The sequence below is a fragment of the Papaver somniferum genome, chromosome 9 (assembly GCF_003573695.1).
Source record: "Papaver somniferum cultivar HN1 chromosome 9, ASM357369v1, whole genome shotgun sequence".
In the NCBI taxonomy this organism is placed as follows: domain Eukaryota; kingdom Viridiplantae; phylum Streptophyta; class Magnoliopsida; order Ranunculales; family Papaveraceae; genus Papaver; species Papaver somniferum.
Window position 1 is genome coordinate 177293741 of NC_039366.1, and position 72089 is coordinate 177365829.

At 38.5% G+C, this 72089-nt stretch overlaps 3 protein-coding genes, 1 long non-coding RNA gene and 1 pseudogene across 5 annotated transcripts; 2 read left to right on the forward strand and 3 right to left on the reverse strand.

Annotated features, from left to right (window-relative positions):
• The first annotated feature begins 14511 nt into the window (after nt 1-14511).
• On the forward strand, nt 14512-21436 carry LOC113312902 (GDSL esterase/lipase 7-like). Its single transcript, XM_026561634.1, has 5 exons — nt 14512-18397; nt 18645-19003; nt 19221-19380; nt 19955-20194; nt 21001-21436. Exons 1-5 carry the CDS (start codon nt 18247-18249, stop codon nt 21231-21233), a joined length of 1143 nt encoding a protein of 380 aa, XP_026417419.1. The 5' UTR covers nt 14512-18246; the 3' UTR covers nt 21234-21436.
• A 1469-nt stretch (nt 21437-22905) lies between these two features.
• Nucleotides 22906-24450, reverse strand: LOC113309222. Its single transcript, XM_026557631.1, has 5 exons — nt 24347-24450; nt 24159-24221; nt 23900-24037; nt 23377-23628; nt 22906-23205 (listed from the first exon to the last, which is right to left on the reverse strand). The coding sequence occupies exons 1-5, from the start codon at nt 24350-24352 to the stop codon at nt 23155-23157; spliced, it is 510 nt and encodes a 169-aa protein (XP_026413416.1). The 5' UTR covers nt 24353-24450; the 3' UTR covers nt 22906-23154.
• Nucleotides 24451-29229: 4779 nt separating this feature from the next.
• LOC113309223 lies at nt 29230-31542 on the reverse strand. 2 transcript variants are annotated; one of them, XR_003340456.1, is made up of 3 exons: nt 31413-31542; nt 30015-30047; nt 29230-29402 (listed from the first exon to the last, which is right to left on the reverse strand). It is a non-coding gene; the product is annotated as an uncharacterized LOC113309223 (long non-coding RNA). The 2 variants fall into 2 exon arrangements; XR_003340455.1 differs by having other exon boundaries at nt 30011-30047.
• LOC113309221 lies at nt 30528-33396 on the forward strand (annotated as a pseudogene).
• An 80-nt stretch (nt 33397-33476) lies between these two features.
• On the reverse strand, nt 33477-38594 carry LOC113309220 (L-ascorbate oxidase-like). Its single transcript, XM_026557629.1, has 5 exons — nt 38143-38594; nt 37955-38047; nt 36923-37135; nt 36637-36831; nt 33477-34647 (listed from the first exon to the last, which is right to left on the reverse strand). The coding sequence occupies exons 1-5, from the start codon at nt 38419-38421 to the stop codon at nt 33685-33687; spliced, it is 1743 nt and encodes a 580-aa protein (XP_026413414.1). The 5' UTR covers nt 38422-38594; the 3' UTR covers nt 33477-33684.
• Nucleotides 38595-72089: the final 33495 nt, after the last annotated feature.

A 72089-nucleotide genomic window follows, 5' to 3' on the forward strand; every position in this document is an offset into this window, starting at 1 on the left:
CGGAAAGAAATCAACCGCCTAATTTTGTCACGAGAGAAGATTTGGAACGACTTCTCCGAAACCGAGACAAAAGCGACTTCATGGACATGCATCAGCATCAGCCCCAGTATCCTCCTGAAGTACAAAGAATTCCTCTTCCAAGGGGGCACTCTTCCCCCCAATTCTCTCTGTACGACGGTATCGTCAATGCGCGTGAACATGTCTCTCGGTTCTTGAAGTCCCTGGGGGAACACGAATATAATCACGTTATCCGTTTGAGGGAATTTTCGAAATCACTTACTGGAAGAGCGTATACATGGTACAACAACATTACGCCAGGCAGCATATCCAACTGGTCTGACATGGTTGCAGCTTTCTACAAGAAATACTTCTTTGTGTCTGAGGAAATTACCTTCTCAGATCTAGGAAGGATGTTTCAACGAAACAACGAACATCCGAATGATTTTGTCAAAAGATTCAGAATTCAAGCGCTCGATTGTGATGACCCAAACGTGACCGAACAACAATTGGTGGACTCCTGTATCAATGGCATGATTCCCATCTACCGCGCCTTACTAGAGAATCTGCGATTCCAGACATTCTCTGAGCTTCATGAAGCCGCAAAACTGTCAGCCACAACAGCACCAGCGTTGTTGGAAAGAACCAGGCCAACTAGAAGTGAGGACGCACGCGAAACTCGAGGAAATAGACGCCTCACCAATAAGTAATACAACATCGGTCCCTCCTCCGTGAGCGTGGTATACGAAAGAGGAAAAATGAAGGCTCCAACAGAAGAACAACCATCCAAGCGCGCAGCGCCAGCACGACAGGAAGCTCCGCCACGGAAGACCACCGCTAAATCTCCCATGCGACATCAAGAGGCTGGAGAAAATGTCTTGGATTTCCCGTTCCCAATCGAAGAAGTGATTGAACTCTTAGAAGCATGGATCCAAGACGACGCCATCAGGCTACCTCCTATCAGGCGCCCACCAACCAAAGCGGAAATGGCGAACCCCAAATATTGCCGCTACCACAGAGTTGTCCACCACCCGACCAGTGACTGCAACAAGCTAAAGCATATCTTCAAAGAAAAGATAGAAGCAGGGGAGCTTCGACTAGACAATGAAAGAGTTCACAGAGATCCACTTCCAGTCAGGAGTTGCATGGTCTCTAAGGACTCCGTACACGAAACTATGCAATCCATGATGCAACATATGTGCGAAATTCTCTACTTCTCCAAGGAACAGCGTCAAGACATCTACACAACCCTTAATCGTGTTGTATCGGGCAAGCGACTCTTTCCTACTGAAGAAACCACACCAGAACCCCAAACTCTCCCAGGAAGCATTGCTGGAAAATACAACTGGGGACTGCTGACCACGGTTCATCTGAGGAACGCTGATCTCGATAACACATTCATCGACGTGGCTTCTGACTTCAACATCATTACCATAAAACTCTGAGAGATGTGGGAGTTTTGAAGAAGGAAGCTACCATTCCCCAACCATGGTCAAAAACTTGGAAGGAGAGTCGATAGACGCGTATGGCTACATCAATCTTGAAATCAAGGTGGGAGACACTCTAACACATGGAAAATTCTACATTGTCAAAGAACTCTCAAGCTACAACATGATTCTGAGGCGCACGTGGGTACACAGTAACAAAGCGAAGTTAGGGATGTCCCCACTGCCGATGTCGATACCCGAAAGAATTTCCAACAAGCCGTCCAACTTTGAAGATTACATGATGCCATATCAACAACTTACCAATGTAACTCAATTGCCTGGAGAAAGCCCATCAGCGTTAATCCACTGATTCCGAACACAAGTAAGTCTGGTTAAACAACCCTTTCTGCACCCAGTCACCTCTCCTCTCGGCCAAGCATGGGGACTCGGTCTTATTACCAACCCAGACATCATTAAGATATGTGAATGGGATGTTGGGCCTTTCAAGTACTTTGTAAAAAATTTGGAAGCTGTCACGGCCAAACATGACGAGTTCAATCAAGTGGTTGCGCAACGCTCCAACCCATTTCAAATTGGAGATTTAGTAGTCAAGATGACCTCGTTTCAAGTTGGGAACATAACAGTAAAGATGGCCACTAGACCCGGTCCGCTTAAAGAAAAGGAAGACGAGCCATATCTGGTGGAAGATGTTATCTTGGGTGGTTATTGCAAGCTCATCAATACCGACAAATTGGAAGGTGTCACGATTCACTCACGATGGCTCAAACCCTTCAATACCTAAAACGCTGTGCTACCTTCACCTCCAGTGTTCTCCTTCAGCATTTCTTTCAGCATTTTTCTTTTCATGCAATATTTGTAACTCCTCAAAAATGATTGCACTGCTTGCATTCATGAGTAGAATTTTCAATTCCAATTAAAGAACATCTTTCCTTGAAAAGTTTTCCCCTTAAAGGAAAAATACTAAGTAAACCTAAAACTCTCACATAGTCATTATCCGTCAATTGAAAACCAGAGAAATCAAATCGCCACAAAAATACCTATTCAAAAATACTCAAGAAGGAAATATGCAAGGAAGACGATCATCAGGCGGCAGAACAGATATCTTCTTCAAGAATATTCGGCTCCAAATCTCAGAAACAGTATGAAGGTTTTATTAATTCATTCAAAGATGTGAAACCATAAAAGCTGAATGACGGAATGTTACTTGACGAAACCCTAACTCCACCATGAAATCCAAAAAGTAAAAGCAAACTTCCGGAAAGTCAAAAGAGGCTACACGTTAAGAATAAATAGCAAAAGTGGAAAAATTGGTCGTTAACGGCAGACGCCTGGATCAATAGCGCCTTCTCATTAGAGCTTCTTCAAGCACTCTCCCCAGCACGCTTTCTAACAACAAACGTTCCATCCAAACTCCGCCTCGGCATCAGCAACCTCGGCGTTCCATCCAAAAGCCTCCTCAGCAGCAGCAACCGCAACGTCCCATACAGAAGCTACCACAGCAGCAGCTTCCACTTCCTGTCCGGCGTTTGCTTCAACAACAGTCCCAGCGTATGTTTCCGTAGCTTCTCCAATTGCTCCAGCATACATTGCCTCCATCTTCTCGTCCGCCTTGACGGCATCCTCAGCATTTGCATCAACACCCCTGACAGCAATTTCGGCGTCCACTCCAAAAGTTGCTTCAGTTTTGTAAATCGTGACGACGTCTTCCCCATGAGCCTTTCCAGCTACTTCTTGAGGATGTCCCGGTTTGTCCGCATCAAAGTCAAGGATTATGATACCATCATGGACAGGGTAATTAAAATGGTCCTCACCTAAAAGTTTCATGGACTCAGTCTTCCGCTGCTTCAACCGAGAGGAGAATCGTTCAGCCCTAGCACTGGGTTGTAGAAAAGCTTCGTTGCTCTGAGATCTCCCGACAAGACGGGATTCTTCATCGTGCCTCCACCTTTCCTCCATGTCCACTGAAGCCAAGAGAGTCTGAACACGCATCCGCACTCTGCATAAATGGGAGAGAGACATGTCTCGTATAATCTCGTCAGCCTCACAGAACAGAGAATCAATTCTATTTAATACCTCCTCATGAGAAGAAAACTGGGTTTCGTCGGGTTCAAAATTTCTTTCCGAAGAGGTACAATCATCACTGGAAGATCCCATTATATGCTACAATTTTGTTTTACCACGTTTGTACCAGCAATCTACATGATGAGGAAGACAAAATAGAACTAGGGGAAGAAACACGATATAATACCTGTGGGGAAGATGGACGCGATTTTTTTATGATGATCTGTATGGGCGAAGGATTCAGGATCACCTCTTATATTTAGCAGAAAATCTTTTACCAGCCGTTAATTAAGGCTTCACACGCGTGATACCAGCTGGATTAGATATTTCTTTATAGGGAATAATTAGGGTTTGGTGTCCGAGTCATTCTGACTTAGCCCGCGCCATCCTCCTATCCCAAGCGCGCGTCTCAAGACAACACCATCGTTTCCGCGCCTAGCCAGCGTCATCTCCACGCCTAGCCTTCGACGCTCAAGCCAAGCCGCATCCAAGTCGCGTCCAAGTTGTGCCAAGCCAAGCCGCGTCCAGGAAGATCCGCGCCAATCCAAGACGCGTCCAAGCCGCGCCAAGCCGAGCCACGTACGAGCCGCGTCCAAGCCACGTCATCTTCTACTTCAAGCTAGCGGTACCAACGACCCATGGCTAAGATGAATCTATGCAAAATCTTCCATCACAAGGATCACGGATTTCTCATGCCTTCCACTAAAGGTTAGTTAAATCTCCTTGGCGATCTCTTCACATGTTGCTCTCTCGATTTTGCTCTATCCTGTCACCATCTCATGCTTACCCCGCAACAATGCCACTTTTACGTGCTAAGCAGGGGACTTAATGTTGATGGTGGTTTTTAGCTTAGGGTTCAAATCATAAAACCTTGCATCAGATGTGACGTCAATTTGCAAGGAAGCGGTGCTGCGAGTACTAACCTCTCCACCGACATATTTATTGAGCCGCTCAATACACTTTTATCCATAACACTCTGTAAATTTCGGCACCTCGCTAATACGAGACTCACTGATTAATTTCCTGTGCTATGTTCCCCAGCAGAACCCTTAATCGGTATGGAATGAAGGATTTATGTTCACTCGCAGCGGAGTAGCATGAACCTCCAAGTACCAAAGTTAAGGCCATTGCACGAAATGCTCAGACAGAAAGCACACTGCATTCTGTAGATAAATATTTTTGTATGGCAGCATACAAAATCCAGCTAATTATTATGATAACTCGCAAAGAACTCATAAACCCAACTAAGTTGCAAATTAGGGTTTCGCGCCCCGCGCAGTATACTGGACTCCGTTGGTCGAAACCATGCTTAAACAAGCTAGGCAACCGAATCCGCCACAGCGCGTTAAAAGTGCGCCCGCGCCCTAGCATGCCGTCCCTCTTTCCGTCGACCAATCAGGTCCCTTAAAATCCTCCATCGCGCGTTGGAAGTATGGCCACGCCCTAGCATGTTGGCCCCATTTCCCGTCAACCAATTGGGTTTCTCCAAAACTTGTCACGGCCTCAAAAAGGTCGCCATACTAAGTTGGCTTCCCAAAACACGCCAGCTTCCCAAAAACGCGCTAGCTTCCCAAAAAACGCCAGCGTGACGTACACCCATACAGCACATGCCAGGTGTGCATGCTGACACGCTTACCAGACGCGCATGCCAGACGCGCTTGCCAGACGCACATGCCATACGCGCTTGCCAGACGCGCTTACCAGACGTGCTTACCGGACGTGCTTGCCAGACGCGCTTACCAGACGCGCTTCCTAAACGCGCATGCCAGACGCGCTTACCAGACGCGCTCACCAGACGTACATGCCAGGAAAACATGCCGCACGTGCATGCCAAAAAGCATGCGCAAGCCATGCCATCCACGCTACCACGCCTCTGGCCACCAACGAAAGGTAGCCATAATCAATGGCTACCCTTCCTCCTGAGGTGCGGATCTCAGCCGTACAAGTTCGCCACCAAGCATGTAGCAACTTTTGTCCGCAATGCCAAATTCCACGGTTTGTGTCAAACCCTAATTTGGCCACGCCAAAGGCATGCACAAGCCATGCCAGCACCATGGCCACGCCACTGGCCTCCAAACGGAAGGTAGACACGATCAACGGCTACCCTTCCTCCTGAGATGCAAAATCTCGGCCGTCGAAGGTCGTCACTGAACAGACAAGCCTCTCTATCTTAACTTGCCGCACATAGCAACATGCTACACGTTTTCTAATGAAAACACTCGAGACATCAAAACATGTCACAAACTGGGGGATGCTCATCAGGGTATTGGTTTGGCGGTTTACAGCGTGCGGCGTGCAATACGCCCATTACAAGAAAGTGTCATAAGAGTGAGGCGGTTAGTAGTGGCAAGAAATAAGTGGTGAAATGCATCTTCATTATGGAAACATCAATTCCAGGCGTTACCCGTTACCACTTTTCCACCACTCAACCGCTTCCACTTCTTACGAGGCCAGGGTACGTTTTATTACGACTTGTATAAATAGGTTTCACCTATTTCCACCAAACAACAAGTTTTGGTCATGATAACAATACACATCCATAAATCACCTGGTAGCTTTCCATTCAACTCGCCAGTTCAACTTTCAGATACAAGTCGCAAAACACCCACACTTCCAGAATCAACTATTCTGGCCTCAACACTTTCTTCGCTTACCTCCCTAAGACCAACCCTTCTCCTTCACTTTGTGACCGAAGCAAGCCTGGAACGGCCATTTCTTGGTTTAGTCCAAGATTGTACAGATTGATCTCTCGAATCAAAAGTATTCCCGTGCAGTACATTGTTTTGGGTTTAGATTTGTTTCTCACCGCACTCACACGAAATTACTGAAATCAGCAGAAACGGTTTTCACCCACAAATAATTGGCGACCACAGTGGGAGATTAATCTCTCGGTTACAGTATCAATTTCCAATTCCCGATTTGATTTTTTCAACCCCGATCTCAAGATGGTAGAACTCAGGTCAGGATCAGGAACAAACCCCGAGAACACTTGCGTCGAAATTATTCTCGGTGTTAATATTTCTCCCAGTGGTGCTAATATGCCATCTGTCAACACCAGCAACATGGAGAATGTTCCTTTAGGTGTTACACCTCCAATCACAAGAGCCAGAGCCTCTTCCGCGGAAAATGCTCCTTCAGGTGTTACACCTCCAATCACTAGAGCCAGAGCTGCTGCCGCCGCTCCCAATGTTTCATCAAGTATGACACCTCCACTCCGCCGTCAGGACGAGAAACTGGAGGAGCCATAGGGAGCCAACCCTACATTACTATTGTTGATTTGATGGAAAGGCAGGAGGTTCTCGTCAGGGCCCAAACATACATGGCCTCAACCCAGAAGGAGGTGCTTGATTTTCTCAAAACACTGAAAGAGCAACTACCACAAGAATCACGCCGGCCAGATCTAATGAGGAACACATCCAATACCCCTGGCGCTAGCACCTCAACATGACACACTTTTGTAGACGAAGAGACTCGCCCGGGAACTTCCGCGGAAAGAAATCAACCGCCTAATTTTGTCACGAGAGAATATTTGGAACGACTTCTCCGAAACCGAGACAAAAGCGACTTCATGGACATGCATCAGCATCAGCCCCCGTATCCTCCTGAAGTACAAAGAATTCCTCTTCCAAGGGGGTACTCTTCCCCTCAATTATCTCTGTACGAAGGTACCTGCAATGCGCGTGAACATGTTTCTTGATTGTTGGAGTCCCTGGGGGAAGACGAATATAATCACGTTCTCTGTTTGAGGGAATTTTTGAAATCACTTACAGGAAGAGCATACACGTGGTACAACAACATTACGCCAGGCAACATCTCCAACTGGTCTGACATGGTTGCATCTTTCTACAAGAAATGCTTCTTTGTGTCTGAGCAAATTACCTTCTTAGATCTAGGAAGGATGTTTCAACGAAACAACGAACATCCGAATGATTTTGTCAAAAGATTCAGAATTCAAGCGCTCGATTGTCATGACCCAAATGTGAGCGAACAACAATTGGTGGACTCATGTATCAATGGCATGATTCCCATCTACCGCGCCTTACTAGAGAATCTGCGATTCCAGACATTCCCTAAGCTTCATGAAGCCGCAAAATGGTCAGCCACAACAGCGCGTTGTTGGAAAGAACCAAGCCAACTAGAAGCGAGGATGCACGCGAAACTCAGAAATAGACGCCTCACCAATAAGCAATACAACACTGGTCCCTCCTATGTGAGCGTGGTAGAAGAAGGAGGAAAAAGGAAGGCTCCAACAGCAGAACAACCATCCAAACGCGCAGCGCCAGCACGACAGGCAGCTCCGCCACGAAAGACCACCGCTAAAGCTCCCATGCGACAGCAAGAGGTTGGAGAAAATGTCTTGGATTTCCCATTCCTAATCGAAGAAGTGATTGAACTCTTGGAAGCATGGATCCAAGACGACGCCATCAGGCTACCTCCTATCAGGCACCCACCAACCGAAGAAGAAATGGCGAACCCAAATATTGCCGCTACCACAGAGTTGTACACCACCCGACCAGTGAGTGCAACAAGCTAAAGAATATCTTCAAAGAAAAGATAGAAGCATGGGAGCTTCGACTAGACAATGAAAGAGTTTAAAGAGATCCACTTCCAGTCAGGAGTTTCATGGTATCTAGGGACTTCGTACACGAAAATGTGTAATCCATGATGCAACATGTGTGTGAAATTCTCTACAAGGCACAACGTCAATACATCTTCACAACCCTTAATCGTGTTGTATCGGGCAAGCGACTCTTTCCCACTGAAGAAACCACACACCAGAACCCCAAACTCTCCCAGGAAGCGGTGCTGGAAAATACAACTGGGGACTGCTGACCATGGTTCATCTGAGGAACGCCGAGCTCGATAACCCATTCATCGACGTGGCTTCTGACTTCAACATCATTACCATCAAAACTCTGAGAGCTGCGGGAGTTTTGAAGCAGGAGGCTACCCATTCCCCAACCATGGTCAAAAACTTGAAAGGAGAGGCGATAGGCGCGTATGGATACATCAATATTGAGATCAAGGTGGGAGACACTCTAACACATGGAAAATTCTACATTGTCAAAGAACTCTCAAGCTACGACATGATTCTGGGGCGCACGAGGGTACACAGTAACAAAGCGAAGTTGGGGGTATCCCCTCTGCCAATGTCGATACCCGAAATAATTTCCAACAAGCCGTCCAAATTTGAAGATTACATGATGCCATATCAACAACTTACCAATGTAACTCAATTGCCTGGAGAAATCCCATCGACGTTCATCCACAGATTCCGAACACAAGTAAGTCTGGTTAAACAACCCTATTTGCACCCAGTCACCTCTCCTCTCGGCCAAGCATGAGACTCGGTCCGATTACCAACCCATGCGTCATTATGAGATGTGAATGTGTTGGGACTTTCAAGTACTTTGTCAAAAATTTGGAAGCTGTCACGGCCAAACATGACGAGTTCAATCAAGTGGTTGCGCAACGGTCCCACCCATTTCAAATTGGAGATGTAGTAGTCAAGATGACCTCGTTTCAAGTTGGGAACATAACAGTAAAGATGGCCACTAGACCCAGTCCGCCTAAAGAAAAAGAAAACGAGCTATATCTGGTGGCAAATGTTATCTTGGGTGGTTACTGCAAGCTCATCAATACCGACAAATTGGAAGGTCTCAATATTCACTCGCGATGGCTCAAACCCTTCAATACCTAAAACGTTGTGTTACCTTCACCTCCAGCGTTCTCCTTCAGCATTTCTTTCAGCATTTTCCTTTTCATGCAATGTTTGTAACTTCTCAAAAATGATTGCATTGCTTGCATTCATGAGTAGAATTTTCAATTCCAATTAAAGAACATCTTTCCTTGAATAGTTTTCCCCTTAAAGGAAAAATACTAAGTAAACCTAAAAATCTCACAGAGTCATTATCCGTCAATTGAAAACCAGAGAAATCAAAACACCACAAAAACACCTATTCAAAAATACTCAAGAAGGAAATATGCATGGAAGACGATCATCGGGCGGAAGAACATATATCTTCTTCAAGAATATTCGGCTCCAAATATCAGAAACAGTATGAAGGTTTTATTAATTCATTCAAAGATGTGAAACCATAAAAGCTGAATGACGGAATGTTACTTGATGAAACCCTAACTCCACCAAGAAAGCCAAAAAGTAAAAGTAAACTTTCGAAAAGTCAAAAGAGGCTACACGTTAAGAAGAAATAATAAAAGTGGAAAATTGGTCGTTAACGACAGACGCCTGGATCAATAGCGCCTTCATCAGAGCTTCTTCAAGCACTCTCCCCAGCACGCTTTCTGACAACAAACGTTTCAGACAAACGCCGCCTCGGCAGCAGCAACCGCGGCGTTCCATCCAGAAGCCGCCTCAGTAGCAGCAACCGCAACGTCCCATCCAGAAGCTACCACAGCAGCAGCTTCCACTTCCTGTCCGGCGTTTGCTTCAACAACAGTCCCATCGTATGTTTCCGTAGCTTCTCCAGTTGCTCCAGCATACATTGCCTCCGTCTCCTCGTCCGCCTTGACGGCATCCCCAACGTTTGCATTAACACCCCTGACAGCAATTTCGGCGTCCACTCCAAAATCTGCTTCAGTTTTGTAAATCGTGTCGACGTCTTACCCATGAGCCTTTCCAGCTACTTCTTGAGGATGTCCCGGTTCGTCCGCATCAAAGTCAAGGATTACGATACCATCATGGACAGGGTAATTAAACTGTTCCTCACCTAAAAGTTTTATGGAATCAGTCTTTCGCCGCTTCAACCGAGAGGAGAATCGTTCAGACCTAACACTGGGTTGTAGAAAAGCTTCGTTCCTCTCTGATCTCTCGACAAGCCGGGATTCTCCATCGTGCCTCCACCTTTCCTCCATGTCCACTGAAGCCAAGAGAGTCTAAACACACATCCGCACTCTGCATAAATGGGCGAGAGACATGTCTCGTATAATCTCGTCAGCCTCACGGAACAGAGAATCAATTATGTCTAATACCTCCTCATGAGAAGAAAACTGGGTTTCATCGGGTTGAAGATTTCTTTCCGAAGAGGTACGATCATCACTGGAAGATCCCATTATATGCTACAAAAAAAAAATACCACGTTTGTACCAGCAATCTACATGATGAGGAAGACAAAATGGAACTAGGGTAAGAAACACGATACAATACCTATGGGGAAGATGGACGCGATTTTTTATGATGATTTGTATGGGCGAAGGATTCAGGATCACCTCTTATATTCAACAGAAAATCTTTTACCAGCCGTGAATTAAGGCTTCACACACGTGATACCAGCTGGATTAGATATTTCTTTATATCGAACAATTAGGGTTTGGTGTCTGAGTCATTCTGACTTAGCCAGCGCCATCCTCCTATCCCAAGCGCGCGTCTCAAGGCAACACCATCATTTCCGCGCCTAACCAGCTTCATATCCGCGCCAAGCCTTCCACGCTCAAGCCAAGCCGCGTCCAAGTCGCGTCCATGCTGCGCCAAGTCAAGCCGCGTCCAAACCGCGTCCAGGCCGAGCCGCGCCAAGCCAAGCTGCGTCCAAGCCGCGCCAAGCCGAGCCGCGTCCAAGCCACGCCATCCGCGACTTCAAGCTCGCGGTACTAACGACTCATGGCCAAGATGAATCTATGCAAAATCCGCCAGCACAAGGATCACGAATTTCTCATGCCTTCCACTAAAGGTTAGTTAAATCTCCTTGGAGATCTCTTCACATGTTGCTCTCTCGATTTTTCTCTCGCCTGTCACCATCTCATGCTTACCCCACAATAATGTCACTGTTACGTGCTAAGCAAGGGACTTAATGTTGATGGTGGTTTTTAGCTTAGGGTTAAAATCGTAAAACCTTGCATCAGATATGACGTCACTCTGCAAGGAAGTGGTGTTGCGAGTATTAACCTCTCCACCGACATATTTATTGAGCCGCTCAATACACTTTTATCCATAACACTCTATAAATTTCGGCACCTCGCCAATACGAGACTCACTGAGTACTTTCCTGTGCTATGTTCCCCAGAAGAACCCTTAATCGGTATGGCATGACGGATTTATGTTCACTCGCAGCGGAGTAGCATGAACCTCTAAGTACCAAAGTTAAGGCCATTGCACGAAATGCTCAGACAGAAAGCACACTGCATTCTGTAGATAAAGCTTTTTGTATGGCAGCATACAAAATCCATCTAATTATTGTGATAACTCGCAAAGAACTCATAAACCGAACTAATTTGCAAATTAGGGTTTCGCTCCCCGCGCAGTATACTGGACCCCGTTGGTCGAAACCATGCTTAAACAAGCCAGGCAACCGAATCCGCAACAGCGCGCTAAAAGTGCGGCCGCGCCCTAGCATGCGGGTCCTCTTTCCGTCGACCAATCAGGTCCCTTCAAATCCGCCACCGCGCGTTGGAAGTATGGCCACGCCCTAGCACGCTGGCCCCACTTCCCGTCAACCAATCGGGTTGCTCCAAAACTTGCCACCGCCTCAAAAAGGTCGCCATACTAAGTTGGCTTCCCAAAACACGCCAGCTTCCCAAAAACGCGCTAGCTTCCCAAAAAACGCCAGCATGCCGCACGCGCATACCACACATGCCAGGCGCGCTTACCTGACGCGCATGCCAGACGCGATGCCAGACGCGCTTGCCAGACGCGCATGCCAGACGCGCTTGCCAGACGCGCATGCCAGACGCGCTTGCCAGACGCGCATGCCAGATGCGCTTGCCAGACGCGCATGCCAGACGCGCTTGCCAGACGCGCTTGCCAGACGCGCTTACCATACACGCATGCCAGACGCGCTTACCAGACGCGCTCACCAGACGCACATGCCAGGCACAGATGCCGCAGCGCATGCCAAAAAGCATGCGCAAACCATGCCAGCCACGCTACCACGCCTCTGGCCACCAACGGAAGGTAGCCATAATCAATGGCTACCCTTCCTCCTGAGGTGCGGATCTCAACCTTACAAGTTCGCCACCAAGCCTGTGGAAAATTTTGGCCGCAATGCCAAATTCCACGGTTTGTGTCAAACCCTAATTTGGCCACGCCAAAGGCATGCGCAAGCCATGCCAGCACCACGACTACGCCACTGGCCGCCAAACGGAAGGTAGTCGCGATCAACGACTACCCTTCCTCTTGAGATGCAAAATCTCGGCCGTCGAAGGTCGTCACTGAACAGACAAGCCTCTCTATCTTAACTTGCCGCACATAGCAACATGCTACACGTTTTCCAATAAAAACACTCGAGACATCAAAACATGTCCCAAACTGGGGGATGCTCATCAGGGTATTGGTCTGGCGGTTTACAGCGTGCGGCGTGCAATACGCCCGTTACAAGAAAGTTTCATAAGAGTGAGGCTGTTAGTAATGGCAAGAAATAAGTGGTGAAACACATCTTCATTATGGAAACATCAATTCCAGGCGTTACCCGTTACCACTTTTCCACCACTCAACCGCTTCCACTTCTTACGAGGACATGGTACGTTTTATTACGACTTGTATAAATAGGTTTCACCTATTTCCACCAAACAATAAGTTTTGGTCAGGAGAACAATACACATCCATAAATCACCTGGTAGCTTTCCATTCAGCTCGCCAGTTCAACTTTCGGATACAAGTCGCAAAACACCCACACTTCCAGAATCAACTATTCTGGCCTCAATACTTTCTTCGCTTCCCTCCCTAAGACCAAAACTTCTCCTTCACTTTGTGACCGAAGCAAGCCTGGAACGACCATTTCTTGGTTTAGGCCTGGATTGTACAGATTGATCTCTTGAATCAAAAGTACTCCCGCGCAGTACATTGTTTTGGATTTAGATTTGTTTCTCACCCGTACTCACACGAAATTACCGAAATCAGCAGAAACGGTTTTCACCCACAAACAACTAGTTAGAACAAAAATAAAAGGTAAAGAACCCTAGATAAAACCCTTTGAGTTGGGGGTTATCCACCTCTGCTTTGAAGATAAAGAAAAGAAAAAAATAGAATTGAGTTGTATTGATTAAAGTTGTATATCGATACAAACTCAAGCAAAGTATTTATAGCTAACTATATTGCTTGTTATGTAGGCAATGCTAATAATAAGAAGTTTACTTAAACTAGGAAACCATGCAAAGTAAATAAGGTAAATATATTTAAGAAAATAGAGGTATTGGGTTGGTGTCGCAACAAACACATTAAATCATTCTAAACCTAATTAAATTTCCTCATTATACCTTGAGTTATTTTGTTGATGAAAATTTACGAAATTACCGGCAATAGAACCGCAGTAGCAACAAGTAATAACCCCTTTAAGAGTTCAAGTGAAAATCGGCCATAAACCCTGTAAACTACGACATACGAAAAACAACAAGTTTTCGCTTGAGAAGAAGAGAGAAAAAAAAGAACACAACCTCCTGTGAGTTTTAAGGAAAATTCTGAGGCGAATTTTTATTTGGGATGACGATTAACCATTTGGGGCTTTGACCATTTTGACTCGATACCAAACACATAATGGGAATCTTTTGAGAAGTGCCAAATCATTTGGCGTCCCATGACATCCGGCTTGACGTTTTTTCCTCTGAATTTTAAATCTTGATAAGAGTTAAACGTTCAACTTTTAGAGCGAGTCTTATGGTGGAATCCAAGCCATTCCAAGTGTGGAAAAACCGTACAATGTCAAGTCTTGTGGTTTCCAAGTTGGGATCTTTGATAGGTGTTGTAAACACCTTGATATTTATCTATTATTTATGCTTTCTTTGCTACTTTTCTTGTAAATTATATATCTTATGTTTGCTTTTGAGTTTATTAGGTATTTTGGAGTCATTTGGAGCAAAAGAAGAAGAAAGCTTTCGCATGGAGCAAGAAGCGCAAAAAGATCTTTTCTTTGTCGATGCTATTGGGTACCCAGAGTCATCTTGGTAGCCTGTACTAAAATACTAGGTGCCTATATCATTTTGTATCATTACAATTTACAGGCCTTAAATTCAAGAGAAGTTTTCTTCTCTTCTCATTACATACTTTGCCTGGAACCGAGATGGCGGCTCCATTAGAACTAAAGAGGAGTTGCTACTGTGAGAGGAGATTTGGAGAGGACTTCAGATACAGAAGAAGGAGATGTCGCTGTTGAAGCGGAAAAGGGAGAAGAAGATGAATCTGCTGTGAGTTTTCTCCCATGTGTTTGACTGTGAACCAGATCGAGAAGAAATCAGTTTGAATCGAGAAATACAAAGTAAGCAGAAGATCGAACTGGTGATGAAATACAAGCAATTGATGGTGGAATTGAGTTGGGTTTTGGTCGAATCTGCATTTCACTCTAGTTGGAGATGCGCCATGGATGTTACAAGGGTTTTGGGATGAATTAAAAACATGGGTATGTCTCAGATTCAAGTTTACATCAAGGTAAAAGTGTTGCTGCTGTCGACTGAAGCTAAGAATGAAGGGTTTGCTGTTGATCGAGAAATGGCCAGGGTTTTGATTCGATTGAGAAGGTTAATGAAGCTGTGATGGGATTTCTTAGGAAGAGCAAGTTCTGGTGATGGAAATGGTAGAGCTTCTTGAACTGAGCTGTGAAGCTGAAATTTGGGTTTGACTTTGTAGTTGCTGGTGGTGGTGTTTAGATGGGCACAGCTGATGGAAGCTTAAATGGAAGAATGAGCTGGTATTAAAGGGCTTGGTCTGAATGCTATCCAGGGAAGAGCTACAGTTGATGTTCACAGAATCACAGGTGGTTGCTGTGTATGAATGAAGAGATGGAGCTGATACTGAGTTGCAGTTACAGATGATGCAGGGAATTGCAGTTGTGGGTTCAGGTGACTTGCAGGTGATGTGTGTTATGGCATAGAACTGAGGCTGAGATATGGGAACTGGTGTTGCTGTTGGTATGAACAAGAGCTGTAGTCTGGGTTCAATGAAGTCTCAAACTGTTGGGGCTATAATGTGGCTGGCTATGGTTACAGCCAAGGATTTGGACAAGATGGTGGTGCTGATGCTTTGTATCTGATATGGCTTGAAGTGGAATTGGCAGAGCTGTGGATTTTAAAAGAGAGAGTTGCAGGTGAGATGTACTGCAACAAGCTACAGAGTATTAGTGAGCTGCAAATGGAATGAAGTGAAGCAGTGAACCTTAGATGTATGTTAGAATGAATTCGCAGGGAGACGAAAGAATGCTATATGCTGTATGAACCGGTGATGCTGCAACTGAGTCGAAGCAGTGACTGAAATTGGTATTGCAGGTGGACTGTGGTTGTCCTGGTGTTGTTAAGTGGATGTGAACCGATAGTTTGCAGCTTAAGCTGTGATGCAATGGAAGTAGCTGGATGAGCTGACATGAAAGAATAGATACAGCTGAACTGATCCGGTGAATGAATATGAGCTGTTGATGCAGTTGCAGCTGGTTATGAAGTTGCGGGGAAGCGGCGAGCTGAACCGCAGTGTGCACGTGAGCTGGAGTGCAGGAAGAGAGAGCTGGTTACAATGCTGTTGTGTAGTTGATGATACTGCGAGCTATATGGAGTTGTCTGTGGCTCTGGTGGTGGCAGGTAATTGGATCTGAGAAGAAACTGCTCAAGTACTGAGCAGTTAATGGAAATGGTGGTGATTGATGTTGCTGCTGTTGGAGATGGTAGTAGCTGCAAACTGGAGTGGTGCTGCTATTGTAACACTGAGGTTAACAGGGAAGAAGTCGCAGCATAGTTGTTGGTGCTTGAAGTGGTAGTTGCTACTGAGCTGAACTTGGAGGTGATACTTCTGCTGGAGTGATGTCAAGAAACGAAGAGAAGGACTTGAGTTACTGGTGCTGTCTGTGGTTGCTGTTATACAGGGAGAGAAGGAGTATGTTGTAAAGGAGATGGAACTGATTCATTTGGTTGCAGTTGAGCTGCAACGGAGGACAAAGGAAGACAATTAAGATGTCATGGAGGATATGAAGCTTAACTGCACTGTGGAGACTGGGATGAAGCTACAAGATGGCAGTGGTGGCTGTCTGGATTGTCTGTTGCTGAGAATACAAGAAGAAGTGCAGTTGAGAAGGTAATATTGCAAGTGAAGAGTGCAAGACAGTTATGGAATCAGTGGTACTATGTTAATGAAGTAGCAGGTGGTGATGTATTGGCTAGGCACAGGAGATGTTTATTGTGTGCTGTTACAAGCTGCAATTAAGGTGACAGATGATGCAGGAGGGATGAGGATATGGAGATTCTAATGGCTGTGACTTGGGTAGTGGAAAAACCGTGGAATGTCAAGTCTAGTGGTTTCCAAGTTGGGGTCTTCCACAATAAATCCAAGCAGTGTTCCATGATTTCGCGGGATGGTCCATGGAATCCATGGTAGGCCTGATCAGATTAGCGTAAAACGCTATTCAGAATAGCGCACTGGAAGACGAAAATCGGTAATCAAATTAGTGGTCAACGCTATTAAAATTATCACTTTTGTTGTTCCACAATTACACTTGTGCTTCCATCCACGATCCGAAATATTGAGGTGACGTGGAAGATGGAACTCTTCTACCATAAGACTTGCTTTTAACGTGCCACTATCAATATATGTTGAATCTTGAGGAGCCATAACACTAAACCTTGGTGTGTAGAGAAGTGGAATGTTTTGTGGCAGTGTATTTTGTCAGAGACCTCACTTGAGTCCGCCACGTCACCCCGTGTAAATATCCGCACAAGAGTTAAGTATCAAAATTGTGGGGCCAGCTAGATGAATAAAGGGTATCAGTGCACTATTACTGTTGTATAAATAGTGATACTAGTGCAGTAAAATCTCATCTTTTCCCCACTTCCCTTTCCATTAAAAATATCAAAAATATGGTGTTGTATCTTCGTGGCGTTGTCGTGGAAGAAGACAATAGAGGGCAAAAAAGGGAGATGGAAAGAGAGAGCAAGAAAGCAAAAAGGTTTTGGGGAAATTTCCCCTCTTTTCTTCTTCTTCTTCATCATCAAAGATTTCTTCGTTTTTTCGTAATGGGCGATTCTTCAGTCAGTTGTGGTGACAATGGTCACAATCTTCTTCTTCTTCTGATGTTGGAAGCAGAAACAGTCATTATTCGTCAAAGATTTCTTCGTTTTTCATAATGGGTGATTCTTCAGTCAGTTGTGGTGATGGTGGTCACAATCCCTTCTACTCTCTTCTCCGTCCAAATACTTCTTTATTTCCTTGTGATGGACCTCAGACATGCCTTTTGCCTGATTTTCTTGGTAAACCTCTCTCTCTCTCTCTCTCTCTCTCTCTCTCTCTCTCTCTCTCTCTCTCTCTCTGTTCTCTCAATTCTTTATTTTGATTCTTCTTGTAAATCTTGGAAAGATTGCAAGAATGGTGTCTAACGATATCTATATTGGTGTTAAATATTGGTTCTTTAATTTACTCACTGAAATTGAAAACCCTTTTTTAAGTCTTATCTTGATTCTTCTTGTAAACCTTGAAATAATTTCAAGAAATGTTGTCTAACGAAATCTTTATTGGTGATAAAATGTGGTTCTTGACTGAAAAATGAAAACCCTATCCAAACCCAGTTTTTGATGCAAGAAACCCTTCAGAATTTAGATCACTTTTTTAATCTGAATACCCATTTCTCTAGACACCCATAAAATTCTTTTACCTTTGATTATTGTTTGTGTTCTTCATCTATTTCTGTGTACTCACCCCTTTGGAATTGGTCCTCTTGGATGTGCACCTCGCACCTTATGGGAGTCCTCTCGTGGTAATGATAGTCATCATCCTAGTCACACATCATCAAATTCTGGCGCTGGCAGTGGTTGGCAAGACTGTATGGAAGATGTCAATGACCTTGTTCTAGAATACAACGCATTGTTGTCAGAGCGGTTTCTGGACCTAAATTTTGAGTTTCCTGATGCTCTAATAATCTTCTGCGACATGTACCAAGCAATGATGGATATCATTTCATTCCCTAGCCGCTACGGTACGTATTTATTTACAGTTGGTACCCCTTTGGCCTGACATGTCTCATATTTTAGGGTGCTTAAATCAGGCCTAGATGCTAGAGAGGACAATAACACTTTTTATTCTTTTTTTCGTTTATCACCAAGACTTTCTGTTCATCACTTGATTTCTCAATCCCAAGATGATGAGAAGTTAGTTTGACAAAATGCATAACATCGGCCATATCAAGAGTGTGCTTAACACTCTTGTTTTTGTTTCTTGCGCAGCTAATAAGATGGGTTTGCCGAGGATTCCAGCATTTCATGCTGATAATGGAACTATTGAAGGGCTAGAAAATGGTATAAACTTTGGGTCAACACAAGCGGCAATCTTGAGCTCAGGAAGGCTAGGCTTTCAGGGATTGAACCAACAGCTACGCCAGGCATATGAGACACTTCAGTTGTTGCAGCTGCAGTTGGGACAGGACAAAGCTCAAGAAGTTATAGAGTCATCCGTGTTCTATCTTTCTTTGGGCAAAGACGACTACATTAATTTCTTACACCCAGATTCTTCTGGTGTCGGGCACAGATTCAGTAAAGAAGCGTTTACACAGATTCTAGTCAACCAGATGATCCAGGTTATCAAGGTAAACTCTTATCCCTTCTTTATTATTACTGGTGCATTTCGTGGGTTGGGGAATAATTGAAACTTTAAACATATTGCTGGTAGCCATTCCAACCCCTCAGTTTGTGTTGAAACCCTAGTTTAGCTATTTCAGTCTGCCTATGTTTTCCTTTCAATTCACTACAATAGTTCTGGGGTACTGAATTGTGTTTTTTCAATTGGTTTATAATGGATTTAAGGACCTTTACAATGCAAATGTGAAGAAGATTGTATGCATGGGAATTGGTCCTCTTGGATGTGTATGGGAGTCCTCTCATGATAATGATAGTCATCATCCTAGTCTCACATCATCAAATTCTGGCGCTGGCAGTGGTTGGAAAGACTATGGAAGATGTCAATGACCTTGTTCTAGAATACAATGCATTGTTGTCAGAGCGGCTTCTGGACCTAAATTTTGAGTTTCCTGATGCTCAGATAATCTTCTGCGACGTGTACCAAGCTATGATGGATAATATCATTTCGTTCCCTAGACGCTACGGTACGTATCTATTTACAGTTGGTACATTAAAGGAGTGACTCTTAGTTGTGTCATGCTGTGAATGTCCCTTTGGCCTGACATGTCTCATATGTTAGGGTGCTTAAATCACCAGGCCTAGATGCTAGAGAGGACAATAACATGTACCATGTCACTAATTATTTATTTATTTTTTTCATTTATCACCAAGCCTTTCTGTTCGCCCTACCTCAACATGCTTGAAATAGACCAAAAAAATTTGAAGGATATATGATTCGAGTTGAAGTTTGTTTTCAATGATAAAATACGTACAGGTAAACTGTCATTTCTCCAAGCAACTACTGAACAGTTGTTGACAGAGTTCTGTTACTTGTGTTTACTGCAGGATTCGAGAATGTAAATAGGTCGTGTTGTGGAACTGGTAGATATGGTGGTATGGTAGGGTGCCAAGCTATTGAGATGGCCTTCGACGAGCCATTGACCCATGTCTGGTGGGACTTCCATTGACATCATCAAATTCTGGCGCTGGCAGTGGTTGGCAAGACTGTATGGAAGATGTCAATGACCTTGTTCTAGAATACAACGCATTGTTGTCAGAGCGGTTTCTGGACCTAAATTTTGAGTTTCCTGATGCTCTAATAATCTTCTGCGACATGTACCAAGCAATGATGGATATCATTTCATTCCCTAGCCGCTACGGTACGTATTTATTTACAGTTGGTACCCCTTTGGCCTGACATGTCTCATATTTTAGGGTGCTTAAATCAGGCCTAGATGCTAGAGAGGACAATAACACTTTTTATTCTTTTTTTCGTTTATCACCAAGACTTTCTGTTCATCACTTGATTTCTCAATCCCAAGATGATGAGAAGATTGTATGCATGGGAATTGGTCCTCTTGGATGTGTATGGGAGTCCTCTCATGATAATGATAGTCATCATCCTAGTCTCACATCATCAAATTCTGGCGCTGGCAGTGGTTGGAAAGACTATGGAAGATGTCAATGACCTTGTTCTAGAATACAATGCATTGTTGTCAGAGCGGCTTCTGGACCTAAATTTTGAGTTTCCTGATGCTCAGATAATCTTCTGCGACGTGTACCAAGCTATGATGGATAATATCATTTCGTTCCCTAGACGCTACGGTACGTATCTATTTACAGTTGGTACATTAAAGGAGTGACTCTTAGTTGTGTCATGCTGTGAATGTCCCTTTGGCCTGACATGTCTCATATGTTAGGGTGCTTAAATCACCAGGCCTAGATGCTAGAGAGGACAATAACATGTACCATGTCACTAATTATTTATTTATTTTTTTCATTTATCACCAAGCCTTTCTGTTCGCCCTACCTCAACATGCTTGAAATAGACCAAAAAAATTTGAAGGATATATGATTCGAGTTGAAGTTTGTTTTCAATGATAAAATACGTACAGGTAAACTGTCATTTCTCCAAGCAACTACTGAACAGTTGTTGACAGAGTTCTGTTACTTGTGTTTACTGCAGGATTCGAGAATGTAAATAGGTCGTGTTGTGGAACTGGTAGATATGGTGGTATGGTAGGGTGCCAAGCTATTGAGATGGCCTTCGACGAGCCATTGACCCATGTCTGGTGGGACTTCCACAACCCTACACAAGCTGTGCACTCATTGCTTGCTGAGTCGGCTTGGAGCAGCAAGCCATTGGATATTTGCAGACCAATCAGCATTGAACGACTCTCAGTTTCGTACTCAGTGTAAAAACTACTTCATTGTACTTTCTACAAGGGCTGAACCATTGAATTTTACTAGGCCTCACGTTTCTCTAGTGGTTCAGGGTTCCTGAACCTGAGTTACATTTCTTTTTCATTTACATTTTTTGTTGTTGGCAATTGTTGTCATGTAAAGTTGATCAATGTAAATCCAAATGTGATACAAAAATCGAAATTTTGCACTTTTTTTTTTTTTTTTTTGCATTTTTGCATTTTTGCCTTCAGGAACAATTCCATTGCAAGGTTGTAAGAACAATTTGAGCATATTACTGAAAAGGAGAATTGAATTAAATAGCTTAGCACTTGCTGAGTTATTTCACTTGCAGGTTTACATTTTTATTTTTATTTTCTGGTAATAGGTGTTCCTGCATTACATGAGGATAGTGGAACGGTTATAGGGGAGATAAATGGTCTAGACTTCTGGTGAACACATGTTCCCCCCTACTTGCTTACACATTTGTTTGTGAAACTGGTGCTTGAAAGTTCACATGCAGTTTGCAGACACCCACCCCTAGGCATTTCCTCCCTCAGTGTTCAAGACAGAATTCCAAGCATGCCAATAGATAGAGAGAGATGCTTAATCAGGCGATCATCACCCACAGACACAGATCACAAGTTACATGTAAATCTTCTTAAAAGCATTTCAATTTTGCAAACCGAACGGAAATACAAAAAAGGAATGCAGGCAAACTTACATGTAAGTTCCAGATTCTCCCAAAAAGTCAGTCTTCACACTAACCACTCTAGCCTGTATTAACCTGTAATCAGAAAATCAAGCTAAACTAAGAAACTCAGGTAGCAATAACTATCCATAACAAAATATACAAATGGTAAGATGGAGCGCAACCAGTTGTAACAATGCAATACTTTATGGCTTGGATTCTTCCCTGACAAATGCAAAAATGGTCAAGCATACCCACAAGGCAGGGACTTGGTTGGTTGTTTGAAGGGTGTTAGACTCAACTTGTTGAATCACTTGGCTCTACCATGACGGCGTATCCTATTAGTGATAGAATTTTATGCAGTATCAATCATAAAGCATATATATAGATGTGCTTAATTAACTTAAAATATAATATGGATAGGCCGCTCCACTCATTGCCAATTGGTTTTGAGTTGGATGTCCGCAAACTTTAACAAACATGGTATCAGAGCTAAGTCTTAGACCAAGACCTGCGTACGCCGGGTGTAGCATGGTATCAGAGGTAAGCCCTAAACCCAGACCTGCGTACGCCGGGTGTAGGCAGAGTTACTGGCCGAAGTGTTTAATCGATATTGTCACTTGTACACCCGGGGTGTAGGCTGGTGCCGATACTAGCCGAGGTGTTACCCCTGATTTAGTCTCCCACCTGTATACACATGTTACCGATGGACTGGTAACTCGTACGTAGGTCCACGTGTGAGGCCCAATGACTGGCCTTACACGTGAGGGGGCGTGTGAAAGGACAATAGTCCCACATCGCTATAATCTGGTTAATTAACTTAAAATATAATATGGAAGGGTCGCTCCACTCATTGCCAATTGGTTTTGAGTTGGATGCCCGCAGACTTTAACAGTAGATATGTAGGGTTACTTTTTTTTTAATACAAAAGATATAAAAGTTAATTAATAAAGAAGAATTCATCCCTTTGGATACATTGCAATATCCTAGCAGGGAGGGAGTTCGACCATTCTTCCTCAGACATTATGTTTATTCCATGTTTTGCAATCTTATGAGCAACATGGTTAACATCTCTAAGCACATGTGTGCATTTCTAACTATCAAAAGGATTTCAAACACTACAACGATCAGTGATCAAGTTCATTGTGGTCCATTTTATTGAATCTAATCTACCATTTAAAGCATTAATAACGTTCAAACAATCACCCTCCAGATTCACATTCCGATATCCTTTTCGCCTTGCCCATATTATAGCCTCCAACAGAGTTTTTGCTTCAACTTGTTCTGGTTGCTTGTAACCTACAATTGTTTCAAAATTTCCGATACAACATTATTGGAAGTCGTTCTAAACTTACTAAGACAAAGAAAGGATGTCATGAAACTAAAAGACATGAGACAAGTAAGTGTATGCATGCAGCAAAATAATGAAGGAATAAATTAATAGATCAACGAGGATGGGAATGAGGTTACCATGGCTACCGCATTTTTTTTCTTCTGATGACGACGTTGCTTATTGTGTTTTTTCTTTTTTGATGAGAGATGTTGGTTATTATCACCCTCCTCTACATTTCTCCTTTTTAGAAGCATATCCTCCTCTGCATGTTTCCACAATAATTCGATTCCATCCATGTGACCCATCCCAACCACCGCTACAACGTTTTTTCTAAAAGTTCGAATTTTCTCAAACATAAACTTTTCTCTATCATCATCAACCACCTTGACCTGTGAAATTTGATTAGGATTAGAATATTTAGCTTTTCTTATCTCAAGAGATAAAAAAAAAACACAAAATCAAAAGGATATGACGATGTAGATATTCACAAAAAGAATAAATATTCATATTTAGTTTTTCTATTAGTATTGATATAATCACAAAAACAATTGCACAGTAAAGGAGGTAGATATTCATATTTTTTCTTGTTAAACCAAATGCCCTTTCCTGTGATGTTTCATTTTTATCGGTGTAGACTAGAGTGGGAAGATAGAATCTTACAAATTCCGGATAGTTTTTTCTCTCGTTAGCAATATATTCACGGTAAGATGCTCTAGTGTAGTCTTTAGAGGCGTTAGCAGACAATTGTTTCCATAGCAGAACCCAAGAGAAAACTTTTGATATCTTTTCTAAGGTGACCTGCCAAGTAAATAAAGAAATTATTATTCCTCTTTGAGGAAAAAATAAAGAAATTATTGTTCCTGTTTTATAAAAAGATTACCCAACAAACTGAAAGCAAATAAAATTGGAGATAACTTACATCAATATCTTCATCAATGGGGAAACATCTTGCTCTGATTCTAGAAGCTTCTTCCATTGCAACCTGAAAAAATAAATCTCCAAGGTTGTGATATGCAAAGCATATGTGTACCGTCCAAAAATAAAAAAAATTAAGCTATAAACAAGTTGATGAGCATTTCGGCATTTCATAATGTATTCAATAATTACCTTCATTTCCAGGCCATATACTATACCATTCTTGCTTGACTGGAATTTCCAACAAGCTAGAGCAAAGATACCAATCTTCAAGGGTAACTTCCAATCTTCGTCTTGTTAAGATATGGTCAAGATATGATATATCTTGACATTACTGTGTTTGTTATTTGGTTGTAACTGCATATATATTCTTTCTGTATATATCCTAGATATTGTTAGGTGTATCTTTTATTTGCCTTATCTAGTTGTTAGGTGTATCTTCTATTTGCCTTATCTAGTTGTGTAAACATGTATAAATCAGGCTTTTGCCTATCAATGAAGAGACAAAGAATTATTCTCACAACTACATTAGAATCTCTATGCTCATGTTTATCATGGCATCAGAGCTAGGAAAGATCTGAGAACCAATTTCCGCTGCAATACAATCCAGAGAAAATACAACCCAGAGAAAACATAGTAATCATGTCAAGAGAAGATTCTCAACCTATCACTGTCCGTTTTGATGGAACCAATTACAATCACTGGTCATTCCTCATGAGGAGTTTTCTTAAAGGAAAGAGTATGTGGAAGTATGTCGATGGTATAGAAAAGAAACCTACATCAAGCAGTTCTGTTGAAAAGGGGAAAGAAAATGAAACACAGAAAAAGGATCCAAAATAAGAATGGGAGATTAACAATCACAGGATTCTCACTTGGATTGGAAACACAATCATTCCTTCCATAAGCATGCAACTCACAAGTTTTGAGGTAGCCAAAGATGCATGGGATTTTCTTTCGAAAAGGTACACCCAAATCAACTTTGCTCAGAGGTATAAACTCGAACAAGATATTAGATCTATGAAACAATTGCATGATCAGTCTATTTCTGTTTTTCATTCTGAGATGTCTTTAATCTGGAATCAATTAACACTCATGGAACCAATATGGACCGTAGATTTGGAATTGTGGCAGAAGTATAGAGAGGAAACACGTTTAGTTCAGTTTCTAATGGCTTTGCGTGATGAGTTTGAGTCTGTTAGGGCATCAGTCCTTCATCGTTCACCTCTTCCCACGGTGGAAGTTGCTTTGTCTGAACTTATTATAGAAGAAACAAGGAAAAGAATCACACCGGAGATATCAGGAGTATTTGTGTGCCCTCACGATCCAGCCCTAACAATTTTCCAAGAAACTCAAATGCTCAAGTGCAACGTGATATGTCTCAAGTACAGTGTCATAACTGCAAGACCTTTGGACACTTGGCAAGGAACTGCAATCTCCCATCGGCCAATACATCACCTGCTGCCACAATACCTGACACACCCCAACACAGTGTGGGTATTGTAAGGAATTTGGTCACTCATCTAGATTCTGCACCTCACCAACCTCAAGAAACATGAGAAGGATCAATGCTAATGGAGGAAACAAATTCAATACACCTACCAGATTTACGGCAGCTCCAGTTTCATCTGCAACAGATCCATATGCAACATCGACAACCTCATCTGCATTAGTTGTACCTGGTGGTGGTTCAACACCAAACCTTGTGATATTCAAGAGATGATTAAACAAGCACTCTCAATTGGTAACAACCCTACAGCTGCATCTGCCTTCTCTATCTCCTCAGGTATTTATTCAACAGAATGGTTTCTCGACTCAGGAGCATCAAACCATATGACTTTTAATCAAAAGTTTTTTGAAAGTCTTCATCCTGTCATCACCCCTAAGATTCATACTGCTGATGGATCAACAGTAACTGCAAGTCATATAGGCTTGGTCAACAATTCAAATAACTTCTATGTACCAGATGTGCTTCTTGTTCCAAATATTACAATGAATCTTATTTCAGTTGGTCAACTGTGTGATCAAGGTTATAACACATATTGTTTTCCTTTTGGTTGTGCTATACAGATCTCAAAACCGGGAAGCTAGTTGGGATAGGCCGTAGAGTTGGTCGGTTGTATCTCCTTCAATCTCTTGCTCTCTCTCAGCGGAAATCTAAAAGTCATGTCGTAGCTGCTACTCCCACTGCACCTGTGTCAATATCTCCCTTCATGTCTTGGCATTCTAGGTTAGGTCATGTTTCCTTTTCTCGTCTTTCATATATGATCAATAAGGGTTTACTAGGAGATACTCGGTTAGATAAAGAACCAAATTGCATCTCTTGTAACTGGCAAAACAACCAGCTCTTTCTTTTAATCTTAGCACTTCTGTCTCAACTGAACCTTTTGCTCTTATACATTCTGATGTCTGGGGTAAATCTCCAATTATGTCAAAGGGAGGTGCTTTGTATTATGTCAGTTTTATTGATGATTATTCGCGTTATACATGGGTATATCTATTCAGCTCTAGAGCAGATTTTCTTAAGTTATATGTTGATTTCTCAACCATGATAAAAACTCAGTTTGGTAAAGTGATCAAAGTTTTTCGTGCTGATCAAGGAGGGGAATATATTTCCAATCCATTCAAAGAATTTCTTAAAACCCAAGGCACCATTCTTCAACTGTCATGTACTGAAACTCCAGAACAAAATGGAGTTGCAGAACGTAAACACCGTCATATTATAGAGACAGCTAGAACTCAGTTAATTTCTGGCTCAGTTCCTTCAAATTTCTGGGGAGAATCAGTCCTTACTGCAGTCTACACCATCAATAGAGTCCCAACAACTGTCATAGGAGGAATGTCACCTTATGAGTCTCTATGGTAAGAAACCAAACTATTCTGAGCTTCGAGTCTTTGGTTCAACTTGTTTTGTACTCCTTCCAGAACGTGAACGTCATAAACTTGGTCAAAAGAATGTCTTGTGTGTCTTCCTTGGTTATGGTATTGAACAAAAAGGGTACCGTTGTTATGATCCAGTTAATAGAAAGCTTCGTGTCTCTCGTCATGTCACATTCTGGGAGAAAGTTCCATTCTGGTCACTTCCAAGCAGCAAATCATCATCTTTTGAGTCTTTCACTTATTCTGATCCATTTCCTAGTGAATCCAATCCTAGCACTTTTCTATATCTACTCCTGAAAGTCCATCTCCTCTAGTTGTTGATCCACCAAATACGGATGACCAAGACCACTCTACGACTCAACCTAACAGTGCAACTCAGGAACGAGATCCTGATTCTGAAGAAAATTCTTTGCCACCTCGCAATCGAAGACCACCAGCTAAGTATGCAGACTATCACTGTTCCTTGTCTTCTATTTTGTCATTTTATGAACCAAAAACATACAGAGAAGCTGCAGCCATTCCAGAATGGCAAGATTCAATGGATGATGAATTGGAAGCACATGCAGAGGCAGGCACATGGGAAATGGTGGACCTTCCTCCTGGAAAATCAGTTGTTGGAAGCAGATGGGTCTATAAAGTTAAGACCAAGTCAGATGGTGAGTTTGAACGATGTAAATCACGAGTTGTTGCAAAAGGTTATACACAAGAGTATGGTGTTGACTATGAAGAAACATTTGCACCAGTGGCCAGAATGGTTACAGTTCGTACATTACTTGTGTTGCTGCAGCACGACAATGGGGGCTTCATCAAATGGACGTGAAAAACGCGTTTCTTCATGGTGAGTTACAAGAAGAGGTTTACATGCAACCTCCTCCTGGTTTGCCTCATGAACCTAATCAAGTATGTAAGCTTCGACGGGCATTATATGGACTCAAACAAGCACCTCGTGCTTGGTTTGAGAAGTTTAGCAATGCAATTCTCCAGTATGGCTTTACACAAAGCTTCTGTGATTCAGTTATGTTTGTCAGATCGTCAGAAAAAGGAATTGTCATTCTTCTCTTGTATGTTGACGACATGGTTATTACTGGCAGTGATCTACAAGGTATTACTGAACTCAAGTCATATCTCAGTGATTGTTTTAAGATGAAAGATCTTGGATCTTTAAGTTACTTTCTTGGCATTGAAGTTGGCATGTCACCCACTGGTCATTTCATATCACAAGTCAAATATGCATCTGAGATTCTACAGCGTGCAAGGCTATCTGACAGTAAGGTAACTGACACACCTCTTGAATTGAATGTAAAATACAGTCCTACAGATGAGACTCTATTGTCTAATCCAACACTGTATCGTCAACTAGTAGGGAGTCTAAATTACTTGACCATTACGAGACCAGACATAAGTCATGCAGTTCACATAGTCAGTCAGTTTATGCCTGCTCCAAGGTCTACTCATTATGCAGCTGTTCTCAGAATTCTAAGATATATCAAGGGGTCTCTTCATCAAGGTTTGTGTTTCTCATCAAAGTCTGATCTCACACTTCAAGCTTACTCAGATTCCGATTGGGCTGGGGATATTAAGGATAGAAAATCTATTACAGGCTATTGTGTGTTCTTGGGAGACTCGTTGATTTCATGGAGAAGTAAGAAACAAAGTTTGGTTTCTCGTTCAAGTGCTGAAGCAGAGTATAGAGCACTTGCTCACACCACATATGAACTCATTTGGTTACGGTGTCTACTTCGTGATATGGGAGTTCTAATTTCTGCTCCTACACCACTGTATTGTGATAACAAGGCTGCTATTCAAATTACACACAATGATGTCTTTCACGAGCGTACAAAACATATAGAGATAGATTTTCATTTTACTCGTCATCATTTCAAGAAAGGTACAATCACTCTTCCGCATGTTAAATCATAATTTCAAGTGACTGATCTTTTCACCAAGACTCACTCTGCAGCTCGTCTTCGATTCTTAATTTCCAGACTCAAGATGTGTACTCCACCACCTTGAGTCTGAGGGGGGGTGTTAAGATATGGTCAAGATATGATATATCTTGACATTATTCTGTTTGTTATTTGGTTGTAACTGCATATATATTATTTCTGTATATATCCTAGATATTGTTAGGTGTATCTTTTATTTGTCTTATCTAGTTGTTAGGTGTATCTTCTATTTGCCTTATCTAGTTGTGTAAACATGTATAAATCAGGCTTTTGCCTATCAATGAAGATACAAAGAATTATTCTCACAACTACATTAGAATCTCTATGCTCATGTTTATCACGTCTATGCAATCGCAAAACTTCTCAAACAAGTTAACATCCTTCCTTTTCATTAAAACGGCACGACGTTGTTCGCACAGCTCAATCTGCAAACAGGCATTGTCATTCTACTTCTTTTAATTGGAAAAATATTGAGAAAAAAAAGGATAAGACGATGTAACTATAAATGTGCAACTAAGTTTCTTGAAAATTAAGAGGATGTTGTAGAAGGCTAGAAGCTCAATCATTTTTTTTAATACAACTAGACAGTATCAATCAAGAAGATAAGATGAAGAACAACAATATTAATACATTGCAGGTGACTCTATCCTTCAGACTATCATGGTGGAGGACACTCTGGGAACTTCAAATGGATGAACATAACCCTACGTAACAAGAAGAAGGTTCTAAAACACGTAGTGTCTCCCAGATTTTGTATACTCAAGGAACAACAATGAATCTATATTGTCCGGCTATGAATAATAAGATAGTTCTGGCAACATAGCTTTTGAGTGTAATTTGTAGACCTACATATTTCCAGTGGTTTTGAATCTCAAAGTAAAAAACGTAGTATCATGCTATGAAAATATCATTCAATTTGAGCTAGCAATCATAACTATTTAAAATGGCTATCAATTACGCCTGTAAAACACTAGTGCATCCCGGTTATAAAGAATTAAGAATCTCATAAGAGAATAGCTGTTGAGAGTGTTACCTACCGCCACTGCATTCGGCCTGACATAGTTGATCACCTATATTGCAAAACAAAATTCCAATTAATTCGAACAATGATAAGTTAATAACCATATTCACAATCACAAGGGATCGAGAAAGAACCACCATATAATAAGTACTAACAAATATACGTAGTTTTTAGGGAAGAGAAAAGAAACCAGCACAGCAAAAAGCACACGCATCAGTAAGTACATGACAACAAACTGCATATATATATTCACTAAAAACTACTATGATTCATGTTGAGGCTTATCTTTATCCTACACTGCATATATTCTTATCCTGCACCACAACATAAGAATACAAAACAAACCCTAGAAAAATCAAGGTTATGGCAAAGAAAGAAAAAATTTAACGAAATTATACCTTCTTGACAGTATCAGCACTCTCTTTAGAAATATGACAAGTTCCAACAAGGTAGACATTAGATTTCAACTTTGAATTTTTTAGTAAAACAACTTTTCCGTCAGTAGGTATTCCAGGAATGCCATGCTGGTAATGACTCGTATCATCATCATCATATCTTTCTCCGAAGTTTGTTAATATAGCGGACATGTTGCTCTCTTTTCTACTTTTAGTTCTCTTTTCTACTTTTAGTATTTGGATATAAACTGATAGGATCCTACATTAACGAACCGATCCTAATACTAGCAATAGATTACACAGATTCTTTGATTGGGGATAAATTACCTCAAATAAGCAAAGCTCAATTGTATTGAATGAATAAAACGCTGATAACCAGTATATATAGGCTATAATAAAAACTCCTAATCCTAAAGAAATACTGAAAGAAAGTATAACAAATATATATTCCAAAACAAATACTCCAAATCCGATTTGGAGTACTAAACATTAACAAATTAAAACTCTGATTTGGGATCAGTATCCAAACATCCGACCCATCTTCAAGTAAAGCTTGTCCTCAAGCTGCAAAGAGGGAAGCGACTAATGGGATTCATAAATCTGGAGGCAGAGAACAGTTTCTCTATCTAGAACTAAATGGAAAGGGGAATTAAGAGATGGCTAGTAAATATATCTCAGTGGAATCCGACCCAATATGAATTTTCTTTCATTCCCGCGATCCTTCCTTTACATGAACACTCCTCCATAACAAGGTATTATTATTAACTTGTTGCATATATTTAAAAGTTTGATTCAATTGATATTGAGCATATTAGAGCAACCTACGTGAAAATTGCCCTTTTTTTTAGTTATGATTCAGTAACCTACTAATTAAAAACTCGATTTTGGTTCTAGGTATGTTAAATTCGAAGATAGAAAACGAGCAATTGTCAGTAGGTTGCTTCAATATGCTCTTGTACACGAAGTATTTAAAATCCCGTTTGATGAGATAAGAATAAAGCGCACGGTTGAAGGCAAACCTTATTTGGTATGAAATCATACTTCTTATGCTGTTATGGATCCACGTTTTTGAATCGTAGGACAATCTTCATTAGGATTATTGGTTTGCAGGAAACTGATGGGGAAAACATGGAATTTCCTATTTTCAATTTCAACGTGTCACATCATCGGGACTATGTAGCTATAGCGTCTGAGCCTCAATCTAATGTTGGAATAGATATCGTTTCACTTGTTATACCCAAGCGAGAAACGGCTCTCGAATTCATCAAGAACTTTTCATCATATCTTACAGCTTTTGAATGGGATAATATCGTCAACGCTGGCACTTGCAGTGAAATATTGGAGGAGTTTTACAGGTAAACTGCCATAAGGATTTTTGTACGGATATACAAGGTGAATTGGTTACAATATGTTTGTTCTCTCTTAATTCTTAATTGTCTGCAGCAATTGGCTTTCTTTTAAGCTGTGTCCCTTTGCACTCCGTAGCTACTGATATATTTTGTAAGTGCCATATTAATTTATCATTTTGTCTAGATACTGGTGTGTGAAGGAGGCCTTTGTCAAAGCTACAGGGAATGGACTAGGGTATAAGTTGGATAGGTTGGAGTTTCATCATACTAATTGGACGGATATATTTGTCAAGATTGATGGCTAAAGATCAAGAGAATGGATATTTTTAATTTCTGAGCTGCCAAAGAATCATTGGGTAAGTCCATCTATTCTGATTTGATGTTCTTTTTCTTTGGAAGTCTGAATATATCATTTTAGGCTTTGATACTTTGTCTTTCTGGTATTCCACCGCTTGTGTGCTTTTGCTAAAAAAAGAATAATATTTTTTCAAGAAATTGATGAAGTATTTGCTATGTTCACTCCCCCGCCAGAAAGCTTGTTTCTTGGCTTAAATTCAGGCACTACGTCCCATAATTTTTTTATTCTCGTCCCTTCAGTGTACCCAATCAAGGTCCATCCATCTAGTTTGTGGGACTACTCTTATAATTAGTTACTGCCTCTAAAAATTTTCAGCTAAGTCTAAAATTTGGACCACTTATAAAATCCTGTCTGATTTCCAGACATGATGATTTAGTACTTGTGAAACCCTCACCGGAAATCACCCCATGGATCATTTCCACGGGGGTCTACCAAAAGGGTATTGCAGCACTTGCAGTCTAAATAAGTAGAATAAAAAACTTGGGACTAAGTGTGACATTCACTGTAGGCCATTGCAGAATCGACCCTGCTTAGAGAAAAGCTGAATATATAAAGGAACATAAGTAAATGAAAGGTTGAAGGCTTGAGCAGTCTATTTTATCTCCGAGGCATCAGAACTGTTTCTGGCTGATTTGTACTGTTCAACTGGACTCTGAAATTTCTGTTTAATTTTTACTAAAACCCTTGATGAAGTCGCCGATGCCAAATTTTCTTACATTATCACTTTTTTGCTCATACCTTATTTCTTAGAACTCTATACTTTTGGTTTGCACTTGATTTGCATTCATAAAATTTTATGCCGCAGTCTTGGAAATTACAGGTGTGTGTTGCAAAGGGCCATCCAAAGAGTGATATCAAGAATAACACGAAGACACTACAGTTAAATGAGTTTTTAGGAGAACAAGAGAATCCTTCGAGTATGCCGCACCCAAGCTTCGTGCTGCTCAGTGTAGAGGAACTCTTACCTGTCTCCTTCAGAGTAAGTTAAGGTATATCTACTGTTAATAGGAAGAAATGTATCACTGAAACTGTACATATGTTAAACCGGAGCTCAACACTTCTCAAATCCTTCTTCGAGATACTCTTTGTTGTTCAAGATGTGAAGTAAGTTGGAGCAGTTCATCATAGACTGTTGTTCAAGTTGGAAAGTAAGTTGGAGCAGTTCATCATAGACGAATGATTTGATGGAAAAAAAATGTAAGCCTTTTTATTAAGAGGAATGAAAAGTGCAGTGTCCTAATGTTCAGGTTTGAAATTGTTACACTTTTAAATATTAAGTTGATGTTTATCCTCCTATATTGGTATGTCTGGCTCAGTTCTGCTTGTATTTTTTTGTCTCTTGTTTCGACTGTAGAAGGATCATTAAAAGAAGAATGTTAACTAAAAATCAGAAAATATTATATATTCTCAAAGGGGAGATACAATTCAGCAAGTAATTCTGCAACTTAATTTCAAGGCATGATAAGCTGTACCAGAGAATAGGGCCACTACAACACAGTCCCTCCGTGGAAAGAAATATGCAACATCTGAAAATCAACAGCCTCTATATATTTGGAGGCTAAACAAAATACTGTACTCATGCTATCATCCGTGATGGTTGTGCATAAACATTTTCCCTGTCTGCCCACATGCTATAGCTTCATCAGGTATGTTTTTAACACGATCTACAGCTTCAGCAAAAATGACCCCCATACCCATATGCAAATGAGGTTCTATATGGCAATGGAACGCCCAAACACCTGGATTATCCGCAACGAATCTTATAACTGTCCATCCGTATGGGAAAATAACCACTGTATTTCTCAATGGCGGGTTCTTCAAATTCAGCTGCTTCCCATGTTTTTCCTCTGAATACATCCCTTCACCGTATCCCAAAACCCAGAAATCATGGCCATGTAAGTGCCATGGATGTATCTCACTCACATTTGCAGCCAATGCATTTGTGTTTTGAAGAATCACATCGACAGTAGTGTTGAACTCAATCTTGTAGACACCACTGCTCTGTGTGGCATTAGGGTTCACTGGTGGTATCCGTATGTCATAATTACTAGAAAAGGTCTCTGGCGGGCTTTTATCATCAAAAGCACCTTTGAGTTTATGTTTGATGGAACCCAAATAAGGAGTTGATGGTAAGACTAATGAGACATTGTTGATGGACCATTTGATAAACCCATCGATCCTGTTTTGTGTGTTTAGCAAAAAGATTCGACGATCATGTCGAATTGGAGGCGTGGGTAAGCCTAGTAATGCAACAATCTTATTGGCAAAGGACTTACTGGCAGTAATATCATCCCATGCAGGAGATTGAGGAAGAGCGGAGGTTGGAACGGATGGAGAATTAGGCAAGTAGTTTAAGAAGGTAAGGCCTGGTGGAGGAACAGGAGGTTTTCTTCCTCTCTGACTTGCAGAAATCCAGTAATTCTTTGATGGGTTCTGATCAGTAGTAAAAAGAACTGAATAGCTCTCCCCCGAGTAAATATCGATGTTGTCCACTGCCACTGGTTTAATGTAATTCCCATCAGCTTCCACCAGTACCATTTTGTGATTCTGTCATCAATCAAAAAGGAAAAAATTAATTCAAGATTAAGCCGAGGAGTTCAATATAAACCATGATCTAAACAAAACAACAGGGCTTAGACTATGTTTGTTTACTCCTGACTCATCTGAGTCGTCTGGATCTGAGTCATTTGGATCTGAGTGAAATCACCTGATTCATCTGGATCTGACTCAATATGTTTGTTTTGAGTCAGATCTGACTCATCTGACTCAAAAAACGTGAGTCAGTGGTTTGGTCCCGTGAGTCAGGGGTATTTTGTTACCTAACTCAAATGGGTCCGAGTCAGGGGTTATGTCTGAGTCATAGGTCGAGTCAGATCTGACTCAAAATGCAAAACAAACGGTCTGACTGCTGGCTCGGCCCGAATCAGAGGTTGACTCAGATCCAGACGCCGAGTCAGCTGTAAACAAACAAGATGTTATTTAAGCAATGGGTGATCATCACTATTTCTTGAAAAGTTACCATGACATGAAAGTGATAGTTCACTCACTGTTTACTTTACAGGCCTGTTGTTGTAAATTATTACGAGGTCTGTTCATTTTTCTACTATTTGATAGTGACAGAGTAAAAGCTTTTTGACTACACAGAGATTTTAGGTCTTGACCAATATAGTCAATATCGGCCGTATCGGCCGATATATCGGGGATATTTCGGATATCGTCCTAGAACGATACGATAAGAAGGATATCGGGGATACGATATTCTCCCGATAATATCGGCCGTATCGGTCAAATATCGGCCGTATCGGTCGATACGAAATTTTCCTACATTTCCCGATATGAGACGGTATTGGTCGTTTTCTATAAAGTTTAAGGGTAATTTTGGCGAAGAAAGTCTTCCAGGTGGTAGTAGAGGTGCATGTAGCTCTCGAAGCAAGTTACTAAAGTTACTCTTTTGTTTTTTTGATAAAATTGATGTTATCTATTATATCTTATCCGAAAATGTGTGGAGAAAATGTTTAATATAAAATTATAGTCTCTAAATCTAGAACCGATATTATACCGATATTTCAACGATAATATCCCCGATATAAAATCGTACCAGTGTATCGGTCCCAGCCGAGATGAACCGATATCCGATATTAACTACATTGGTCTTGACATGGTAGGGCGGAAGCCCTTCCAAATTGCTTGTGTTTGTTTTGGCTTTAAGGTACAAAGGATCAAAGCAACGAATGGTAAATTCTATGTTTTGAGTTCTTATATAGATTGAAAAGAAAAGATTAGGGACGGTTCTAGGAAAAAGGTACTTTGACACTTTAACAGGTAAGAAACATTTTTGACCAATTTAACTCGGTTAACATGCATTTAACTCAAAGGCCTATGCATGAAAGTTCCAGGAAAGAACCAGGAAACAGAATGCACCAAGACAGACTCTTTTTTCTTTTCCTTTTAAGATTTGTTCCTTTAGACTTTTTAGGTAACTTGGACAAATGAAATACCAAGATGCTGTGTGCATTATTCTACAAAAGAACGAAAAGGCACCAAGCCGTAGCATTTTCCAAAGTTTGCAAAAAAACAATTTTAAACATGTGATCGAATTTCTTTCTCTTTTAATTTTTCTTTTTTCCACGTCAAAGAATGCATCTATCTTCCATTACAATTTACCAACCGACCAATAAGATCGTGACCTTTTACTTTTAGATTAGGTATAGAAATTAGTAGTAGTGTAGGTCCTTGATTAGTTTCAGACGAATCAGTATAGAAATTATTAAGCTTTCTCATGCGCAATATGATTTCCCAACCCATCCTTTTCATTGGTCTCCAAAAAGTGTTAACTGTTGAATGAAAATCCATCTAGAACTAGACATTCCCAAAACGTTGTTTTAACTATTCTGGCTAAAGATTGGGAAGAACCTATCACCATTAGCCATGAAATTCGATCTCTATAAGCTTTTTTATTTTTTTAAAGAATTTGTTTGCTTTGTTTGATAATAAAAAACAATAATAGTTATTAGACAATTATTTTGATAGACTTACCCCAATGGCGAGGTTGAGAGAAGAAAGAGATGTAGTACTTGCAATCCGCAATCTGTATGTTTTGTTTGGCTGAACACGAAGAACCTGGGGTGCGCACTGGGCATCTGCTCTTAAACTACACAAACTACTAGAACCGTTGCCAAGACGGGCAGCAAGTGAGCAATTGAATTGTCCTCTACCATTCAGCAGAATTGACTGGAAAAAGAAAAAGAACATACGCGTTAAGTTCCATACGTTTTAAATCCAAAAAAAAAGTAACCAGACTATGGAAGAAAAGTGATTATACCTGTGGCTCGCCAATCCAACGCAAGGGTTTAGAAGATAGACCAACTTCTTGCTCGTGTACATTTTTGTGCCACCAATCACTCAAGAGTATGTTGAATTCTCCATCATAATGGAAAGGCTCTTTCTCACCATCGGCCACATCAACGACCAGCGACCCATACAAGCCAGCTGATCTTTGCATACCATAATGTCCATGGTAAAAATATGTGCCCGCCTGCACCAGTCAAAGCACTTCACGTTATGCCTTTCTTTATAAAGAACAAGAAAAAGATCTTTTCAGTATTAAACCTATTCACAACCCTTTCAAAAAAAGAATTATAATAATAAACTTTAGCCAGTTCCTCAAAGTAGCAAGTTTCCATTGGAGAGGAGTAGGAAAGGTTTTCTTTATATATGCAACTATGCATGTAAATACACTGGGGAATTGGTGGTCCAACTTCACCAACTTCTCACTTAAACAAGACTTTTTTTTTTCTCCATAAACATCTAATTTTAGGCAGCAACTATGGCTCAAAACTTCAGAAGTACTGTAGTCGTCATTAAGGAACAATTCTCTGTATTAAGAATTAATTATTCACTTAAAAAATATATGTGTTTTTGGGGCAATCAAGTGGTTTGGGAAAAGTGAGGAATAGGGTTTTCAATGCTTCAAAAGAAACAGATGATGTTTTCTTCAAGTATTTCTAAGAAAAAGAAGAAGAAGAAAAAATGTTATATTAGTGTGGAAAAGGGAGGGATAAATTTCTTTATCAATTTAAAAAGCAACTGTGTTGTTCCATTTTGTTAATTCTACTAGAATTCTCTGTGTTGCTTCAAACAAACAAAAAAAAAAAAAAATCCCTGTGCAATTTTTTTAGAGGTGCCTTGATCTAGGGCCTAGGCACTGAATCACATATCCCGGTATCCTCAAATCTAAGGCGAGATTTAGTCGCGAGATTTTCTTACGGGAGCATTCCCGGTCAGTTTTGAGTTGTTGTTCAAAAACTGATCCCTGAGGTTGAAGACAAAAAGCAAAACAATCTTTGGTTATTACCTTATCAACTTTGAACCTGTAAACAAAGGTTTCTTCGGGATTAATAGCACACTGTGAGATTGAAGCTGTTCCATCTGCCCATGGTGTGTCAAACTGTTTCATAATCAAAACATGCTTATCTCATTTAGAGAGAAGAGACAGAAAGGATATATATAAATATAAGTTGATGATCGTGATGCATTACTTACTTGTCTGATGCCGTGCCAATGAATGCCTAGACCTTCAGTATGCAGTTTATTAGTAAGATGAACAACAATAGTATCACCAGCTTTAGCCCTGATCGTTGGACCAGGAAATTGACCATTGATACCCATTACTACATTTTCTAAGCAATCTGGCGACCAAAACATATTCGCTACTTCCCATCTAAAATGTCTTGTTTTTGGTGATGAGGCAGCAGCAACAGCACCTAATAAACAACTACTACAAAGTATCACCAATATAAAGTGATGAAATGAAGAACCCATTGGTAATGATCTAGATAGATCTCTCTCTCTTTCTTTCTCGTGTTGATGATCAGAAGATAAGGCTCATCAGAAAGTCTGATGAAGTATAAAGATTAAAGAGAGCATAAAAAAGAATAAGAAACAACGGGCAAAGTTATTAATGGTTGATTAGACATACCTCTATGGCTCTATATATATACACACACAGACAGTCTACGTATGTGTATATATATATATATATATTTTATTAATTAATGTTTCCACTGATATGATTGTTTATTTTTAATTAATAACAGTGAATTGAATATATATACACATGCCTGTATTGTATTTGCTATACCTATGTGCCAAAGAAGCTTCATAAAGTGCGTCTCTCTGTCGCACTTTTTTGCTTTTCTACAAGTCTACTTGTATGCTACTATGCTCTTCTAAATGTCACTGTGTGTATCAGATTCAGTAGTTGAGTTATGAGTGGAGATAGGCATATATTCTTGAAAAACTGCTGATGGACAATATTGAAAATCCAGGCTGGAAAGTCTAAATGAATTCCCTTAATTTTAATCACACATCTAAAATTGATTACTGCATCCATGCCTTCAGTCCCTGTATGGGAAGAATATGGGCCAACCTCCGGTCCCTTTTGGAGGAATGATGTAACGAATTAAATTGATTATAATTTAGTGTTTTTTTTTTTTGAAGCACGATTATAATTTAGTTTGAAGATAGTGTATAATTTTAATAATACTGGGACATGTTTTTTTTTTGCACTTACGTCGTTTTTTCTTTTTCTTATGTCAATTTGTCCAAAATTTAACCCAATCTATATAGATATAGTCATCCATATTTCCATTCATCAGAGTTATATTAGTAAAATTTTCGCCAGTTTAATCAGCTTTTTACTAGACGAGAAGATACAATGATACACAATTTACTAATTTACTTTTTGCTAGTTATCAACCTTATACAATACTTTCCAGGTTGATCAAGTCTGATTTAGGATCGTTACGTGATCTTCAAGTTTATTACATCACTTTCCAAAAAGAGTTTATTATTTTCCAAATGTCCTGGGATTTTTTATTGGTGGGGAATATTTTTCGAGGTCATCGATCTTAGTTCAGGATCCTTAAGACGCTTTCAAGATTGTCGGATCAATCATTTACCCTTCTACCAAGGAGATGAGGGAAACTCGTACCAAGCCAGCTGATTAGTAGGATATAAAAGGCAACTCAAAAATTTGAAGCATCAAAACATATTTTTAAACAAGGCATTGACCACGTGGAAGGTAACTTTCCGTTAGATTTTTTTCTTTTTTTTGATAAAAAAGAAGGTTTGGCCACCCTTATATTTGCGTAGTTCGAAAAAAAAAAACGGATTTATTTTTAAAAGATGTCGCATATAAGGGACATTATCAAATTGCCTTTTTTTTCCAGGAAAACTGAAAATTTATTAAGTAAGATCACCTTCGAGAGGTTAGACAACCATGAAAGAAGGAGGACCAACACATGTAAGCTCTTTCCACTCCAAGCAACTAGGTGATGAGCTCTCATATTACAAGTTATTCGAACAAGGTGATAATTAAAGTTTGTAATACTAGAGAAATAAACTTTAACGTCTTTTCATCTGACATCAGAGGTAGTAGAGCCATCGTAATTTTGTAAAGGTAATTTTTCTATCAGAGCACAAGCATTAAATCAGACGAACAATGTGAGATCTTGAATTCCTTATTAGCTTTCTACATAACAATCTTTATGTAGCTTCCCTAATTTTGTAAAAGAGACATTGAGAGCATTAGTGGCTACAACAACGCTACACAAAATTGGTGAGAAATGTAATATAGGTTTTGAATGTGAGTTTCGGGAGATTGCATGAACAATCCTTACCTAAACCAAGAGAGATGACCGTACAAGGGTTTCTTCATCCACATGAGATAAGTTAGCGTCGGTCTTAAGGAGAACACAAAGGATAAGAGATAAATCATAGAATTCTTGGTTCGTAGAAAAATGCTCTGAATGTTATGTCTAGATTGGTCGATTATAGCTGATCCTCTGTTCCCAAGCCGGTGAAAACAAGGATCGCTTGTCGTGCGGAGCAATCTGTTAGAGCATTACTCGGTCAAAATCACAAGTTTTGGTATGTCAAGCTTGTTATCAATTTTGGTTTATCAAAACTATGTGTTGATTTGTAGTCTACTAAAGTCAGTCTTGGACTAGAAATAAAGCATGGTACTTGAATATCAAAATTCACCAATCAACTTGAAGAATTGAGACTCAAGACAGTGTCAAAGGCGTCTCTCCTGTTTACTCACATTATATATCGTTCTATCTGCTGAGACATGTCGTACGACTTTAGTATTATGATGAACATGGCAAAGAAGATTGCAAGCTAGCTATAAGGTGTAGTCAAGTTAGTTCTTAAATTTCACAAACTGTTTCACCAGTTAACGAACTTGAACTTGTAGATATAAAGTTTTAATTTTGGAAATCTCGATTAGCTCGCGTACACGAACTAAGTTACTTAGTTCGCGAACTGGTCGATTTTGAGATAGTACGAGATATTATTTATTTCAGTGTACACAAAGTGATTTGTTATTTTGCAAACTAGTGGATTTTTGATGTTTCCTACATACTCTTTACTTTCAAGTACATAAACCATTTTGCATAGCTGGAAAATTTGTCAACATAAAAACTTAAAAAGCTGTGAGACGACTTTTTAGTTCATGAACTAATTTGGTCTTGTGACAAATTAAGCATGTGGGATTCAGAACTACTTAACCGTGGCTCTCTGGTTGCATACACATTCTTTGTAATTCAAAAAAAAACTTCTCACATGCTTTCATGCACAGTCTATATAGAGAAATTTCGCTTACTTGGAATTTTTGTACAAGGAAACAATTCATGATCTTAGCTTTGTTTATAAGCTACCAAGGTCATTCATCAATATAATTAGAGGACTCCCTGCACACTAGAAACTTAATCCCGATACGTCTTTGTCCTAGTTACAGACTATAATCGTCCTCTGAAACCTAGATTTCCTCTGAAAAATATAATTAGGTTACAACTTTGAAAGACTTAACCAAAGGATTCGTGAAGCACAGTCAGACTATCTTTTACCTGATAGTTATTGTTATTCGGATCTTGTTCTTAGTGATCTTATAAGTTCTCGAAACTTTAAATCAGGAACTCGATTGTAAAAATTATAAAATACTTTTCGTCTCAGACTTTGTGATTCCACAAGATATATATCTAAATCACTATTATTTGGTTTGTTTAGATTGTTCTTGTGGGGTGGTAGTGATGTGGGCTTCTCTTTGATAAGATTATTAATGTTGCAGATCCATGAGGTTTGCTGGACTCGTTCTAATGGAAACTGATTTCCAGAACTTGATTTAACATAACTAACAGGAATCAAATAGGCTTTCTGTTAGAGGAAAAAATAATCATAAAAACAGTCACTTAGGTTGAAGAAACTCTTGGGGCTAAGAGACATAAAGGTGCACAATTGAAGCTGAAATGCTCGTAGGGTTGATTCGGTCTCAACTACATTCTAGTCCCAAGTATGATAGTAGGCTGGTGTATTTAGCAGCTTAATACATTATAGTGCTCAAGTTCTGGACTAGGTCCAGGGTTTTTCTGTTGTGCAGTTTTCCTCGTTAAAAAATTTCTGGTGTCTTGTATTATTTTTTTTCCGCATGATATTATCTATCTTTATAATAGAAATATCACAAGTAGTACGATGAAATAACGTAGACATTTTGTAAGCATAAAAAACCGTATAAAACCTACAAGATTTATTCTTGAGAATTGAAGAATAAACGAAGACATATGGAGAACTTTATCAACAAAGATGTATGTTAAGACTGAGCCATACTATTTATTCACGGAATTTACCATTATATCTTATGAGACTATGTCGTATAATTTTAGTAGATTTAATATTGCAAAGAAGAAATTTTGAGTCATGCTTGTTGTCATAAACTGAACTTGAATTAACCTGATACAGTTCCTTCTCTTCCTCAGACAAGGATGAGCCTTAATAAATTTCAATTATTCGTCGAATGAATCTCACAAACACCCAATCCCATAAGATAAACAAGAGTAAAGGTTAATTAAGCCGTTGGGTGCAAACAACATGCTTATTACCCTAAAGCATAAAAACAAAAGAAAGCATACCCAAAAATGGGCATAACAAAGTAAAAAGGCCTGAAGCAGTTACAATGGCCCAGCCAAGCTAACAAGCACTAGGTACATGACAATACCCCCTTCTTTGGCATATTCTTGTCCTCAAGGATAAAGTCTGGAAACTGGAATTGAATGTGTCCAATGTCTTCCCATGTGGAATCCTCAGCAGGAGCTCCATCCCGTTGAATTAAAACCTGAGGAAAGGAAGCAGCATCCCTAATGATGTATCTGGAATCAAACACAACAGCTAGAGTGACAATAAATGTACCAGAACTATCCACCAGTGGCAATATAGGAGTGGGTACAATATGCTGACCAATTTTCTTCTTTAATTGGGACACATGAAACACAGGATGAATTCTTGACCCAACATGCAGCTTCAATTTGTAAGCAACAACTCCAATTCTTTGTAGTACTTCAAATAGACCAAAGTATTTTGCAGCAAGCTTCATATTAGTCCTGAGTGCCACTGATGATTGTCTGTAAGGATGCAACTTCAAGAAAACCAAGTCACCCACAACAAAATATCTGTCAGTTCTTTTAAGATCAACAAAATGTTTAATCCTATGTTGAGCTTGTATTAGATCTTCTCTGAGTAACTGCAGCATATGATATGTTTCTTAGAGGTAGTCTTGCACAACTGCAACAGATGTAGTAGCCTGCACTGGAAAAGCCATATGTGGTGGGGTGTAACCATATAAATCCTGAAATGAAGTCATTTTCAAGATGGTATGGTAATTGGTGTTAATCCACCATTCAGCCAGTGCCAACCAATGAAGCCATTGTTTAGGAGTAGCTCCAGTTATACACCTTAAATATTGTTCTAAACAAGCATTTGTTCTCTCAGTCTGACCATCAGTTTTGTGGATGGTATGAAGTACTGAGGTAAAGTTGGGTGCCCAATGATTTAAAAAGTTGTTGCCAGAAAGAGCTAATAAATACCTTGTCTCTGTCAGATACAATGGAGCTGGGAAGTCCATGAAGTTCGAAAATGAATGTCCACCAGTAGCTGAAGCATGAACAAAATGAATGATGCCTGCCTTATATTCAGATGGGAGCCCACATAGAGTCTTGACTTAAATCTGAGAATGCCATCTGTGAGAGAATACAGTTTGTTGTTGGGATTGATGAGCAGCTCAGAAAGCAATTGTTGAGCAAGAAGGTCCTCAATATAACTTGAAATAATGTCTTGGCACCATTGTGGTTGAGAGACTGCCATAGATTGACAAGTAAAAGTGTCATGAGGGAGCCTAGACAAGGCATCTTCCACTTTGTTTTCCATGCCTTTTTTGTACTTAATAATATAATCCAATCCCTTTAACTTCATGAGCCATTTTTGTTGAAGGACAGTAGTAAACCTTTGTTCCATGAGATACTTTAAACTTTGATGATCTGCGTGTATGATGAACTGGCTGTGAGATAAAAATGTTTCCATTTTTGTACTGCCATGACAATGACAAGTAGTTCATTCTCATAAGTGGATAAGGCCAAAGATTTAGGTCCTAAGGCTTTGCTGTAAAAGGAAATGGGTCTCCCATTTTGCATCAATATTTCACCCACCCCTGAAGAGCAAGCATCTGTTTCAAGTGTAAATAGCTGAGAGAAATTTGGCAGAGCCAAAACTGGAGCAGAAATCATTGCCTTTTTTAGAGCAGTAAAAGCTTGTAAGGCTAAAGAATACCAAACAAAGGAATCTTTCTTCAACATGTCTGTGAGAGGTTTGCTGATAACTCCATAACCCTTGACAAACCTTCTGCAATAACCTGTTAAACCCAAGAAACGCCTCAACTGTTTCAAGTTAGCTGGTTGTGGCCAAGTTTGCATGGCTGCAATTTTGTCAGGATCAGCAACAACACCTTGTGAAGTAATCAGATGACCCAAATAATCCAGTTGGGGTTGAGCAAAGCAGCATTTCTTATTGTTGGCAAATAAGGAGTGTTCCCTTAATATTGACAAAGCTTGTGATAGATGTAATACATGTTCTTCAACAGACTTACTATAAACCAAAATGTCATCAAATAAAACTAAGATTAACTTCCTTAAGTAAGGTTTGAAAATGGTGTTCATGAAAGATTGAAATGTGGTTGGTGCATTGGTAAGGCCAAATGGCATTACTATAAACTCATAATGGCTTTGATGTGTTCTAAATGTAGTTTTAAAAATATCCGACAAATCCATTCTGATTTGATGATAACCAGATGTGAGATCAATTTTGGTAAAAATTATTGCTCCATTCAATTCATCCAGCAACTCCTCAATCAAAGGAATAGGAAACTTGTATTTAACAGTAATCTCATTCATCTTCCTATAGTCTACACAAAATCTCCAAGAACCATCTTTTTTCTTAATGAGCAAAATGGGTGAGGCAAATGGGTTATGGCTCTGATACCAATTGTCATAAACTGAACTTGAATTAACCTGCTACAGTGCCTTCTCTTCCTCAGACAAGGATGAACCTTAATAAATTTTAACTATTCGTTGAATGAATCTCACAAACACCCAATCCCAGAAGATAAACAAGATTAAAGGTTAATTAAGCCATTGGGTGCAAACAACAGGCTTATTACCCTAAAGCAGAAAACAAAAGAAAGCATACCCATAAATGGGCTTAACAAAGTAAAAAGCCCTGAAGCAGTTACAATGACCCAGACAAGCTAACAAGCACTAGGTACATGACACTTGTCTTGATAAATCTCTGGAAATATCATACATGCAATGAATATTCTAGATCCTTAACAATCTTGGTTAAGAACAATTTATTGTTCATGAACTATTTCTGTTTCAGTTGATCATTTGTAAATTTCCCAAGCAATGATATTTGTATCTATGGTGATTGGGAATGTTTTGAATTGTTCAAAAAAGGTTTTCAGACTTTACTGGAATTTTGGACACATGGTAGGTACACATACCCAGTACGCGTACCCTAGTGATTTGAGTTCCGGAATAGGGTAGATTCGCGTACTGAGTTCCGATTTCTTGAATGGGAGGGAGGTACGCATACCCAGTACACGTACCCCTAGGATCTGATTTCGTGAATGTCTAAGGGTACACATACCCCAACAGCCTGATTTCATGGACTGGTCCATCAGTATGTGTACCCTTACAATACCTACCAAGTACATAACTAATAAGATGCTCATAATTTATTTTCATAAATACGTTTTGCATTGCTAAAACTCTCATAAAAACTTCTAAGACGAATTTGTTCACTAAATCACTATGTATTTGTGAATTATGATTTAAGTCTTGAGTGTTAATGAACACGACTTATGCTTGAAAGTTCAAAATACATATTTGTAAATGGGAACTATCATTGTACACAGTTACAGAACCATGGACCGTAGTGTATATCATTTTGTGTAATTTCAAGACAGACTTATCACATGCTTACATGAATTCTTAATTAAAATTTCATATAAACTGAGAAAGTGTTTGCTTGAATATCAAGTTATCTTAGCTTGAATTCAAAGCAACCTAGAATTTTGAGACTCATGTAATAGGATATCCTAACTCTGGAACTTTATGTCCTAGTTGCCTGCTAGAGTCGTCTTCTAAAAACTTAGGTTTCCTCTGAGAAATATAATTAGCTTCCGACTTAAAGACTTCACTTAGGTATTCGTGAAGCTAGTTCCGATTATGCATTACATGATAGTTCGTGTATCATGATCTTGTTCTTATTAATCTTTGAGGTTCTTGTTATCTCTTCCTTTAACACTTTGTGATTTCTCAATATATAAACTCTTCTTTGATTTGTTTGTGTTCTTGAGAGGTGGTTAATAATCCAGGCTTCTCAGCTAACTTAGTATAAGTGTTCTATATTCGTGAGGTTTACTGGTTTAATATATTGCAAAAAAAATTCTAAACTTAGATCGAAAGATCAAAATGAAAATAAAATAGTCTTATCTATTAGAGGCAGATTGCTATCAAAAGTCTTTGCTTAGGTTGAAACAACTTTTAGGATATAAAATACGTTAGGCAAGGTAATCAATTGCTTGGAGGGTTAATTCGGTCTCAACTATCTAGTCTGAAGTCTGACAGGCTAGTGTCTATAGTGGCTTAATAAAGTTTGGTGCTCAATGATAAATGAGGTCTCAGGATTTTTCTGCAGGTACAATTTTCCTCGTTAACAAAATTTCTGGTGTCTTGTGTTTTCCTTTTTCCGCATTATATTGATTTATCTTTATTATAAGAATAGCACAAGTAATATGAATTCAATATAGGTAGTTTAAGTCCTTATTAATTGTGATCAAAAATAATATACACTCTTATTGAATTCGTATATTAAAAGATAGATGGCAAGTTTCATTCTTGTTCGAATTCAGATCATCTTGATTTGGATACAACTAGATTGATCTTGGGTAATTTTTGAGATCATCGAAGAACTTTTCTACACAATGTGTAAAAATACTTACTGTGAAAGAGAAAGAGAAAAACTTTATATGCATATTGTTCAAGGATCTTTCATTTAGATCTATTTGCAATTGTATTGGGATTTGTCCATATAGGTTGCCGAACGAAAAAGATGATGGTATACTTGGTACCCTTTCCGTTCACATACTAGGTTATTACTTGATATTGATTTTTGAGATTGTCTCAGTTAGACTTGTCTTTATATCAGGTATCAGATCTTTACTGTTGATCTGCGCTACTGATTGTGACAAGTTTGTCCGTACAGGTTTCTGAATTAAAATATGGTTGTGTACTTGGCACCCCCTCCTTTTCAATTGTTATCGGAGCAAGTAAACACCGGAAAGATATTACAGTCTGTGTTTAAAGAGATCTGAAATCTATGGACATGAGTTCTATTTTCATTAACGTATCACCAGCATTTGATGGGTGAAAATTTCTACGCGTCCCTTCTTTCAAGCTCGTGATTTTGATACAAGGGTGAAGGTTGTCAAAAGATACAATCTTCCAAAATTTATTGTCGATCTTTGAAAAGATGAGGGTACCCAAAATACACCACAATTTTTTTATTTCAACCTATAAGTCCTCTATTGAATGTGACCATCTATGGGCAGAGTCGAGACAATACGACAATTCAGTTTACACTTCATGCGATCGTATATGAATACGGGATCGAGACAATACAACAACAAGATAACTTGTGTGATTGACTATGGTTACAAGATCAAGGCGATACGACAACAAAGTGTGTACTTGATAATAGGTTCTGAAAACCGAAATACTATAGGATCAATATCAAGTATTACATAGTTAACGTAAAGTGGAATTTACTTTAATTATAATAAAACAATTATAATGCGGAAAACTAAAGTAAATGGCACATCAATATTTTGTTAACGAGGAAACCGCAAATGTAGAAAAACCCTGGGACCTAGTCCAGTTTTGAATACTCTTAGAATTAAGCCGCTATACAAAAGATAATACCAACTTCATATAGTTGAGACAAAGCAAACTACCCCTAACTACTTAGTTTCCTCAGTATCTCTGTGCCTTCGACTTCTAGAGCCACGCATGTGAATAGCAAGTCCTTTGGATCGTATTCCAAACATCAAAGGAAGAATCTGTTTGGTAATCACTCTAATCAATCTTGCTAAAAGATAAGATGAGTCATTGAAATATGTTTAATCTAATAAACTCCTTTGTCTGGTAAAATCGATCCTAGTGATTGGTATAACCGATCTGAACCCATGTATGTGACTGGTTAGGATCGATTTTACCTAAACATGGTATCTACTTGTGATCGGTCACACCAGTCACTAGGATCGGTTACAACCAATTACAAGGATCAGTCACACACACTTATGATCGGTCACACCAATTACCAGGATCGATCACACCAATTACAAGGATCGATCATACCATCTCATGGTGATTACTTAGGACCGGTTACACCAGTTACTAGGACCGTTCATACCAAATCATAAGTCTAGGTATTGTGATCAGTTATACCAAGATACATAACCTGGGTTAAGATCGGTTCCACCAACTCACACATATTGGCCATCCAAAGAATATGCAATGAATAGCCAGACCAATAAACCTATTGATTTCCCTTTCGATTCACGAAACAAGTTCATAAATGTACTTCCTTTAAACAAATGTAAAACATTGTTTCCTAGGATGAAATCTTCACTTAAACCCATTTCACATAATCATAAAACTATATACAAGATTATGTCGATGTCATATCTACAAAGTTCAAAAGATAAGCGTTCTACTTCGTAGTCTAATTCCTTAATACTATGATCATACTATTAAGATCATGTCTCACCACTAGAGTATTATATACAATATGTACAGTATATACAGCTTCACAGTTATGTTCTGAATATGCAGGACTTGAAAGATACGTTAGAAATGAAACAAGTTCAAGTCAGTATTACTAACCTCAAGTGGAAGAATGATGTCGTCGTTGTAGTTCGTTACTTCTTCTAGTTCTTCAGGTCTTCAGAGTAATACTTGTATGTCTCAACCTCCTAGACTTTCTAGTCTAACCTAAACGAAGTTGACTCTAGTATTTAATCAAACGAATATAGATGAGTTTTGATACTAAAATATGACAACCAACCTTGACATACCAACGCTTGGTGAGTTCAATCGAGCTATGCTCTAACAGTCTTGTAACCTCTTCCAAATCGGTGAATGTGATGCCGAAGAAATTCTTGTTTCAAAGCATAATTCTGACCGATTGAATGTTATTATACATTCCATAAGCCCATATCTTCAAAATCATGTGTCTACATATGAAACGTCGAAGCAAGCGTGGGATATGTTAAAAACCATATTCAAAGGGAATACCTTAGAAAATGAGGCAACGCTTCAAAACTTAACTTTTGTATGGGAAAACCTTGTATAAGTGATAAACATTCGTTTGAGTAATATGATCAGCTTTCTGAAATAGTGAATTCCTCTCATGTGTTAGCAAAAACTATTTCGGAAAAGTATCGTGCTGAAAATTCTAAGACCTTTACCAGCTCGATACGAGTCTAAGAAACATGTCATCACAAAAGGAAACGATCTTTCGACTCTTTCATGAAGTGATATTGTTGTAAATTTAAAGATCTTTGATCATGAAATTCACACTATACCAAAAAAGGCATCGCCTTTAAAGTCGCTAAAAACACTAACAATCCTGAAAAAAATAAAAGTATTTATGTGCCAGAGAAATATCGGAAAAGTGATAATGAATGCGCTGAAGAAGATCTTGACGCATGTCTTTAATCCCTAGATAGTTTAGAGATATTCTAAGTGAGAGAAATAAACGATTCTCTAAAGACCTCGATATTCATCAAATCGTCCTCACGATCGTGCTCCTCTTAGAAATAGGAATAACAATGATAGTGATGATGAATATATGCCTCAGTGCTACAAGTGTAGAGGTTTTGGTCACCTGGCTAATGAATGTCCTAATCTAAGGAAATACATTGGTAGTAAGGTTCTTGTAGCAACTTTTGATGATGCATCTGACTGCTCCACTTCAAAGAGGAGGAAACGACATGTGCATTTATTTCTCTTATTGCGGAAAATGACAATTTTGATGAATGTAGCAATACATACTACAATCTTAATAGTAATGTTGATGATCATTCATCAAATTTTATGACTGATATGACAGACACATAACCACCTCATGGGAACTCTATTTTTGACTTTTCAGGATCATCTCAAGTGTCTTTGTTTACAGAAAGTTTATTTTTTTCGCCAAAACAAGCACTTTTGAATCCCACTGCACTTTTCGTTCCCTAAAAGGACATGATTTGAAACATCGTTTCAAGTACATAAATAAAGTAAGATTTGTCAATAAACTCCAAAGGAGGGAGGCTAAACTATCAAATGTACTTCAAAATTTTTTGTTAGTAAGCTCTGAGCGTCGGTAGCTAACCTTCAAATTTGAAGGAAAAGAAGATTTATCCTTACTAATTAACCTTGGAATTTTAAAAAAATATAGTACATCACTTGATACTCCACGGGTAAAGACATCATTCCTTTTCAACATAAATCTACTGGCGTCATCATCGAAATGATCATACCATCATCAACTGAAATTCGTCTGCAAAAAATTACATTGAAGGCTGGACTGTTTCGTTATGTCCTTTAAGGTTGATAAAACAAATGGAAGAATGCAGATACCTTATTCTATATATTCTCCCGAGCTCAAAGGGCTAGTGATGTTGTAGGTGAAAATCCCAATTCCAAAACTAAGAATACTCTACAATATCTATAAGGAGCAACAGATCATTGGAGAGGTGCCTCCTTAAGCACATAAATAAAGACCATTAGTCTTCAAACATAATAACTTAGAACATTTCCTTTCACTCAATTAAATGCAAGTTCTTTCTCTTATGTCTCTTTCATTAATGTTGTTTCTTAATTGTGAGTCTATTTATATTTGGGCGTAGTTGTTAACTTTTTAGCAATCATATTCAAGGATGACATCGGAATTTTTCAATTCTCTCGTATCAGGATTTTGGGCGGATTATTACACTTCCAAATGAGCTAACACTTCTTCTTGAAGAAAACATATCAAATGGCCGATACATGTTTCTAAGACCATCTTCTCTCATATTTAATCGGTTATGTAAATCTTTAGGCCGTTCCTCGAAATCTCTTCTCTTTTCCTTGTCGGAGTTTTTGATCTTTTACCGTCATAAGTATGTTATTTTAGGTAGGTATTGATTCTTGGTCTACTTGGCGTCTATGAAATTTTGATTTTCTATTAATGAATTTGAAGAATTTTTATAGCAACAAAAACAAAACAGAATATGAACCATCTTTTATTAATTAGAGTGGAAAACTCCAAATTACTTAAAATGATAAAAAAAAGGTATACCGATTAATAATTATACATCATAGTTTAAGAAGGGACCTATAAATTTATTCCTACGTGTTGAAAGCGCTAAGCATGAGCAACTTTACGCCTATCCTTGCACTCCGGCAAGTAATCTTCTCCCATAACCTTTCTTTAAGAAATTTAATATCCGAGCTTTCCATTGTGTTTTACTTTTTTGTTTGCATTTTTTTTTAAATTTCCTTAAAGATTACTTCTTCATTTTAATATTGACATGTTTTTGACCATTTAAAAAACTTAAAAAAGCACTATATACTTTTAGTCTTTTTTATAGTTCGGTCGAATACATTAAAGTGAATATTAATATCTTTTTAGAGCATCTGTAAAAGTAAATGTTGAAAATCTTATGTGCATCTCTTGTTTAGATAAATGAGGTTTACACAAATGGTAAAAATAAGAATTTTTGACTCATAAATTAATTATAGGGAAAATAATTGTTTGGTCCATTTATATTTGGGCCAACATCATCTTGGCCCTATGGGAAAACGCATTTTCTATTTGGTCCATAAATATTTGAAAATATAAAATGGAAAAGAATACCCTCCCCTCACTGTTACCGCCATAAACACAATCACCTACTAAAAAAAGCGTAAAATCTTCTCTCTTTTCAATCTCTTCATTTTCCATTTTGAAAAAACTGCTTCTTTTTATCTTCGTCTCCTCTCTTCATCTGCAAAACCAAAAATGAACAGATCAAAAACAAACAATCATCAATCGAAATCAAGTCAATCATAAAATCCAAAAAAGAAACAGATTAAAAAACCGAAATCAAAGAAACCAACAAAAAACCGAGAAATAAAAAAAAAATGAAAACCCTAAAATGAAGAGATCGAAGAAGAAAATAGCAAAATAATCGACAATCGAAGAAGAAAAAAATCAATTACTTGTAGTTGAAGAAGTTGAAGAAGAACCAGTTTCAAAAAAAATCCAAATCAAAGATACCAGCAACGTCTCACTGTTTGTGATTCTTCGACAATCCGCTTGTGTAGTCAGGAAGGATTGTAGAGAGGTGATTGATTAATCTAGGCTGTTCTTCGGGTATATAAGACCGGATTATCAATTGGTTCTTGTTCACCTTGATTTTATATCAAAAGACGGAACAAAACCTAGAGTTTATCTGTGGGAGACAGATTTATTCTTTTATAGACTTTTCTGCGTGAGACAAATCTGTTTATTATCAAGTCTGTGATTTTGGATTGCAGCAACTCTTGGTTGTGGGTGACATCAGCTAAGGGAATCAAGTGTGTAGTATCCTGCTGGGATCAGAGGCGTAGGAGTACAACTGTACCTTGGATCGGTGGGAGACTGATTGGGGTTCAACTATAGTCCAATCCGAAGTTAGTTTGCAGTAGGCTAGTGTCTGTAGTGGCTTAATACAGTGTGTATTCAATCTGGACTAGGTCCCAGGGTTTTTCTGCATTTGCGGTTTCCTCGTTAACAAAATTTCTGGTGTCTGTGTTATTTCTTTTCCGCATTATATTTTATATAATTGAAATAATACAAGATGTGCGTTCGTGATCATCAATTGAAAATCCAACCTTTGGTTGTTGATTGATATTCATTGATCTTTGGACATTGGTCTTTGGTACCGTCCAAGTATTTCTTGTAGTTGATAAAGACTCGCTATTGTTTTTAGCTTGAGTAAGAATCAAATCAAGAGAGAGATATTAACTCCTTGAGATACTTTTATCTAGATTGAGTCTGACTGTCTAGCTGATTCTCTAGCAAAGTATTTCGGAGTTAGTCCATACAGATTGCTAAGAGAAATATTGGGTGGTGTTGTTAGACCCCCGCTTTTTCAATTGGTATTAGAGAAGGAAAACACACTAAGACCTCATCAGTCTGTGTTTATAGCGATCTGACTCTGTGGACAGAATCTCATACGCATACCAAAATGCCTCCTAAAGCTGTCCACTTTGTCAAGTGTCTCGGAAATACCTCAAAGGGTCACTCCTTAGATGATTCTTCCGAATCCCGAGGTAAGAAGAATGTCTCATCTTGTGTCAATCATTCTTCCTCCAATGAGACATTGGATATAATGGCTAAAGCTGAATTGGAGCTCACCAGAATTTCAAAACATTCTGCTGAGTGTATTGATCTACAGGATCATGGTAAACTCATTGATGAATTTGAAAAGTCTATTGATCGTGAACAAGTACTCTACAACATTATAAGGCCATTCTCTAAGGAAACTGAGAAACTTCTTCAAGAAAACAATATACAGCGTGAAAAGATTTGTGATCTTGAAAAGCTGGTCAAAGAAGGTTCAATTAGAGAAAATTGTTTGATCAAGACGCATTCATCTGATCTAGACAGACTTCATGTTGAGAAGGAGAAACTTGAAGCATCGCTTGTCTTAGCCCATGGACAGTGTGAATCCTTGGAAAAGGAAAACTCTGTCTTAAAGAAAAATTCTTCTGCACAAACTAATTCTCATGAGTTACTGTACAAAATGAAATTTTCTCCAGAAGAAGATTGTGTCAAGAAAAGTTTTCATAACTTACAATCTTCTCCGGTGGCTATGAAGTTTAAACAAGTACCAGTTGTTGCTTCTCCTCCACGAATTTGTACCTTCTGTGGAAAAGGAAATCACTATGCTATCCATTGTTTGCCAGAAAGAAACGTGTTTCTGAACTTCACAAGTTGCTTCTTTCTACTGTCAATGGGGTACATAGTCGGACGACTACTACAGTGAAGGTCCCGTTCACAGGAAACCAGGCATCTTATAAAAATGATCTCTCTCCTAGAAATCATTACAGGACATTTCTAAATCCACGTGCTACTAATGAAAGTATGTGATGTACTTATAAGAACACATTTGATAAATCTAAGTCTAGTATGTGGAGACGAATTTCAGAAAATCCCCTAGAACCTATTTCTAGAGGTCTTAGACTTTGTCATCAGAAAGGTTTCTCTCCTGTGATTCCCGGAAGAACTGCTAGACGCACCCTTTTTCCTGGAAGCTGCAGTGAAAGGACTAGAAATGCTGTAATAAGACATCCTGAAAGAAATTACAGCTACTCTCTCAAAACCTATGGTCAGACTATGTCTCCCTCTGCTACTTAGCAGCAGAATGGTCCATCCTTGTGACTAACTTGAGATATACAAGGATGAGGATTTGAGAGATGCTCAAGTATTGTGATATATTTTTCACTTTTAGGGCCAATAGTTTTTGGTCGGCCCACGAATGCCCGTATCTCCTCAAAGAACTCTAGGGTTTATATCCAGGGCATTCACGAACGTATATAAATCTTATATGTGTTTCATTTTTCTTTAGAAAGGAGCACTATGGAATCTGTTCTCAAAGAAGAAGTTAACCCCTTGGTTGAGGATGATCTCAAAGGATGTGATTCTGTTCAAGAGTTTATACGGAAGAATATGCTTGAAAGAAAAGAGTATAACACTTGGATTGGTGAATCTGTCAAGGATTTGATTAGTGTTCAGAATGAAGTTAGAACTGGCTAACTTTCAATTGCAGATAAACCAGCTGATTGATGGACATGCGAAAATCCTTGGTACTCAGAATATCTTGATCAGAAATTAGAAGAAATTTATCCTTGACTATGCAAAGGCTCGTCATTATGCTCGCACTATTGATCGAAAAGTCAACGTTCTAACTTTTGAACATGGTATCTCTACGGTCAACAGGGTCAAGGATATCAGTAACTCCTACTTTGATGGATCATTTCAGAGCTATGGAATCATCAAGGAAAACTGAGTCTTATATGCCTAGTAAGTCTTCTTTTTGGTATAGTTGGAAGAATAACTAGTGTTTTGAATAGCGATGATTGTGACTACACATAGCTATTTTTGTTTTCATCTTCTTATGTTACTTTTTTGATTTATTGGTTTTAAATTCTAAAAATATTTGGAGGATGATGCTTATTGCAGTATTTTAATGGTTTTTTATATTGCAATATTTTTATGGGATATGTATTGTTTACGTCCGTGAACTTGAAGGTCCCATATTGCAGTCAAAAGTAAAGTCGTTCATGAATCGGTATTCGTATTGATGAAAGGATGAATGGATTTTTGACATATACAAAAGTTATGCCTATGCAGTCATGTATTTGATGGAAAATAGGATAAAATCTTTTGTTCAACAAGGATAAAGTCTATTATGTCGTTATGATTGAAAATAGAATAGATCCTTGTATGTTATCCACGGTATTGATCTTCATTGATCAATTTTATTATGTTTTACCGTGAAGGCTCCATTGTGTGTCTTATGTTGAGCACCTTACAACTAAGTCGATTTACCTTGGCTTTGTTGGTTATTCCATAAGATGCTATATGTCGAGCATTAGGAACAACTAGTTTGGTTATTTAGTTAGTACTCCATAAGTTTTCTTTCTTATGTCGAGTACATGTACGGTTAAGGTTGTGATATTCTATGATGAACTTAGTCGGGGTTACATAAGTTTTCTTATGTTGAGCCCAAAATAATTAAATTGATTACTTCGGTGATTAGTTTGGTTGTCTGTATTCCAATTAGATTAATTATAGGTTCTCTTGTAATTAATCTAGTTGAGTTCTCATATATTCCACAAGTTCTTGTGTTGAGTATATGAAAGGCTACACTATCATGTTCTATTGGTTAATGTAGTCGTATATTCCGTAAGGTTTTCCTTATGTTGAGTATTTGAACGGTTAATTTAGTCATCTCCGTGTGATTGACTTAGTCGTAGCTCCGTGAGTTTACTTATGTTGAGCACTTTCAATTAAATTGATCACTTTTGTGGTTTGATTTAGTTGCGTATTCCAATTGAATTAATCATGGGTTTACTTGTGGTTAATTTGGTTGACCTTTGGATATAAAAAATCATTCCTATGGTTTTTGGTGTCCAATAAAAAATCGTTCTTTTCTTTCGAAATTAAGGTCGCTCTTGTTGTTCTCTCGGGAATGACATCAAATGGGAGAGTTCTTTTGAAGTTGTGCTTAATGGTAATATCTTGCGGGGAGTGCGACTGTGGAATTTTTTAGGGGTTATCTTGTTCTTAAAACTCCTTGATGAATGTTGTTAGCTTCGGCTATTAGATTGCATCTAAATTAAGTTGGTATGTATTTTTCTTTTGGTCATGAAATGTCTCTTGTGGAAATTTCATTATGATCCCATTCTTGTACCTTTGCCAATTTTATTGAAAAAAAGGGGGAGAAATATTGTAGTTCACACTACAAATACATATGGTTTTCGGATCATTGTGTAAGGGGGAGTGGTTTCCATGATCGAGATGGAGTATTGACTAGGAGGGGTGATACATATCACCGTAGTATTATTGTTAAAGTCGTGATACAATTGGACTTTAATGTTATATAATAATACTATGACACTATATAATAATGATCGAGAATCCTGATTTCTCTCATTGTTATAGCTACGGATCTTCAACAACGATGGTGCTAAACTTACAACCTTTGGGATCATTGGAGTACTTGGAAGGACGAAGATTTCAAGGAACGTTGAAGATTAGACTATGGAATAGGAGCCACTAAAGTTTATCTTTTTTGTATTCCATATGTATTAATAGTTTTGTCACTAAAATTGACAAAGGGGGAGATTGTTAGAGCATAGCTCGGTCAACCTCGCATGCGTTGCTATCTCAAGCATGATTGTCAATGTTAGTGATCAAAACTATAAGTCTTGATTTCTAGCCTACATATCTAAGTCTCGGACTAGGATAGAAAAGTGTAGTTGATCTCAAGGACTTCATGGCGATTCATCATACAACGACGAAGATCTATACAAGGAACCGTGGAACTTCATCAATAAAAAGGTATGTGGAGACTTGAACTTATCTATCACTCAAAAGTCTATCTCTTCTATCTCCTACTTCTTATGAGACAAAAGTCGTATGCTATATAGACTAGATCATACACATTTGACATTTCGAGTTGAGCATTCATTGTTTATCTTTTATCTAGAAATCATGTGTTGGTAAAGCGTTTCGCTTTGATCAAGTTTATCTTCACCTAGTGACGAAAGTCATGAAAAGTTTCAATCACTTTGAGAATTGCTCTGACGTGAATCGGTCTGTGAATAACGGCTATATAGCGTCCTCTGAGAATGTCTCAATGATTGAAACAAGAGTTTAGATTACATAACCATGTATTCCTTGAATCGAAGTTTTCGAACTTTGTTGATCAAGAGAAATCGGGAGGATTGTGGAATTGTCTTGCCAAGTCCGCGAACCCAGTCCGCGAAATGACGGAAGTTCTCGATCGAGAATTTCTGCTGGATTTTCCAAAACTCGTTTGTGTGCTAAGTCCGCGAACTGGCGGAAGTTCTCTTTCCGAGAATTTCTGCCGAGTTTGGAAAACTCAACCGATTAACTTAAGTCCGCGAACTTGTTTGTGAACTTAAGAGGTTATGATCTAAAGATGTGCTCTGAACATGAAACATTAAATTACTAAGGAATGCTTTATGCAAACCGTGGCTATAATGTTCATGAGACGATTCAATCGAATCGAATCATCTTTGTTTCAATTGTGTCTTGTGTAGGTACATAAGATCTCATAGCAATTGAACAACTCTTTAACTAGTTCTGTAGTTGCAGGAAATCCTACAATACACCCATAATATGATTTTATCGTTGATCAGCCTATTTTTAGGTTTACACTCTTAATTTTATTGATTAATTTCTGAATATTCTTACAAGGAAAATAAAGAAATCAAGAATGATCTCTGCTCTCAACTTTCTCTTTCCTATTTACTTATCTCTCACTCAAAAAAGATCTTTCCCTCTCTTTTACAACTCGAATGACTATTTATAAGAAAATACATAGTGGATGACAGCTAATCTGTCCTTTATTTTCGGATATGGTTTGCGATATTCTCGCAACCTTATAAATTTTAACTTCGCAAGCTCTCTAATTTTCGCAAGACTATCACATCTTTCCCATGATATTTGCTGACGTTTTTTTCTGAAACTGTTCTGCGACGCTATTGTGCAATTCCATTGATGATTTCGCTGAGACACAATTGTTGCGAGAATCTGATCCTACATCTTGCCTCTTCTCAAATCTTCTCTGCAGAATACAGAATGATTTGAGAAATTTCGCAACTCCTTATCTTTTCATATTCCACATTTATCACACGTACTCTCTCTCTTCCACTTATTTCTTGACACGTCTTTTGTAACCGCTACTTTTCAACCGCTCACGTCTCCTCGTCTTAATGGTGTTTATTTCTTCGAGAAGTAAATTTTCTTTATATACTCTTCTCCCTCCCTCCCTCTTTTCATTTTTCTTTTTACTTTCTCTTCTATTTTTATTCTCTCATCTCTGCAACTTTGTCATTCTTCTGCAAATTCTGCTGCTGTAATTTTTTCTTCCTTCAATTCTTTTACTTTCCATACGCTCCCATACCTTTTATTCAATCATGGCTCCAAGTGGTCATAGATATGAGAATAATATTCAAGATGTCCAAAAAGATCTTGCTAATAAAGGTCTTACACTCTCCCTCATTCCTGATGTGAATGCCAAATCAATTCTTTCTATCAAGCTTTTCTCCAATCAAAATTGTGATGACCAATCAATCATAATTTCGCTAGGTCAAATTCTCGCAGGTCTCCCTCTTCCTCTTTATAACCCATACATCCCTTTATTTTATGAAATTCTCGCTCATCCGGGATTTTCGTGAGCCATTTTCCAACTAAGTGGGGATTGTATCCGTCTAATGCTAGAATTCGCTAATCGTGGTGCTGGTAGAGGATCTCTTTACTCCAGTGAACTTAGGGATCCAAAATTCGCAAACCTAGAAATAGTTGCTGAGAAGTATACAGTGGCGAATTTATTTGAAAATTACGAACTTATCTCCATGAAGAAAGAGAATACCCGCTGGGGTATTCGATTAAGAAGAAAGATAACATTGAAAAAAATTCTTATGCAAGATATTGACTGGCATTCTGGTAAAAACACAACTCCTCGCCAATCCAAAGATGACAAATGGTGTGTTTCCTTTAATGCTAAAGGGTCCTTACATTGCTGGATCAAACGTTCTTCCTGCGAATCTCGCTGCATATCAACCTTGGGTTTTCTCCTGGCCCGAAAGGAGAAAGAGGTATACTTCTCCCCTTTAACTCATTTTATACTTCTTTATTGATTTTTACTATTCTGTTCGCTAACTCTTGCGATATTCCGCAGATCCAAAAACTAAAGATAGTTATAACAGGACTGGGAAATCTAGTACTCTGTTAGCTCTTCGCTCATCACAGATGAGGTAAGAAATTTTCTCTTATGACTTTAAATAGTACTGTTATTCCATGCTCCATTTCTTATTCTATCTGTGTGCGAAGATTATTGCTGAAGTAGAAGAATCTGTTGATGCTGCGAAGATTGGTGATAAAGGTAAAGGTGCTCTTCGCAGAGAAAAATCAACTGGTCCTCCTCCAAAGAAAAGAAAAGTTCGTTCTTCTTCTCCTTCAAATGTTCTTCCTAACGAAATTCTGAAAGTGACAAGGATGATGAGGATAATGATGATCTGCTGAACTGAAGATTCTCCCCGAATCTTCTATGGCTAAGCTTTCTGGCCTCTTTTCTGATTCTCTACAAGGAATGGGAGATAGCCATTCGCAAATACCTGCAAAGCTCTCGCTACCCTTTGTGATGTCCCTTTACTAGATGGTGATAGCTCTCTTCGCGGAGTTTCTAGATCAGTGACTCCCGACTTCTTGCATTCTCTCAATAGTTGGTATACTTTTATCTTTTTACTTCTTCATTGTTATAACTCAAAATCTCTTTCTATATTAATATTTTTTATTTCTTTTCGCAGGCTGGAAAAGCTTCTTTTGCGGTTGCCTCAGATCTAGAGAGAAGACGCGAAAATCTTGAAAAGAAGAATCTTCAATTTCGCAAAAGAATGAAGAATTGGAAGTTGAAGTTAAAGGTCTTCGCGAGAAAATAGACAATTAGAAATTGATTCTTCCTCTTATAAGAACAAAATTTCTAGTCTTCAACAAGCTAATAATCAGCTTTACGGTATATTACTTTTCTCTTTCTCTTTATTCATTCATCTGTTGTTTTATCTTATTTAAATGATCCTTTTTGCAGACATTTATGGTCTTTCTGATGAAGCTACCCTTCTTCGTTCATTTCCTAATGCCTTGGATAATGATACCCTTCTTGAACGTCTTAACAATTCCTTAAATAGCTTTTCTAATGATAGAATTTCATCTCTTCTCTAAATGAACTTAGATCACAATTTCGCCTCTTAGAAATTGATCATAGATCCAGTTTAGGCTTAGCAACAGATTTAACGTCTCCTTATTGATTCCAAAGAGAAAACCAATGAGTTGAGAACCAAATTAGCGGTCTCATAGATGATAAGATCGTATCTCTGATCAAGGTGCCAAGGCTTGGCGAAATTCCAAGAGGCTCTCCTTGAAGTTCAACTTGAGCGAGATGAAGCTAACCGCAAGAATATTGAACTCTGCGAAAGGGAAAATCAAATTCGTTCTCGTCTTCTCATAAGTAGTGAGGAGAATTTGTCTGGGCTGCGAAAATTTTAGATGATGCTAGAAAAGATTTAGGCGTAAATGTTAGTCTCCAAGTTGAACATACAGCCTTGATTAGAGACATGATTTCTGACAGAGAAGGTTGCTAATTGCTCTTCTTTACTAATCTTTTGCTTCTTATGATTTTCATCAAGTTAATAATTGGTTGTCTTTTGTTCGCAGATTCTGAAAATAATATCGTGAAAAGATTGAAGAACTTGAAGCTGAAAAGGAGGAACTCGCAAAGAATCTTTCTTCTCGCAACGACAAGTATTCTAGATTGAAGAATCAAATCAAATCACCATTGAAATTTTAAGAATGATGCTACGCATTTTCGCAATCAAACCATCCAGATGGTTTGTGATGATCATAATATCCCACATTCTGATTACCCTTGTCTTTTAGAGAAATCCCACAGAATACTCCCATTTGATTATCTCTGATAGTGAAGCTGACGATGAAGAATCTGATAGTGATGGAAGTTCTGATGGTGATGAGGATTCTGACGCAGATGAAGAAGGAAATAAGTCTGATGAAGATAATGAAGGATTAACCAAGAAATAGTCTTTATTTTTCTTTGATTCTTTGTATACTTGTATATTTATTTCTTCTTTCTGTATATTTGTGTTTCTTTCATTTTGCCTGCGTAAATTAAAACAATTCTTCTTTGCAATACATTAATCAATATAATCATTAATTCTTGAATTTTTGAGTAAATCTCTCATATGGAGACAAATAACATTTTCTAATTTCATACATTCCCATACTTGCCTCTGTTATTTGAATCCAAATGAGAGATTTCAAAACTTTTTCTTATTGTATAATTTCGCAACTTTTGCGAAGTGAATTTTGTTTCTTTTCAAAATCTCATTCCTGTGTGGTCTTATTTTGCCTTCCTAATTAAAGGTCTTATTATGCCACCTCTTGTCATTGCGACAAAATCGCAGGACGTCCTTGCACTTTCATGCAAAACCCATTGATCTTGCCTTAACTTTTTCTTGTATTATGGCCTCTTCAGGAATATTGCGACAATATGACAGGCCTAAATATTCTTGCGAAAATAAAGCCCCATGACATTGCCGTCTTGCGATGAAATCGCAGGACGTCTTCGCACTTTCATGCGAAAACCCATTGATCTCGTCTTATCTTTTCTTTTGTATTATTGCCTCTTCAGGATGTTGCACAAATATGACAAGCCTTAATATCCTTGCGAATAAAAGCCTCATGACATTTGCGTCTTAAGACACTTATCAGCTCCCTAATGGAGGGTGCCGCCCTTATCTTCCCCCTGGTTGCCCCTTCAAGGAGGCGTACTTCTACCATACAAGGTTAGCTCCTCCCATCCAGTCTTAACAACAACCAGTTGTTTTCGCAGCCTCTTATCCCTTTTACCTATAGGGCTTATGGTTACGAGACTGCACCCTAAGTGGGGTTTTCTTCGGGCCGAGTGCAGTATAAGCCAAGACTTGTCAAGAATGGCAAGGACGCTTCAAACGCCCTCGGCACTCTTGACTCAACCGTGTACCTCGGCGCCTTGATCAGATCTGCACTCCTTGGAGAGTCCTTATTACCTTAGTCGCCCAACCTAAGTCATATGCTTAAGTTGAGAATCCAAGGTGCCCTCTTTATTGACCCCAAATCTCCATGACTCAGGTTCCGGTGGCGGTGTAGCCTTTCCCTGAGTCATGTAACAGGTACCCCCTATATGACGTACTTTAGGTCTTACATTTGCCTCTTGCGAAATTTTATTCGCGAACTAGGGTGTACGCCATAAAGGTTCGCCTCTTTCTCTTTTGTCATTCTTTTCTGATTTTTTCTGTAAAATTCATTATCTCTGCGAGAGTCTCGCAATTCATATATTGTATCTGAATTTCGCAATCTCAATTTTGTTGTTCAATCAAATGTATTTTTGAGAATTTTACTTATTGCGAGATTATCGCAACAACTTAATCATTCATACATTTCTTGTTTTATTACTTTTGCCCTCCTCTGCTTCTTTATGATTTTCTGCTACTGCTTCCTTGGTAATGGTATGTTCATCCTTTTTACCTGAGCTAGCATTATTTGTAACATCTCTTCTCCTTTCTTTTCGATTGTATCCACCATCAACTTCTCACTTCTTTGTACATCCTTGATTTGTGTCGCCAGTTTTCCTTCTTGTTTGCTCTTCCTTCGCAAGATTCTATCTCAGTTTCGTAACATTTCTTTCCTTCAACCCAATCTCCCTTTATGATTCCTACACCATTGGGGTGAGGGAATTTGATGCATTGATGGAAAGTTGAAGCTACACCTAGAATCCCATGTAGCCAAGGTCGACCAATTAATGCATTGTAGGGTGATTCTACATCAACAACACAGAATGAGATTTCTGAAGATATTCCCTTCAATGGAATTTGCATAGTAACCTCCCCTTTAGGCTTTTAGAGTACCATTAAAACCATATATCTTATATGTTGATGGTATAAGATCATCATCTCTTCCACCCATGGTTTTATAAGTATGATAAAATAAGATGTTCACAGAGCTTCCAGTATCGACTAGATTCTATTGATTGCCCATGAATCTTCAGCTTCATCATCCTCATCTTCTTTGGTTTTGGATTAATTCTAATTTTATTACCAATGGATTGTCATGCATCTTCTCCTTCGGGAACTTCTTCTGCGGTAAAGAAATATCTGTTTCTGCCATTCCTCTAGTTGCGAAATTTTCGCAATATTCATAATTTTTTCCATTATTATCTCTTGCGAACACTCGACTTAAAACATTATCATGAAATCTTCAATTGTCTTATATGAATGTACGATAGAGTGACAGAATAGATTTTTTGCTTTTGCACCACTTCTATGAAGAATGTTTCTTTCTTTTTCATGTATTCACTTTGTGATGTTCTGGTGGTGGTGGTAATGGTTGAGTTGTGGATGCCCTACCAGAAAGTCGTTTAGTTTTCCTTGATCTATCATTCTCAAAATAATTCTCTTTATATTTCTGCAATCGTTTGTGGTATGTCCATGAAAATGATGATAAGAACAAAATTCATGACTTCTGTGATTTGGAGGTGGTTCCGTTCCCATGTTCCGGTGTTGGTATATTTCCATCAAGATTATAGCTTCCCATATCTTCTCCACACTTGCATTTAGAGGTGGCATCTTGATTTCTTCCCATACTACCTTATGACCTCCTTGTCCTCTATTAAAGTTTGGTCTTTGACCTCCATAAGTTTCTTGCGGTTGATCGAGTCTTTGAATCTTGTTATTTCCTCCACGACTGTAGAAATTTTCTCTTTCATACTCTTCTTGATCTCGACTTCCCATAGCTACCAACTTCTGCTGATTGTTACTGTCACCTTTTCTTGTTGTACTTGCGAAGTATTCGCCACTGTATTTATTAGCTTGGGTAATAAGCTTGCATTCGCTGCTTGTGAGCTGGTATTCGCAACTGGATATGATTCCATTTCATTTTGTCTTTCCTCAAAGCAATGTATTCTTCTTGAAGTTCTCGCAATTCAGTCATTGTAATCGTATTCTTGACTCTGAAAATTTGGACATACAACAGGTTTGTTGCAAACATAGCATTGATAAATGATAATATGAGATATCTCTCATCTACACGGCCAGCCATTTCGCTACACATAGTTCTCCATCTTTTAGTCAAGTGTTTCAAACTTTCACCAATCCTTTGTTTTAATCCAAACACATCTTCTATACCAGGTCGTGAGGAATTATTACTTATATATGCTCCCAAGAATGTGGTCTGCAAATGATTGAAGGAGGTTATTGTTCTTTGGTAACCTTCAAACCATTTTAACGCCTCTCCTGTTAAGCTGGATGCGAAATATTTGCACAATACCGCATCATGATTTTCCCATTGTAACATGCACCTCACATAAGCTTTAATGTGTTGAATTGCACAAGTTGTTCCATCGAAAATGCTGGTTAATGCGGGCAAATTGCATTTCGGTGGTATTCCTCCTAATTGTACTTCCCTTGTAAATGGAGTTTTCGCAGCTTCTTCTATTGCTTCATCCAATTGTCTTCTACCTACTTCTCCTCTGTTATTCAACATTCCTCTCATTTCTTCTAATTCTTTCAAGATTTGTTGATTTACTCCTGAATATTGACCCATTGGTCTCTTTAATTTTGCTTCTCTTCTTCTGCGTTCACGTTTATCTTCTCTTGCGAAATTTTGTATCTCTTCTTCATTATCCTCATCTCGTCTTCTTCTGCGATTCTCTTCTTCATCCCTATCTTGAATTCGCAAGTGATGATGTCGTTCATTTTCCCCTCCATAATTTTGTTCATTTCTTATCAACTCAATTCGCTGTCTTTCAGCCATTCTCTTCACTCTATCATACTCTTCATTGAGATTATCATTATTCCAGTTTTGTATACACTTTCTTTCTCGGTTGTCATGATTGTTCTGGCGAATTGTCTCCTGAAGCTCTTTCTCTTCCATTTCCGCTCTCAACTTTTCACGTTCGCAGATTAAACGTGCTTGTTCAGCATTATGTCTTTCAATTTATTCTTCAATTGTCTGTTGATTTCTTTGATTTTCTCTCACATGTAAAATTCTTCTTCCCTCTTCTTGATTTCCTTCGCCATCTTGGTTACTTTGCCTCTGAATTTGCCCGTTCTCTTGATTTCCTCTAATTTGCCTATCATCAAAAGTTTCATTTTGTGGAATGTAACGATCATCAATTCTTTCTCTATTTTCGCGATATTCTTCATTAGGATTTGACATTTCTTCCTGAATATTGTTTCCAACATTGATTGTAGGTGAATTTTGCCTCATTTCTCTTCTAGTTGATCTGGAATATGATTTTGTAATACTTCTCGATCTTCTATTCTGCAATCTGATATTCTCCATTCTTAATTCGTGATTTTGTCTTGTTAAATTTGCACGCTCTTCCGCCTCAGCTCTTCTTTCCTCATGTATTCTTCGTCTAAATGTTTCTAATGCTCCAATTTCTTCATCTCCATGAATTATTCCTTCATCTGCTTCTTGATTTCTCTCTTCTTGTCTGTAATTTCTATTTTGTTGCTTTTCTTCTATTTCTTCTGCTGAATTTAATCGCCAAGTGTGTACGCTCACTCTGTCATAATCTGTATTCCTCTCTTGAACTAGTGTTTGTTGAATTGGTGATTGAATTATATTTTCTCTATTATTTCTCCTTCTAGTAGATTCTCCCACTTCACTTCTTTCTCTTCCAGCAATTCTTTTGCTTCTTCTAATAGTAGTTGGTTGTTCAGATGTATTTCTTCTTCTAGCCATTTCTTCAATGTTAACAGTGTTTCAAGAAATTATGAAAAATTCTTAATCAACTACTTTAAATTTTCACAAATCTCAATGTTAATCTTCGATTTTTTCTAGAATAGTCTTCAATCTTCAATCGTCCCTGTTTCTAGCGCCATTATGTAGTTGCAGAAAATCCTACAATACACCCATAGTATGATTTTATCGTTGATCAACCTATTTTTAGGTTTACACTCTTAATTTTATTGATTAATTTCTGAATATTCTTACAAGGAAAATAAATAAATCAAGAATGATCTCCGCTCTCAACTTTCTCTCTCCTATTTACTTATCTCTCAATCAAAAAAGATCTCTCCCTCTCCTTTACAACTCGAATGACTATTTATAAGAAAATACATAGTGGATGACATCTAATATGTCCTTTATTTTCGGATATGGTTTGCGATATTCTCGCAACCTTATAAATGTTAACTTCGCAAGCTCTTTAATTTTCGCAAGACTATCACATCTTTCCAATGATATTTGTTGACGTTGTTTTCTGAAACTGTTCTGCGACGTTATTGTGCAATTCCATTGATGATTTCGCTGAGACACAATTGTTGCGAGAATCTGATCCTACAAGTTCATTTGAGTCTAGTTATGGTGAAGAATAACAAGGTTAATATGAAATGCTCATATGGTTAACCTTTTGGGTTACTATGTTAAACCAACATACAGGTACACCTTTGGGCATGGTTTTCACGAACCCAGTAAACGTCCACCCAAGTGTGTGTGACAAGCTAAGTTTTTGATCTAACGGTTGACAAATATTAGCTTGAATCTAAATCATGTTTTCATCTAACGGTGAATAAGGATTGCTTTGTACCTAAGGCAAAACCCTGATTTGAAGGATATATAAAGGAAACATCTAGCATTGTGCAAAACTGATCCCCACACGTGTGTGTGCTACTAGTGCGCCCGCTAGAGTCGATCTCCATTAACCTTTGATTTTCTTCTCTAAAATAAGGTTAACGACTTAAAGACTTCATTAGGATTGTGAAGCCAGACCGATACTGCTTTATCGTAGTTGTGTGATCTGATCTTGCATCTTCTATCATACGAGTACAATCGATTGATTGGCTTGAGATCGTGAGAGTTCTCCAATAGGCAAGATAAAGAAGTCACAAACATCTTCGTCTCACTGTTTGTGATTCCTCGACAATCCGCTTGTGTAGTCATGAAGGATTGTAGAGAGATGATTGATTAATCTAGGCTGTTCTTCGGGAATATAAGACCGAATTATCAATCGGTTCCTGTTCACCTTGATTTTATATCAAAAGACGGAACAAAACCTAGGGTTTATCTATGGGAGACAAATTTATCCTTTTATAGACTTTTCTGTGTGAGACGGATCTGTTTATTATCAAGTCTGTGATTTTGGGTTGCAACAACTCTTGGTTGTGGGTGAGATCAACTAAGGGAATCAAGTGCGCAGTATCCTGCTGGGATCAGAGGCGTAGGAGTAAAACTGTACCTTGGATCGGTGGGAGACTGATTGGGGTTCAACTATAGTCCAGTCTGAAGTTAGTTTGCAGTAGGCTATTGTCTGTAGCGGCTTAATACAATGTGTATTCAATCTGGACTAGGTCCCGGGGTTTTTCTGCATTTGCGGTTTCCTCGTTAACAAAATTTCTGGTGTCTGTGTTATTTCTTTTCCGCATTATATTTTATATAATTGAAATAATATAGGTTGTTCGTTCGTGATCATCAATTGGAAATCCAACCTTTGGTTGTTGATTGATATTGATTGATCCTTGGACATTGGTCTTTGGTACCGTCCACGTATTCCTTGTGTTTGATAAAGACTCGTGAATGTTTTTTAGCTTGAGTAAAAATCAAATCAAAAGAGAGATATTAATTACTTGAGATACTTTTATCTAGATTGAGTCTGACTGTCTAGTTGATTCTCTAGCAAAGTATTTCGGAGTTAGTCCATACAGACTGCTAAGCGAAATATTAGGTGGTGTTGTTAGACTCCCGCTTTTTCACTTTCCTTTGGGGGGGGGGGGGGGGGGGGGGGGGGGGTAAAGCCTTTGTGATTCAAATGTCAACAACAATATATATTTTTTGAATATATGCAGGTTATTGTGCTGTTGAAGCTTGGAATCAAGCGTATGAAGAATGAGTTATTTTGTAATTCGTTTATTTCCATATGTAACAGAGTTTTGTTCACTAAAATTAACAAAGGGGGAGGTTGTTAGAGCATAGCTCGATTTAACTCACCAAGCGTTGGTATGTCAAGTTTGGTTGTCATTTTTAGTATCAAAGCTCATCTAGAGTCGCTTGATTAAATACTAGAGTCAACTTCGTTTAGGTTAGACTAGGAATTATAGCAATGTTGAAATGTACACGTATTACTCCGAAGACTTGAAGAATGAGAAGAAGTAACGAATGCAACGAGGACATCATCCTTCTGCTCGAGGTTAGTAATACTGGCTTGACTCGTTTCCATTCCTATCGTATTTTTCAAGTCGTATTATATTGAAAACATAACATGTGAAGATGTATATATATAATACTATAGTGATTAGACTTGGTCATATCATTATGAACAAAGTGTCAATCAATCTATTGAATTACGAAGTATTAGCGCTTATCTTTTGGAACTTCGTAAATACGACATCAACATAATCTTTGTATTTAGTTACTTGATTATATGTAAGATATAAGTGTTGATTTTATCCTATAAAATAATGTTTTATAATATATGTTTGAAGGAAGTACATATACAAACTTGTTTCGTAATCGAAAGGAAATCATGATTGGTTCGGTTCTTCATTGAATATCTTTTGAATGACCAATACAAGATTTTTAGAGCATAGCTCGGTTGAACCCACCAACCGTTGGTTTTTCAAGGTTGGTTGTCATATTTTTTAGTATAAAAACTCATCTAAAGTCTCTTGATTAAATGCTAGAGTCTACTTAGTTTAGGTTATACTAGAAAGTCTAGGAATGCTGAGACGTACAATTATTAATCCGAAGACTTGAAGAAAGTGAAGAAGTAACGACTTCAACGACGACATCATCCTTCCTATTGAGGTTAGTAATAATAACTTGATCTTGTTTCCATTCCTAACATATCTTTCAAGTCTTTTTAGATTGAAAACATAACATGCGAAGATATATACATATGAAACTCTAGTGTTAGACTTGGTCATAATAGTATGATCAAAGTATTAAGGAATTATATTATGAAGTATAACGCTTATCTTTTGAACTTCATAATTAAGACATCGACATAGTTTATTGTATATAGTTACTTGATTATGTGTGCATTATATAGGTGTGATTTCATCCTAGAAAACTATGTATTATTATATTAGTCTAAGGAAGTAGATGTATGAACTTTTTTTTTATAACCGAAAAGGAAATCATGATTGGTCTTGTTCTTTATTGAATATCTTTTGGAGGACCAATGAAAGATGACAATGGTAGAACCTATCTTAACTTTGGTTGAGACTTGAGGTATAACCGGTCATAGCATATAACAAGGTGTAACCTGTCACAAGATACTTTGCGGAGAAAGGTGTAACCGTTTACAACCTATCTTCGAAATTAGGTTATATCCGGTCACAACATATTTTTGAGTGATGGTATAATCGGTTTCATAGAAAAACCAAGTTTCCATAGTTCACATATTACTTCATGACGTGTCTGAATTAGGGTTTTGGGTTTATTAAAATGAGAATCTTCTAGATGCCGACATTGTTTGAACATGTACATAACTTTTATCATTAATTGTTCAAAGGTATTCCTTGATACTCAAGGTGATCACATACCGACAAAGTGAAAAGCATTTAATTATGATTTTTATCATATATGTTTTAATTACCAGCATTTAAAGCATATCCTCTGGAAAACATTATTAGTTAATGTGATAGACTAATAATAGAAGTTTTCTATGAGAGTTTCCGAAAACATGGTTTGGCATTTAAGTGGAAGTAGGAAAACCGAAATTAGGTACTTTAATATGAATATCTTGAGAATATTTTCAGTTCTGGAATTTCCTTGTTGTCCAAAAAACCTTGGTGTATAAATACTTGAATTTGCATGCAAACTATTCTAAGAGCCAGGAAAACTTCATCCTTGTAGTTTCTAGTGGAGCCGTCTATTCGGAGAGGAAAGTATCCTAACTAGGCTAAATCTCTTACAACCGCTCGTTTAAAGACTTCTGTGGGATCAAGAATCTCTACGAGTACCGTTGTTGGGAGACTAGATAATTGCATTGTTATTCTAGTTTTCGATTATTGATTTGATTGACTAACGGTTGTTTTAACTTTGATTGCACCTAGTTTATTTATTCTTGAGAACCTTCTCTTCTGATATAAGGCTCACTAAAACTAGATCAAAGTAGCGACTGGATCTTTACAACCATTTTCGGATCTAAAGACATCTTGTGATAATCCATTGTTGACAGACTACGTTATGTGCGTGATTTATCACAAGATGATTCAAGTTGTGTTGTGCGTGTATTGAAGGAAATAGAAGATTTGAAGACGAAGAAGAATTCTCTTAGTTTTCGTATCTTGTGGATTTAGTGCACAAACATTGGTAATCAAAGTTTAGATTGATTTAACCAGAAAAAGGAGTTTATTAGTTTAAATGGAAGGGCCTTTGTCAACAACTCAAACAATATCTTCTAGCAAGATTAATTAGAGTGGTTACCAAACAGATTCTTTCTTTGTTGTTTGGAATACGATCCAAAGGACTTGCTATTCACGTGCGTGACTCTCAAAGTCGAAGGCGCAAGAATACTGAGAAAACTAAGTAGCTAGGGGTAGTCTACTTGGTCTAAACTATACGAAGTTGGTATTAGATTTGGCATAGCGGCTTAATTCTGAGAGTATTCAAAACCGTACTAGTTCCCGGGGTTAATCTGCATTTTGCGGTTTCCTCGTTAACAAAATCTTGATGTGTCATTTACTTTGTTATCCGCATTATAATTGTTATTGTAATTAAGTAAATTACACATATACATTAACTCCGTATCACTTGATATTGATCCTATAGAGTTTAGGTTTAATACCGTACCTATTATTAAGTGAACACTTCGTTGTCGTATCGTCTCGATCTTGAATCCATAGTCAATCACACAAGTGATCTTGTTGTTGTATTATCTCGACTGTGTCCATAGATGATCACACTTGGTAAAGGAATTATAGGTTGATAAACGAAATATTGTGGTGTATTTAGGTACCCTCGTCTTTTCAAACATGACAAGGTAGAACTTATCTTAACTTATGTTGAGAATCGAGGTATAACCGGTCATAAACTATAGTGTAGCAAGTTGTAACCGGTCACAAGCTACTTTGTGGAGCAAGGTGTAACCCGTCACAAGCTACATTAGGAAGTTAGCTGTAATCGGTCACAATCTACTTTTGGAAGCAAGGTGTAACCGATCACAAGCTAACTCGGGAAGTAAGGTGTAACCGATCACAAGCTACCTTTGGGAATCATGGTGTAACCGGCCAAAATCTACTTTGGGAAGCATGGTGTAACCGGTCACAACTTACATTGTGAGTCATGGTACATCCAATCTCAATTAGCAAAATCGAATTTCCAATATTCACATATATTTTTATGTCTTGTGTGATCTTGGAATTAGGGTTTATTGAGAGAAACTTCTAGATGTCTACATCATTTGAATATGTACATAACTCTTATCATTAATTGTTCGAAAATATTCCTTGATGCTCAAGGAGAACCCATACCGAAATATTGAAAAGCATTTAATTATGATTTCATAATATATGTTTTAATTACCAGAACATATCCTTTGGAAAATATTATTAGTTAATGTGCTACACTAATAATAGAAGCTTTCTATGAGAGATTTCGTAAATATGGTTTGGCATTTAAGTGGAAATAGGAAAACCAAAATTAGGCACTTTAATGTTAATATCTTGATAATATTT

Excerpts from the sequence above, each read along its gene's own strand:
- LOC113312902 (XM_026561634.1), top strand. The coding sequence starts at position 18,247 with ATGGAAGATGTCAATGACCTTGTTCTAGAATACAACGCATTGTTGTCA. Across the intron at positions 18,398-18,644 it reads TTCATTCCCTAGCCGCTACG|CTAATAAGATGGGTTTGCCG; the intron begins GTACGTATTTAT and ends TTTCTTGCGCAG. Across the intron at positions 19,381-19,954 it reads AGACTATGGAAGATGTCAAT|ATGGCCTTCGACGAGCCATT; the intron begins GACCTTGTTCTA and ends CAAGCTATTGAG.
- LOC113309220 (XM_026557629.1), bottom strand. The coding sequence starts at position 38,421 with ATGGGTTCTTCATTTCATCACTTTATATTGGTGATACTTTGTAGTAGT. Across the intron at positions 38,048-38,142 it reads ATTGGCACGGCATCAGACAA|TTTGACACACCATGGGCAGA; the intron begins GTAAGTAATGCA and ends ATTATGAAACAG. Across the intron at positions 37,136-37,954 it reads ACAGGTTCAAAGTTGATAAG|GCGGGCACATATTTTTACCA; the intron begins GTAATAACCAAA and ends TGACTGGTGCAG.
- LOC113309222 (XM_026557631.1), bottom strand. Across the intron at positions 24,038-24,158 it reads CCATTGATGAAGATATTGAT|GTCACCTTAGAAAAGATATC; the intron begins GTAAGTTATCTC and ends TTTACTTGGCAG. Across the intron at positions 23,629-23,899 it reads GAAAAAACTATCCGGAATTT|GTCAAGGTGGTTGATGATGA; the intron begins GTAAGATTCTAT and ends CAAATTTCACAG.